General features: G+C 43.0%; 1 protein-coding gene and 1 long non-coding RNA gene across 3 annotated transcripts; one reads left to right on the forward strand and one right to left on the reverse strand.

Annotated features, from left to right (window-relative positions):
• Nucleotides 1-1,517: 1,517 nt before the first annotated feature.
• Nucleotides 1,518-53,278, reverse strand: LOC147597872 (uncharacterized). 2 transcript variants are annotated; one of them, XR_015261056.1, is made up of 8 exons: nucleotides 53,170-53,278; nucleotides 52,619-52,729; nucleotides 51,446-51,573; nucleotides 30,391-30,457; nucleotides 28,763-28,976; nucleotides 26,817-26,893; nucleotides 26,660-26,722; nucleotides 1,518-1,573 (listed from the first exon to the last, which is right to left on the reverse strand). It is a non-coding gene; the product is annotated as an uncharacterized LOC147597872 (long non-coding RNA). The 2 variants fall into 2 exon arrangements; XR_015261055.1 differs by having other exon boundaries at nucleotides 28,759-28,976.
• VCX3B (variable charge X-linked 3B) lies at nucleotides 9,948-11,015 on the forward strand. Its single transcript, XM_086766281.1, has one exon. It carries the CDS (start codon nucleotides 9,948-9,950, stop codon nucleotides 11,013-11,015), a length of 1,068 nt encoding a protein of 355 aa, XP_086622407.1.
• Nucleotides 53,279-72,089: the final 18,811 nt, after the last annotated feature.

The following is a 72,089-nucleotide window of genomic DNA, read 5'->3' on the forward strand; positions in this document are numbered from 1 at the left end:
AGTACGGGGAACCAATACAGTACAAGGAAGATTTCTGCTGTTCTGAGAAACCAAACGTTTGTAAAACTGCTGTTGGTCACTGCGCTAAGCAGTTCCCTGTGCGCCTGAGACTGCATTCCATGAAAAGCGGTTGAGCTTGTGATGGAGGCTGAAGAGGAGACTGTAGAAGTCCAGGATGCTGCAGAGGCACAAAGATGTGAAAATGAGCGACGGGAGCCTCGGCAACGGTCCCCCTGCCTGAGGAAGAAAATGATCAACGTGAGCTGCAAGGCTAAAGACAGCGCTTGGAAGCAGTCCAGTGTGATCAGAGCCCTGAACCTTGACCTTGATGTGGGAGTAGAGGACTTGTCAGGCTGTCACTACAAATAACATGTCCCGTGTGCTGTAGAAAGACATGACTGGAGTACGTGTGTATACGTAAAATGCCATGGATTTCAGCAGTCAACAAGGAAACAGAAGAGTTGTAATAAAACTGTAATTACACCTGCCTTGATTCTCCACAGGTCAGCATTGTATCTCTGCCTGCTTGCATGTGCAACTGTAGGACATGAGTATTTCTAAGTTACTAAATGTGTAACCGTGTTTTGTACACAAATAAACTTGACCTGTTCTGTCATATGCAATGTCCACGTCCTACGGATGTTTCTGTTCAAACGGACTTTGCCCTCAATCCCAGGTGGCTTACGGCTTCAGTGCTTTAGCTGCTGGTCCTACTCTTGCTGTTACTGAGATGAAGTTTCGTTTTCTATGACTACAAAGCATTTTTTTTTAGCTTTGCTCATCTACCAGTTGTCCATATGTGCCTGCGATGGCCGTATTCTAGTCCCTTCTGTGTAAGTCCAAGCTGTACGCTTTCTCATTGAAGGCAGTGAATCTATTCTTGTAGGTGTCTCTCTCCCAAAGGGCAGGGTTTTTCCAGTCCTGTAACAGAAAAATTTTCTGATGCTGTTATTTGTACAACATAAGTGCATCACTCTTCAATTTTAACTGCAACTCTGGTATTAAAACAATGCTATGTAAAAGCGTTGTGCTCCCATTTTCTATTTGGAATCTACCTCAAACGCGCAGCCAGCTACGGTCGTGCGGGGGAAGGTGTAAGCTATCACTGACATGTGCTGTGATCAGTGGTTTTGTTTGCAAGGGGGTTGTTACCCCACTAAAAATTGGCCAAAGAGAAGATGGAGGGGAAGGGGCTTAAAATATGCAACAGTTTGTTCTCTCTAGATTTAATAAAATGGTTTGCTGCTCATCCAGCTCTGCCTGAATGCCTTTCTCCAGTGAAAACTGTTGAAACTGCTAAAAGCTGTGAAAAAAAAAAAACCCTTATGAATATTTTTATTTTCATTTCTCATTTTTACCTATCGTGTCCCTCCCCCATTCAGTGAACCCTAAATAAAAAGCCATATTTTATGTCTGTTACATTTTAGCAAGTATTTAGTGTTACTGGAATGTATCTGTTCAGTTTTAGTATTGATTTATCAACACCGGCTTCACTTGCACCAGCAAGGAGCTTATTACCTGTGCTGGCTTTGGCTGGGGCAATGCCTGCTCCTTCAGAAACACCAGCGTTACCCTGTGGAGGCAGAAAAAAAAAAAAGTAGATGAGGAGAGGAGGTGGAATTTCTGCCCACCTGGAAGAAATCCGTGACAGTTCACAAGCTGCGGTCAGGCAAAGCTGTAGAAGACAGAGGCTGCCCTGAGAGACAAGGTGGGGAAAGAACGGATTCGACCCAGTACAAAAAACTATGAAAATGCATAAAAGTACGTGAGGAAGAGTTACATAAGATGCTTGAGGGTGCCCTCTCCTCACTTAGTAACGCCATGTAGTTCCGGTAAGATCTCCCAGGACATGAGTAACACCGAAAACACAGATTTGGTCTGTTCTTCTTGGCAGGCAATAGGTATTACAGGCAACAGAGGAAAAATTCCCCTTGGACTGAACATGCAGCCATAACCCTGATTTCAAACTTTTGAAGCACTGAGGTGAAGAGAAGCCCTCAAATGATTCGTGCTTGTCTGCAGTCACAGCTGGGGGAATCACAGAATGCAGGGACCTCTCTAGGGAATACAAACATCCAGAAGGAAAACCTGCATCCGCCGCTGGGTCTTGACCGCGGCGAGGACTGTCGCTGCTCTTGTATTTGTTACTCAAGAGTCGTCCCTTCACATTTCGCATCATCCTTGTACTAATATTTCAGAGCCTACTAACGATGCGAGTGGGACGGGTGCCACAGGCGGCAGAACACCAGCTTCTAGGATGTCCAACCCTATTTCTGCTGTAGCCGAGCCAGCAAGGCTTCAGAATTTGCTGCCTCTGCAGACGGAGCCATGGAAAACAGCAAACTGCCCGACACAGCCTGCTCCTGAAAGCCCCTCTCCGGCGTACGCCTCTGCCTACCTGGCTTTACGACGGCGTATTGTTACGGTATATTGCCTGTGATCATTCGTTCGCAATAAACAAGCTGCGTTTTATTTTTACTTTACCCTCTGATAAAAAAAGCAACACGAAATGGCCAATAAAACACCCGCAGCTGTAAAATAAAGGATGTAACCGTTAACAGCTGTACCAGAAGGGAATGACAATGTGAGGGAACCAAAGATTCAAGGAATTGATGTTCAAGGAGCGGGGGGAGCGGTTTTGTGCGACCCCTCAGTACTATTTAAGTTGAGCTTGAGGTCTGAAGGGTACTTGGGAGGTTTTTGTTGCGTTGTGTTCTTTTTATTTGTTGTGGGCTGGTAAGTCACCATTTTAGTCTAAGAGCTGTAACCCAGCTCTCTCGTTTTCAGTAAGTTAATTGTGGTGTCTGCTGTTAGAACAAATATACTGGGGAAATGTGTGAATTTGAAGAGGCTGGGATCATCCTCTGTGGTTTTTAGCTCACTTTGGGTCTCAAAATTGTAGTTTGTGGGTGGTGCAATTTTGTTTTGGTTGGTTGGTTGTTTTTTTTTTTTTTTCCAAATGCTGGAAATGTTATTCAAAACTGAGATTCCTTCTATTGAAAGTTTAATTTTCCATTAAGTATTCAGGGGCTGTACTGGTGTGTTGAGGGAGCTACATGGACTGCTTTCTCTTGGGTTTGTGTTTTTTTTTTTTTTTTTAAGAAAGTACAAACATAGAAATTGGAAGAAACTATGTGAGCATTGGGAACGCTGGCTCTTAAGCAAAGCCTTCTGTTGTGATTCAACAGGAAGGCAGAAAATAAGCTTGAACTTCAGAAATACTCTGGTACCTAAGTGCACTTTGCTGAACTTAATGCCTTGAGGTTTTCATGTTTCTAACAGTTCTCGTGAATATGATGCTGTGATTTTGGCGGAGAGGCTGGACGCCTGCTTTTAAGCTGGAAAGTGTGGTGCTCCAAAATACTCAGCCTTTGTACATGACATAATGGATGGATTACGATGTGGCTGTGTTGTCTTGATTGGCCTGTCGTCTGAAACTGATTTCTTCTCTGCCAGCTCTGGAAAGAAAACAAGCCCACGTGGCTTCAATGAGAAGAAAATATTTTTCCCTGTGGAGAACAACTGTGGGCAGCTGAAGTCTTTATCCTGAACAACAAAGACTGTTTGCTTGGTTGGTTTTATTGTTATTTTTCAGGGACTTCAGCTGAAAGTGTAAACTTAATTTCCCCTTCAAGTTGAAGGAGTTGCCCTTGTAAACATGTTGCACCTGAACTCTGTTACTTGACAGAATTAACAGCGGTCACTCCTTGGTGTCGATTGCCACTTTGCCAATTAAGAAACACGCCTGGGTGACTGATGTGAATCCTTCATTAAGTGTGGAGTCCAGAACTCTCGACTGCCTTAGCGCTGCAAATCTCTTATCGCTGAGCTGGTAAGATTGGGCGGTGGTGCTTTTGTCACCTCCGCCCTAATGCCGCTCACCCGAGGTGTGGCAGAAGATGTTCTCTGGTGTATGAAACTCCGTTCAGCTTCTGATGTAAAGGGTGGACCGTCCTTTGTGCAGGCTGGCTGCAAGTGCACAGGCCTCTGTAGGAGCAAAGCTAACAGACCTTTGGTGTACCGAGAAATGTTGTTGTGAAACAAACAGCTGTGATATACGGTTGTTCTTTCTTGCAGGTTCTGTGGACTGACAACATGGGGAGCAACTTCAGCAAGCAGGTCTGCTGTGTGACTTGTGGGAGATGTAAGAAAGGAGAGGCAGAGGACGCAAATGAAGAGACGAGCGAGACCAAGCCGATTTTGCAGACCTCGGGGGGAACATTGGTAGGCACTGATACACAGCCTTCCACACCAGCCCTGGACGTCTCTAAACAAAGTTCTGAAGAGGTGCGGTCACTCAGCCAGGACCGATGGCCATCAGCTGATGCTGCAGAGGAGAACACTGAGGCCTGCTCTGCTGCAGATCCCATGGGAATAACTGAGGGATGGGAGGCAGCCTGGGGCTCCACAGAGCGCTTGGTGTCTCCTGCAGATCAGGAGACCAAAGGAGAAGTTGAAGTCCTAACCCAATTAGGCAACCAGCAGAAAAGTGAGAAAGTGGATAATGCAGAAGAGGAGATAAAATCTGCTCCTCAGGCTTCGGAGGCCCAGCCTGTTACACACACCGTGCAGGATGCGACGCTTGTTGCAGACAAAGAGCAGTCTGAACAGGCAGAGGCTGGCAGCGAGGACAGCGCGTGTGCTGGAACAACTCTCCAAGAAAGAAATATTCTCAACTTCATAGAAATCACAAGTGAAACTGCAGCTGGCCAAGACTGGGAGATCAAGCCTCCTGCAGAGCCTGGAGAGAGTCTCATGGGAAGGAATTTGCTGCTATGTGCTGTGCAGATGGCAGAGGAGACTGAGACCCACCTTTCTGCTGAGCATGGGGAGGAGACAGACAGGGCTAAGCTTGCTGAAGGAAGTCCTCAATCCACGAAGAGGGCTGAGCAGGCATGTCTGGCAGAGACAGCATCTCTGCTGACTGTGCAGGCTACGCAGAAGGCTAGGGAGGCAGCAGATCCTCTGGAAGTCATAGCAAATGGCATGGGTGCAATGTACTCTACTTCTGCAACGCCTTGGGAGTCCCTGTATCCAGAATCTCTAGAGCCAGCAAACCAGCTGCTTGGCTCTTTGGAACAAGAGACCCAATCTGACTGCATGCTGGCTGCAGAGGAGACGGAGAGCCCCCGCTGCGCAGAGCCTGTGGAACTGAGCGAGGTTTTACGCCAGCCAAGCGATGGAGTCCCCGGTGAACTGGAAGATGAGGAGAGCAGGGAATGTGATGGAGAAAGTGCGCTAAGTGAGGCAGAGCCACAACGTGGGACCATGTAACAAACAACAGAGCTTCCAGAATGACTAACTCTGTGTTCAAATACATGTAAAGTGAGAAGCTGGGTTCCTAAATGCAGCACCCTCACTGTCTGATGTGCTTGGGAGTAGCAGAGAAATAGAAGACGAAAATCCTGAAGCTTGAGAGACCTGCGGATGAAATGACGTGGTGTCAATACCGGGTTCAGTGGCAAGGACGGTGTACCTGCCTTTAGGAAGTTCAGCTACAGGAACCAACTAACTCAAGCTGTTGAACTCAAGGATTTTCAAACCGTGTCCTGGACTTTAGAGAGCAGCCTTGCTGAACAGATATGTGAAGCAGGCAATAGGCTTCTCCAGGTATTATCCTGAATTACAGTTCAGTCATGGTTCTGTTTGTTACTGTTTTCAGTAGCTGTTTTCTCAGGAGATCAAGCCTCACTGGGGGAGAACTGGTTTCACTGAAGTGATGTTGGGCACTGCATTCCCCCAGTGCGGTGTGGTGATGTGAGGTTTCATGTCTTAAGGGTCTGGGAACACAGCAGACGAATGCTCCTCTAAGCTAGCACAGTCTGGTTTCTGTGAGGCTCGCAGCCGCTTCCCTTGCTACCTCGAAATAATCAAATGTTTGAACTACCTCCCTGCTTACTTCTCTTGTACGCTGTTAGTCCCTGGTTTATTGTCAATGTTAAACAAATATTTTCACAGGAAGGTGATGAAATACTAATTCTGGTTTGTTCTTTGTATCTTTTTTGTAATAGTGGAAGCATTCATGTAATCTGTACTGCTTATGCAGAAGTTAAAAAAAAATAATAATGTAGTCTTGATCAGAGTGCACAAGTCAGTGTATTGCAGCTTAAATCTACTGACTTTTAATGTTCCTAACTTTATACTACCAATAAAATATTTTAAGATCATGGCAAAAACCTGTACTGAATGTGTTTTAATTGTTGTTGTTAATGATAGTGGAGAACGACTGAAACTACTCTGCACTCTTCTGTAGGTACTTCAAAGGAGAAATGGTGACTGGCTCCATCTAAAAAGCCCTTCTAACAAACTCTGTGACTGCCCAGATGTGTCTGTGGGACGGTGGTAGGATGGCATGCTGGAGGAATTCTAGGCGTCAGAGGGTGCTCGAGGAATGGGACTTGAAAGGGTGCCAGGGAAGAAACTACAAGACTAAGTAGGGTGCTAGTGACTGCATTTGTTTTGTGTGCGTACTGCTGAATTAAATACTTTTATTTCCATCCTTCCCACTGCACTTAAACAATGGGCTTCTGGGGCCTAAAGGTAGGAGGGAAGCTATTAAATAAAGATGCTTATGCAAAACTTAATGAAGACTCATATCTTTAAACTTGCTTGATTTGGTCTGCCAAAAGTCACACAGTCCTCACTGTTAGCAGCTATGTCGAAGGGCTGCCTAGCAGGGAACTGGGCGCGTTCACAGCTTCCCCGCAGAAACAAAACTTCACTGCAGGCACGTGGGACATCAGACTCAATGGCATTTATCCCTGCCTATGGGCTCAGTTAATTCTCAGATCAGATCAGTTACTTCTCTTAAGCAGGGTTATAAGAAGTAGCTGTGCTACAGAAAATGTTTCTTAACTATTTGAAGTCTCAGGCACGTGGTTTTAGCTGGGGAAGAATGCAGGAACTCTACAGTAAAGTTCACGTTATGCACCCTCTGGAAAAGATAAGTGTTGGCATCCAAACCATGCTGCAGAGCTCGGTGTTGGAAAACCCTTCTCGGGCTTTGGAGAGGGAATTTTTCAGCCATAGCCTGTCATGCTCTGGTAATGTCAGCTGTGTGATGAATGAGAGAAGCCCCTGGGCAGATCATCCCATGTATCTAGATGCCACGCTAAATGTACTGAGAGGGCCTGCCACGTGCATTGGAAGGAAGAGACAGTTCTAGCAAGAGGGAGCAGCTTGAACTCCGTGCAATAAAAAACCCAGACCACAAAGAGTGATGTCCTGAACTGACAGCAACATGCTCCTTATAAGCAATAATGCCATCTAAAAGGCTTTCTAACGGTCCTGTTGTACAGCGTTCAATCATGCAACACAATTCCGAGCTGACACCTGAGCCAAGCCCTTTGTAAGGTCTACAGGTTTTTTTATTTGTCAAAAAATGAAGTGTATGTTTTTTTTAGAACGGCCATTTTAAATACATCAAAGTAGCAGAGATCAGAAAAGGCTTTTGGAACAAATACTAAACCCAGTAGAGAGAGAAGATGTGATTGCTCTGACAGTAAGATTTTCCTTCCTCCGCTTCCATTTGTTGTGTTGCCATCTTCTGTAGTGTCTCATGCGCAAGACATTTTCCAGATTATTTCAAATGGCTGTAAGCTGTTATTACGATGTCTCCATTTTTCACAATGATACGAGTGTAAGAAATTTTATACTTTGAATCTCAGGAATATTCCAACCACCTAGTAATGAGCTGGTGACTAAACGTCTCCCATTGCACAGAATACTGAAATAACTACCTACGACATTTGCAGCAGTATTTTTTCCCCCACTTACAATCAACAAATTAACACAGAAGTTCTTATAACATTTTCATAACCAGGACAACTTATAACATAGGCAGGGTGTCAAAAATCTCACCTCAATTTTTAACTGATTTTCCGCTTGCTTTCATTCTGTGCCTTTTACAATTTAGCTGTGTCTCTGAACAGAGAGCAGGTCAGCTTCTGCTCAGTTGGAAATACACTTGCAAGACTTGGTGCAAAACTTCGTTCACCCAGGCAGAAGCAAGCGGTGAGCCGTGGATGCATCTTTTGCTCCCTGGAAATACGTGATCACTATACCCCCTGAGATGCAGAGGCCTGCTGCACCCCATTCAAAGGCAAGACGTGGATGTCGGCATGTTACGGTTCCAGAACCGGCTGCGCGCAAGGAATTACCTTGCCAAAAGTTCCTTCTGGGTTTTCTGTATCAAGGGAATCACAGCAGCGAGGCAAAGCATAGCATGCCGAATCAGATTTGGCATCAAAAACTGTAGGCTCAGGGGTTTGTTATGTAAGAAAGAAAAGAATCCAGCTATTTTGATCTTTTTGCTCTTGTTCACATCCATCGCTGTTGGCAGCGGATATTCAGGATCTGCCTTTATGCTGCTGTCTCTGGGATTAGTTTGTTTTTAATGGACACTTGCTTTTGTGTTTTGCCCGTGTGACCTATTCAACGTTACAACTCACTTCCAGTCAGTAAACATAACCAGGGCGATACAGGGACGTTAACGCCAACAGAGGGTGATCAGCCGCGGCTGGAAACATTAAAATAATCTGCAACCACTGTAAAGCAGCTAATGGCACGACTCAACCGGTTGAAGATAGCTCAAAAGTGGAAAGGGGGATAATTTTTCACCCGTAACTGCTCAATATAAAATAATATGTGAGACTACAATTTCAGTAACATCGTTTGTAAATTAAAGGACTATTCATACATGGCCTACAGTACGGCTGTTATCCTGCCGCTCGGCATCACAAGTTACAAATAGTGGCCAGTTTTCCCTGTCCGTGACCGCACCATATTAATCTTTAGCTTTATTTTAAGTAGTCAATGCCAATTATCAAATGAGCGCAACGAAGCTAATCACGTATCAACTGCACTTGGGAAGTACGGCCATATGCTGTTTGAAATGGCTGGGGGAAACAGCAAACACAGCGTCAGGGAACCTCACAACCCGCTGGAACTAACCTTGGGAGCCAAAGCGGGGAAGAGATTGTGTGTGACCCCCTGCCCCTATTTAACAGCAGGCTGGGGGCTGTGTCTTGCAGGTGCTGGGTGTTTAGTGAGGGCTGTGGAGTTGTGCTGGTAAGAAGGGGCTGTGGGTTTTTGGATGAGGGGTGACAGTGGTGCGTTTCCGTGCAGTCTGTGAGTCTATCAGCTGGCTGTTTGATTTTTATGGGATGGGTTCTTTGTTTTAATTAATGCATTCTTTTAGAGTCTGAGTTTCTTTGAGTACAAGTAATTTTGTTGTTGTGAGCTGATGCAAGTGTTTATGGCAGACCTTGCTACTCAGTTCTCAACAGTTAGTTTTGTTAGTTTTGTGCTGGGAGATGTGATTTTATTTTTTGTTTGCTTTGTGCCTCTTGCAGTCTTATTAAGGAGTAAACCACGTTGTGTCTTGTTAATTTTAAATTCATGTCTAATTTTCTGCCTGCCTTGCTTCTCTTCCCTCACCTCCATCTATTACTGGTAGTCTAAACACTTCCTTGATTGGAGTGACTGGAGTCTAACAAGCTTGGCAGCTTTGCTGTATGAGTCTGCAGTATAACAGAATCCTACTGGCACCGCAGCCATCCTGCTGAAAGTCAGCAAATGGCAGTGTCTGCTTGCCTCCTAAAACCTGTCATTGTTTTCCAGAGTGGTCTGGTTTGATGGACAGGTAGTCTATTTTTTTTTTCCCCTCTCTGTTATTTCTTAGAAGGTCTCTGTGCAGCCCCTCTCCCATGTGCAATTCCACCTGTGTTCATCTCACTCCTGTGGCCTCTGACAATGCTCTGCAGCTACTACCACGTGAGAATGGGATGGCTAGCTTCCCAAATGGATATGGTCTAATGATTATCCGTGTCTTGCAGGTGTGAAGCCACCTCTTTGCTAAGAGACAGAGCTCCCTGCTCATCTTCCGGCAGTGTGGCAGCCTCTCCAGAAGAAGGCAGTTAGCTGGGTTGCTCCTCTCGTCTCTGGCAATGGGAGGCATCTTTGGCAAGAACAAGAGGCTCTGTGTGTGTCCTAAGAGAGTTGTTCTTTTTAGGGCCAAAGGAAAAAAGACGTCGGGGACTGCACGTATGTTCTGTGATGCATCGACGTGGACTGGGGAGAACCATTTTCATTCAGCACGTATAGGAAGGACTCCAAAAGGCCCTGAACTTTCTGCTGCAAAGCTGGTGTTGGACGCTTCTGAAAGTGAATCTGCTGCCCAGGCTAGACAAGAGACAGGAGAGCAGGCCACATCTCTGCGTGCAGAACGTACTGAGGCCCCACTCCCTGTGACTGCTAGACACGCACAAGATGTTGAGGTGTCACAGGACCCTGAAGTCAAACCCAGCACAGAGGTGATGCAGCACCAGGAACTTGCAGAGCAGACAAAAAAAGAAGCCCGGTCTGCCAGGAGAAGCCCATCTGAGAGTAATAAGACTGAAGCTGTTCTGTGTCCTACTGGCAGCAATGAGCAACTCAGCTGTGAGGATCGTGAAGTGATCCCTCTTACACAGACTACGGTAAAGGCTGAAGTCCATGTGTCTGCAGATGTCCAAGGTGAGCCTGGCACAGTTCAGTCTACTACAGTGGAGTCTGAGGTGCTGACGGGTGCAGAGCAAGAGGCTGGAGTTGTGTGTGTTTCAGAGGAGACTTGTGTTGGAAAGACTCACCAGGAAGAGCCTGTGCAGAAGGCAGCTGACTCCCCAGCTGGTTTGTGTACCACAGAGGAGTTGGAGTTGCCTTTGAAAACTACAGAGACAAGAGAGGGCATCACAAATACACAGATATCTGCAGGAGAGCAGGCAGTAGAAGAGAAAGTATGCTGTGCTGCTAAAGCCCCACCTGATCTCCAGCTGGAACAAGATACAGAGGTTCCTGTTACTCAAGATATGGAAAAAAATGCTTTTGAAGTAGAGAAAGCTGAAGAAATGGCTGAGGTCTGTGATGATGGGCAGACATCAAAAGAGATCCCATGCTATCTGGCAGAAACCCAGGCTGCTCTGCAGGATAAGGAGAGGATCAATGCTAGCAACGCGGGAAAACCAGAGGAGCACTGAAAGAGCACACAAAATCTAGTGTAGCAACCACTGAGCAGACTGATGGTTTGTCTACAGCCAAGAGATGAATCTGCTGCCTTGATCCTGCAAGGGACTAAGATGCCAATAGGTGCTTGTACTCTAAAGGACCCAGAAAGCAGGGTGTTGGTAAAGCCTGTTTTGAAAAGTGATACTAAACTTAAAGCTGGCATACTGTCTTCTGCAAGTGGCACCAACTCCCTCTCTCCTGGGGGAGGGGGTATGGCCAAGAGTGAAGTAAAAAAAAAAATTTATGTATATTGCTCTTCCTTTTTTTTTTTTCTCTCCACATGCACATATACCCTGGCTAGGGCTATGCACTTCATAATTATGTCCCTATGTGTGACGGCACAGGGTTAAGTTCTCTCTGACAAACAAGCTAGATACATTAATTACATTTGTCTGTACACAGCACTCTGACTGTCACTGCTGTTTGAAACTGACTGTTGAAATGCTCTGTGGATGGTGGAGTCTGTGTTGCAACTGGAATCAATAAATGGGTGCATTTTAACACTTGTTCCTATGAAATGTTGTTTTATTAATGGCCACCTGCTTTATGGTTTGTGCTTGCTGGGCGGAGGTGAACGAGCTCTGACAGAAGGCCTATGGAAATAGCTGTCTGCAGACTGTAACCAACAAGAGACCACTCGTGGTGGTCATTTTGCTGCAAGTAGGAAGTAAATTTTGGGCCGCTACATAGACAGTCTGGTCTCTTATTATGCTGCTCCTAAATAGAGGGGAGTTGTCCTGTCAGACTTGCCTAGTTGAACAACTGTCCATGAACTTACAAATGATGTGGTGCTGAAGGGAATGAGAAAAATAATATAGCCTAATTCCTTCCCCTCTGTTTCAATTCATGAAGAGTTGTAAAACCAAATTATTCTGCTAGAGCTCATGGGGATTTAAAAGTGAAATAATGACTTCTGTTAGACAGCTGGAAAACTACAATGCAAAGGAGAGCAAGATCCTCCCTAAGGAAACCATTTCCAGCTCTTGTGTTCTTGCATGCTTCCTATACTAACAGCGTTTATTGGAGGAAAAAATAACAGTTAAAGGCAAGTCAGGAGATGGGGATTGTGATAGCTGTGCATCTATTTAAAGGATGACTGGGTCTGCTGTCTTTATGTGCTTAATCACATCAGGGAGATAAGTGTACCCTTTAAAAGATTTCCTTTGAATCAAAGGACCAGGCTGCCACAGTGCAAGCCTATCGACCTAAGCCAGACCTCCTCAGTAAATTCTCCCTTCTAACCAAATCTGAAGGGAGACCCTGTTCATTGAAATGTCTCTTCTCCCATCACTTAACACAGAGCGTGTTCCTTCCCTGTGGCTGTTATCCAAAATCCCAAAGGCACCTACATCAGTTGGTTATGTTGACAAGCTCCCCTGGATTTAGTTGCCCCTAAGAAAGCTGGTGTCAGTCTAGAACAATATCCGTGTCCTTCTTGCCCAGAATTTAGCTTTAACCATTAGTGGGTGGGCAGGCTCCTCCTTACCAACGCCACGAGAGCTAGGAGGCATGAGGAAATCACAGAAAAAGAAACAAAGCTAGCAAAGAGCAACAAAAGCATCTGTGCATCGTTCTGCCTCTATCTTAGATATTCAGATGAGCAACTATAATTAATTGCCAAGTATTTTCAAAAGTGTGGTGGTGTCATCTGCTCTCTGTTTTGCAGCTACTGGGAAAACCAAGGAATGTTTGACAATGTGGCAGAAACTGTAGAAAGCAGTGAAATATTCAAGAAGAGACTCACAGCTTAAATGGAGAGAAAGGGACGTCATGTATTCTTCTTAAGCCAGGAAAGTGCTAAAAGCTAGAAAGGGAAAAATTATCAAGGATAGATTAAGACAAAAAGTAGGTGGAAGTTTGTTTGCATATACGCATGGCAAAGGATCGCGGAAGTGACGGCAATCACATCAGAGGATTCTCAGGGTGACATTCAGCCACCCCGTTTGGGCAAGCATTTCGGAAAGCTTGGAGCAAAGATCTCTCTCCAGTTCTGGCAGAAATATATTTTTGCATTCTCACATTAAAGAATAATTTATTCCCAAAATAAGCTTGTCTTTGCATTTTATGCTTGTGATTTAGTAAAGGCTTACAGCTTGCTGCTCCTCAGGAAACTGTTAAGAGAGATTCAGCAACTCTTCTTCCCCCTGTGACTGGTGGTAGCATGGAGCTGAGACTGAAGGCATCGCTCTGATCCAGAGTCACAACAAAACGGGCAAGTACATGACACTGTTACCGACACACTGAAACAAACGGGTGGCAGGGACCAATTTTCACCCCAAATGGTATCATGCAGAATAATACTGCAGGCTAGTTTCACAAATGTTATCCCTAAATACAAGCCTAGTTCAGACCGACAGCTGTTTGGCTCTTAATCCGTTCGTCTACATCACGTGCTGTCAGGTGATCACCAATTCGCATGAAGAAATGTGGCACTGTGCTGCACTTCAATTTTACTTAAATTTTAGTATTTATATCAAATTAGCAGATCTGGGAAAAGAACCTACAGTCGTGAATCACGGACATTCTGTTTGTGCTCTGAAAAAGGAGTAGTCCTTTCCTTCCTTTCTCAGAAAAATGCTGGCAGATGGGAATAACCTTCTGTCGGATGTAATGCTGCAGGAACTTGGGCAAAGAAGTTTTTGCGATGCCCTGTCTTCATTTACAACTAGCTGAATGTTTGCAATTTTCCTTTGTAAATGAGAACAATAGCTGCAATTCCTCTTAAAACATACCTGTTCCAATTCTGATCCTTTCCCTGATGATAATCTCTTGGGTTTCTTAGATGTGCCTCAAGTACTGTAAAGCCAACCTTTACTCTCAAGATGTCCCGGATTGCATTGTCCTGGTTTAACCTATCCAAAATTGCATTGGGGAAGATTTTGCTTTGGCAATTTTAATGGCTTTAATTGCGTACCTCAGAAGAGACTCCATCTCATTTTTGATATTTGCATTGACTCTAATGTCAAAACTAATGTTTTTGCTCTTTTCATCTTCTAAAGTATTCGGGTAACATGCTGAGTCTCAGAATGAAAGCTACTTGTCTCCTGATGATTATTTTTTTGCAAATCTTTTACACTCACTGGGCTCACTGTATTCAAACTCCGCTGAAAATAAAGATGCAAGGCTAAACTTTCAAATGTGACTCCTGTAAGAATAGGACTTAAGTTACAAAAGCACTTTAAGGCTTTTAAGCTCCTATTCCTACCCTTAGAACAAGAAAGACCTTTCTGTAACAGTAGAAGAATTGTACCAGCTAGCACAGGACGTCTACAAACCGTCTGTGACTCCACTTCATGAGCACTAAACTCTCTTTGTCACTGAGGAGTGAATGCAAGTTATACCTTTTACTGCCCTTTGTCGCATCTGTTTAGGCAAGATCTAATTGGAGAATTTATTAATAATGCAACAGTGTAAATGTAACTGAGCTCTGTTCACAGGCTCTAGGCTGCCCTCTTAAGATGATAAGCAGCAAATTCTTTGACTAGCAAATTGACTCTGAATCACTGCAAATCAGGATAAAGTAGTATTCACCTGCTCACGTAACTGTCTTGCAGATGGGCGTGGATTGTAACGTAATTTTTGGCTTTCTGAAAATCTTAGCTCCTGATGCTAAGAATCTTCGCTTTTCTCTTTTATAAATCAGGCTTTCTGTCACTCAGCAGAAAACCTTGAAAACTTCAGAAAGTAAAAACCCAGGAATTTTTCGGAGCTTAACATCTGCTATGTAAGGAACTCCAGAATGTACTTCTCTTCCTTTTGAAGCACCTTTGTAAAAAGTCATTGCCATCTGAATCACACTAAGTCTGTTTCTCTTGAACTGTTTAAATTGCTTAGTAAAAAGCAATTTTTTTACAACTTAGTAAAAAGTTCTGAAAACAGCTGGTCAAAAAATAAACACTTCCCTTATCCAAGGCTGCAACTGTTGGTCAATATTTTTGGCCAATACAAAACATTTTTGTGCCACTTTAGATATTGTATCCCTTTCTGGCTTTCAGAAACAAAATATTTTCCTTGCTTTCTTAGACACTTCTCTCTCTCCAAAACATGTAAAAAGCCACAAAATCCGCCGGTGATCTGACAAGCAAAACCAACCACGACGTGAAAGTTAGAAAAGTTCTGAAGCAAAAGCCTGTCAAAACACCCTTCCCGACAGAAAGCACTCTTCATCCGGAGAAAATACGATCACAGAGTCTCAACCAGCTGTGCCTCCTTTGCTGCAGCGTGCGTGCAGCCAGCAACACCTCAGAACCAGAGATCTGTTGTTCCTGCACATGAGGAAGATGTACTGTGCCTAGAATCCCAAGTGTAACACCTAAGCTACAAGCTATTTTTCCTAAAGCTTATTGTGCAACTGTTGCTCAGTCTACGCTGTTAGTTGTTACCGTCAATTTGCAGAAAGATATACCGTGCCACATTTCCCTGCAGTTCTGTATCAACACTTTGGGGAAAAAAAAGATAATACCTAAATGCACAGAAAGCTATGATGTGAACCACAAAAGAACATTACATGATGTTTCATAAACCTGGAGCATGAACAATTCTACATATTTTGTTTTCAGGCAGCAGAGGTGTAAGGGAACAATAATTCACCCATGAGGTTTTGGTGGGAAGCAGTTCAGTGTTACTGCCCTGCCCTATTTAAGGGCCATCTGCTCTCTTATGTGCTGAGAGCTGTTTGGGAGCTTTTTCTCTGAAGTAAGTGAGGGTTCTGTATGATACTGGTTTGGTTTGGTTTGGTTTGGTTTGGTTTGGTTTGGTTTGGTTTGGTTTGGTTTGGTTTGGTTTGGTTTGGTTTGGTTTGGTTTTTTCTTTTGGGAAGGGCAGAGGGGATATTTGCTGTCATTGGGGGGAGTTCTGTCAAAACTGTAGTTATGCTTTCTTCTGTCTGAGATGGCTTTGAACAAAATTCTGCTAGTGGCAAGAGTGTGGGGCTAACAGCAAAGCAAATAACCATTCACAGGGTGAAATGGCCAAATGAGGAAGGGGATACAATTTTACATGTATAAAAAATAACTGGTGTATTTGTACTTAGGGTAATGAATATATCTTTATGCCTACCTCTACAAATAATATCTCTCTTGAGACAACAGCAGTAGTATCTGTCCACTGTCACATTTTGAACTGCTTCTGTATTGATGGCAACATCTAACAAACGTGAATATACCCGAGAATAAACTATTATATTCCTTTCCTAGTGTTATACTGCCCTACCAAAACCACATGAAACATTCCCCTGCTATACTCATGAACACAAAATCATTGCTGTTGATACAGTAATTGCTTGCTCTGAAAAGTCAACCTGACAAAACATTAATTTATTTGTAAGCTGTCCTCTTGCTAGCTTTGGTATCAAAGAACATCTCTCTGTCTCTTTGTATTTTGATTTTTCTCCCACAGTAGAGGTGGCTGGGTTACTCTTTCCTGCTATTCAGTTCTTACAAGTATGTAGTTTTAAGTGATTAAGTTCATGCAGTCTTGTGAGTGAGTGCCTAACTGGCATGGAATCACACATTTTAACAGATTCTACCCATAAAAGCAGCTCAAACAGTGCAGCAAAACTGCTCTGGATCCATTAGCTTCACTTTAAAAACTGCAATCCCTAAATTACAGAACTGGTTTTCTGTAGTTCCTCTTATTCTATGCTGTGGTGGTTAAGCTTTCTGTGGAACCATCTGTATTCATATCGTGTTGTGTGGCAGCTCTATTTTACTTAAAATATTTAGCTATAAAAAGTGGCACAGGGTTTGTAGCGGAACAGCACTTTAAGGGAACTAATGATCTGGGACTTGTGAGGAAATGATTTGGTGTCACCCGCTACCCTACTTACGAGCAATACCTTATCACCTTGAATAAGAAATAAAGGTGAGAAGTCTTGATGCTGGAAATCATTTAAGTAATGTTTACTTCGTAGTTTCTCTGCCAGGAGCAGGGCACTTCTGTTACTATTTAATAATACTATGAGTTTAAATTGTGTTTGCCTCTTTCTAGCACTGACAGTTAATCTGCATGACATAGATTTCAAACTAAATTAACAGGCAGGTCTGTATGTGGGTCCCTCTTTCCCTTTTCAACACAGTTTCCTTCTGCTCTTTCTCTGCAAAGTACTTAATCTGTTTTCTAATGATGCTGTAATGTAGCTCACTGTAAATTTTTATCCGCATGCAACATATACTGTCTATTCTTATTATTTGAGATTGAAGTGATGGCACTGTTGTGGTTTCTAAAAACTGAGTAAATGACTGAGAAAATAATGACCTATGGGCCTGAAATCCATGTTTGTCATCGCTCAGTAAGGAGACACTTTGCCTTTCTTTTCTCCTCCATGCCATATCCTACCAGGCATATGAATGGCTACCCTGGCTAAATGTGAACTCCTTTGGACAATTAATAAATGGTCTAGGAAATAAGAGGAGACCTAAATAGTATTTACTTTAGTAATATAAACTAATAACTGTAAAGTGCAGTATTGGCTGAGAGTCATGGTGAGTAACTGACTTCCTAAATGCTCTTAGTGGTATCAAAAGACTGAAAAGGACTGTCCCTTGAACTAGGACTGACTTAAACCCAATAAATCCTGCAAATTATGTCCAACCCACTCTGAAATGAAATGTGAATCTGATCTTCATTTCAGGGGAGGGCACTTTCCTGCTTAAAGAAAAAAAAAAAAAAAAGGATGGTAACAACGTTTAGCCACAAGAGGACTTGAAGTCACATTCCTGTGCCTCCTCCAGCTGTAGCTAACAACAAATCAACATCTTGAAGCTTCCTGACAAGAAGCTGGGGTAATTGAAAGACATTTTGACATCAGGTTTTAAACTTTCTTATCTATATGCTTCTCAGAAACTGGGGCCAGAGCAGCAAATGTGTTTTCACACAGGGCAAGGGTGTGTGTCCTAATGAACTTCTTACTGTCTTGCAGGTGTGACGATTGGCCCAGGAGTGGTCCATCAGCTCTTTAACAAGGATGAAACTTGGCTCTCTGTCTGCTTCTAAGTAAAGGCTCTGTTCCTGCCAAAATCACTCAGTATCCCAGAGCCTCAAGGTTCCCTGGAGAAAGCTGCTAGCAGGATTATTTGCCGTACATCTTGATCATGGGGAATGAAATCAGTCACAAGAGGTATTGCTGTAGAAAGTTCAGAAAGTTAGAACAGCCAGCAATTGAGCAAAAAAATACAGTGGCTGATCTCCCTATGGCCCAGGCAGCCCTGGGGGCTGTGTTGCAGAGCAGCGTGAATCATTCTCCAAAGGAGAAATCACAAGATACTGCTACAGGGATGGAGAACAAGGATGTAGGAAGAGAAAGTCAAATAGCCTCCTGTTCTCTGCCTGTGGCACAGGCAATGGTGAGAACCACCGAGCTAAAAGACCTTGGTGAGATCCAGCCTTCTGCAGAACAGTCAGAGGAGACCGAAGACAAGCCCGCTACAACAGTGAGTCCAGACAAACAAACTTGTGTTCCAACTCAGGAAAGACCCGCAACAGCTCAGCAAGCTGAAGGAGACGCAGGAGTAACAACTGACTTGCCTCTGCAGAACGCCACACAGGCAGGAGCTACAGATGCAGAAGAGGTGGTGACTGACCAGGCAACAGTGGAAAGCAGCTCAGCAGTACGCAAGAGGCCAAGCAACAAGCTGTGCAAGCCAAGCCCTCTCTGCAGGTGGCTGAAGAAACTCAGGTCCCCAGCAGAAAAAGCTGAAGTCAAGCCCAACGCAGTTACTAGCCAAGACTGAGGTTTCCTATGGACTGCAAAAGGACTATCAAATGCCCAGTACAGCACCCTCAAAAAAAGACTGGTAAGGAAAGCTTGACTTCTACATAACAAGAGGAAAATATTGGTTTTTTTTTTTTTTTGTCATCTTTAAACTGTATGTCTACTGTAGAGTTCTGGGTGGAGTACAGAGGGCATTCCCTCTGGAAGTGGCAGAAAGGGGAAACTAAATGTCTCAGTTCCCTTAGCAGTCAGCTTGTGAGATTTCTGTTTGGATTGTCTTTCTCTGCGTCTCACCAGTGGTTTGTCTGTAAAGGTGCAAAGCACAAATTTGTATCTCCCTAGTGCTTCCTGCCATTATTTGACTTCCTTTGCCCTGCTTTTAGTAACTTGCTGTGCCTGATGGACCAAGAGAAGTGCATTAGTCTTATCAAACTAAATAAATACATTATAAAAGCACTACATGTTTATAAAAGTATAATGGTAATAGTGGGTGTTGTGTGGGAGGGTTGGTAAACAAGGGGCTCCTGTTTTGCTGTTCAAAGTGATGGCTTTGTGTATATTTTTGAATTTGTAAGTCAATAAAAGCTAGTTTCATTGCTTCAGATTAAGTGTTGAGTACAGCCGAAAGGGGGATAAGGGAGAGAGGGGAAATGTGCTGCTGCTACCTGCCCACAGCTGCAGAGAATGCTACTGAGAACTAGGAGGGCTCCCTGTAGGACAGAGGAAGCAAGGAAGCCAAGGGTGTATGCTCTGGCTACGGTGGGGCTGCCTCCTGAAGAGACAGGGACATAGAGTTGAAGGTAAAAGTATCTGAGACTGTAGAATGGTCTTTAATTGTAGCTGTGTGCCATCTACGTGGCTCCTATGAGCCACTGAGCTTAGCTCAGTCTTGGAACTGAGCTAAGCACACTTGCACTAATGAAGAGGAGAGGCATCCTGGAATGCGAAGCCTTGTTCTGCTAAAGAAACCAGCTGATAACAAAAATTATTCTGGGAGGTGAAAAAAAAAAATGAGGAGCTGACTTGTAGGCAAAGACAAGGAGTGGGCTGCAGAGGCTGTGCCAGAAACATCCCAGTTATTAGAGAATCACAGCCTGCCCTCAAGAAACAGGAGAGTAAGCTGGTCTGTCAGGAAAGGTAATGAGCCAACAGCCTGAGCTCATGAAACTCGCTATCAGCTTCCTCCAAACAGCCTAAGGTAGCTACACCGCTCCTAAATACAGCCCTCCCCTTGCTGCCAATAAAAAAAGCACCGCTTTTAGGCATTGATGAGAAGTTTAATCCTATTCCCAGCTGGGCCATAATGAATGGAAGAAGGAAATTCTTCATTCTTTTCTTTCTCCTTCAGCTCTTTCCTTTACAGAAGCCACAGTTCAGCATTCTGCCTCAATATTTCTCATCTTGATAGGTGCATCCCCAGCTTACGTAAGGTCAGTAGGGACAGCAACATGCTTTAGTGTTGTCAATCACCATATCGATGCTCTCGCTAACATCATGTTTAACAAGCTTAGGATGCACCTTAGTGCCTCTCTTGTGACAGAATTAAAACAAAAAAAAATAGTTATGGGATATCTCTTTCTATACCTTTGCCTTAATCAAAAGCGGTTAGCTGTGCAAGCAAAGAAAAATAAGTAGGAAAGCAGCTGGTATTCACCATGTGCTCAGAAGCACCATCTGGTGCACTGCCTCTCCTCATGCAAAAAGAATTCCTTGGCTGCTAATGACCTATGAGGATAACATTTGCTTCATGTGATCTCCAGGTCTCCGCAAAAAAAAGTTACAGGAAGCTTTTAAAGCAAAGCCCCCCCCCCCGCCCCCCCAAGACTAGCATATTTATTATTATAAATAATAAACTATGACATATTAGATGTCTTTTTTTTTTTAATATGTTAGGTTCTGTGTATTGTTGAATATGTGTCTTTTCTTTTGGCAGGTTCCTTTTAGTTATTAGGTTTTTTGGTTTTTTTTTGTTTGTTTGTTTGTTTTTTCCCCCTAAGGCAGGTTCCATATACTGATTCATTATTTTTGTTTTATTTTCTTTAAGGCATGTTTCATATCTTGAGGCCCTGAACAAGGGAGCACTGAATCATAAGGAATTTGGAAGTCAGGGAAATAAACCAGCTCAAAGCTGTGTCATATTTTCTGAGTATGGAAACTGATGATTTGAAGTGTTGAGTTGTATTTCTGAGACAGACGTTCTGCTGCCAAGCAGAGCATTCTGCTTGCAGAGCAACTCAGCTGATTCCTTTCACCCCACTTACTTTTGCCGTTGTCTCTAGAGTACAACTGGTAAGACTTCCCGTGTCCATCCATCACAGTTCATTAAAAATTCAGGAGGAAGCCTGGTTTTCATTTTGCAAATGTGCTTTAATATTCAATGTATACCTGAGCGAAGGAGATAATGCAACAACACCCTGTGATCCCTCCAGTTATCAAGTAAGTAATATCAAGTAAGGAACTTTGTTTAAATCTGGTAACAGGCTACCACAATACTATCCTAGACTTTCATTTTAAGACAAAGCCTTGAGAGATTTTTAACATCCTGAAGTGCCATGTATCATTTCACTATCACAATTTGGTAGCAACAGCCAGTGACTGTGTGAACTGGACATCTGGAGGACACAGTCCTGTTTATTCTCCTGCCACTGACCTGCACTGTGACCTGGGTACTCTTTTTTTTTTTTTTTTTTTTTTCTGTTTCCTTCTCAGCTTTCGAAAAATCTGCCCATCTAGACTGTAATTTGCTTTTTGTAGAGGAGTATGCTCAGTGCAACTTAACTCTGAACTCAGCAGGCAGTAGTGTGCAATAATCTCTTATATAAAATTACACATACAGTGCAGCAGTCCGTGTCAGGATTACTGCTCTGTTTCATTAAGCGGTTACATTTCCCTGCATTGGGGTACTTTCTGAAACCTTTCTTTTAACTGAAAGTCTTCACAATCAATCTCACTGCACAATTCAACACAGTACTGTTCAGTGCTGTACCTCTGGGTATGTCTGAACAGTGTATATTGAAAAAATCATTAGGTGGAACTCACTGTGTGGAGGTGGCAAAGACGCTAAAGGTGGCTACCAAGCTCCATTTGAGAACAGCCTGAAGTTGCAAAGGCTTTTACACAGAATTGAAGCGTGCTGAACAGCTTTCCCTGTCAGCTGCTAAGAAAATATTTTTGCCTTTTCTTCTTCTTCCTCTTCTTCCTTTATTGAGAAGGGCATTTCCTGTAGTTACTTGTTTCTTTGTTGGTTCTTCAAATATAGGTTGATTGTCTGTTTTTAAGGGAATGCATTGGACACAGGTATTTGCTGCAGTGCTCAGTGCTTCCTGTAGAGATACATTTGAAAAAGCAGGTTTATAAACAGGTGCACTTTGTTTTATATTTGTTGGAAATTTGTTTTTTTTTTTTTTTAATATGCTCTCTGTAAAATGAAGCACCACTGCTCGTGGCACATCACAGCGAGAGCTCCACAGCAATAGGGACAGTAATCTAGCATAGATTTGTTCTCTGTGTGTTGACTACTCAAACGACCTGAAGCTAACAATGCCAGTACTCTTAGATGCGTTTGAACCTCTTGCATTCACCCCTATCTTCACGTGGACAATAAAAAACCCAGTTATGTTAAAGAACACTCTTTGCTACAATTTAGGTCAAAACATAACCAAAGTTATCTGATTTTTAAAAACACCAGTGGTTATTTTATTTTCAGCATTAGCATACTAAAAGACAAGCAAGGCCGTTACGTAGCTGTGGAAAATATCACGCATTAATTGCAAGCTGTTGGAGGCTGAAGAGCTGTTCCACAGAAGAGACTCCATTCCTGTGAACAGGCACCACCGCTTAAACTTACTAGCAATGCAGAAGCTGCATTTACAATGCAAGTGCAGTCTTCCTAGCTTGCACACATCTGTCCTGCCTAACTGCTGAAGCAAGATATTAGACTTTTAAAAATTCATCTCCCTAACTGTATGAAAATATTCTGATAGAAAGAAGACCCAGCATGATTCCTTTATTCTGTGCGAGCTTGTAGCACAAGATACCCATCTAGTTGCTTTGTGAACAGAATCTGCAAAAAAAGACCTCTTGAAAAAATCCAATTACTTGTGCTGCCTGCTTAAACTAGAAACTGCTTTAGAAATGCAGTAAATCAGCATGATGGTGACTGCAAAAAGCTAACAGTTATGAACACCAAGTATCTATCTAACTGAGCTCTGCTGTAGTGCAACTGCTAAGTACTTTAATTTTGTTTTTTTTGTTTTTTTGTTTTTTTTTTTTTTTTTCTTTTTTCCCCTTTCAATTAGCCAGCATATTCTGGCACTTGAAGGAATAAGCATTAGGCTTTTCCTGGCTTTCTTGCACCCCCTTCTGAGAGAACCAAAAAATGGAAGAAATCTCAGCAAGAAGAAAGGAATCAATGTTGCTGAGAGACCTGAAAGGCAGGAGGCTTGAAGTAACGACCGCGGAGCAGGAAGACCCTACTGAATAAAACAGGGAGCCAATTGCAGAGGGCACAGAACCAAGAACGTGAGAAATGATGGGGCAAGAAGCAAGAGGGAAAAGCCCAGGCAATTCTGGTCTGCCTGAGCACAGATACCAACTGCCAGAAAGATTTGGCACAGGATGCTGTTCAAATCCAGAATTGCAGGGCAAACTAACATAATAAGTCTCCCAAAAGCTAACTGCTAGGCAAAAGATAGGTTTTATACTACCAAAAAGCAGTGAAGCTTATCCCAAAGTACAGTTAATGTGGAGTTTCTAAAGCACTAAGCAAAACACATGCTCCCATTCTCTAGCAGATTTTCATAGTTACACCAGCCAACTATACACAGTGACTTGCTATATAGGTCTATAAATTGGCAAGGAGAAAATCTGCAGGGAAACACAAAAAGCCATACATTTCACCTAGCTTCTCATGCTTCAAGTCTTTTCCTGGCTCTGCCCAAGGTCTCAGTGCATCAGAGACCTTTGTCACAGCCAGCCAGGCAGACCATAGGCATTATAAATATGTCTATGAGAGTGCAAGAGTAATACTAGATTAAATAGAATGTGAGAGTAAGCAAAGAATGAAGTACTGAAACTGGAACTCAGGAGCTCTGCCCTACAAGTTCAGTGAATAGACTCTCTGGCATTCACACCCATCAGTAAGCAACTTCTTACGACTCCTGAAACGTATATTTTAATTTATTCCCATTGCCTTTATGAGAAATTCTGCTTTCAGGCTATGCCTTATGTGAATATCACTGATAAAGCAGATTGCACTGCCATTTTGGTTCCAATTAACAAGTCACTCCAGAGGAAGTTTAGTAAATGGCCATGTCTGTGCTCAGGTAAGTGAGGGGAATGGCCTAGGTACTGATTACTCACAGATAAATCACAAACTATCTGCATCTATATGAGACCCTTAATATGAAGCATGTAGGTGGAAGCAAGGGGTCATTATGCTCCTGACTATGCATTTGGCAAGCCTTGGTTTCTGCTGTGCTTCTGAATGAAATAACCAGAGTTCTCACTGCAGCACTTGCGACTCATGACTGCAAACAGAACAGGCAAACTTTCTAAGCAAAGAGTTTCTTTGCTGTGATGGTACTGGCAAAAGAGCTTCTTGTGTTTGTAGGTGCAGGTCCTTGTGGAATTCAGGAAAAAAGAATGAGGACAGGAACTTATCAAGTCTCTCATCTAAAAGAAGCCTTGCTCTAAGTAAGTTTCTCCGTGACTCCAGCCTGTGTGACACTGCGCTACCTCCTGGTATGTAACTGAAGTAAAAACACAAGTACAGAACGCACATAAAAAGGATGCAGTATGTCTACTAAATACTTAACAACATTCCTAAAACACGAACAAGTGGTAGCGGCAATACTGATCTAGACAATGAGGGAGTTGTCAATTACAAATTGTGCACAGTTACCAGAACAGTAACACGCTGACAGGGTTTTCTTCTTCTGCCAAAGATCCCAGTGAAACCAGGCTCTGCAAAGGAGATGCACTGGTATTACTTGCTTGTAATAGCTGTTAGCTGTCTTGGAGAAGTGGCACCAACTGTGTTGCCACAATAGATAGGATGATCTGAAGACAGTTACGCTTGGCAAAGAAGGTATTCATCTCCAGCACTTACTGAATCTGTGGGGAGCAGGCGTGCCAAGTACCTGCTGCTGTGGCAGTAATACCTGTAGCTTAACTCGGATCCCACAGCCCATCCTTAGCCAACTGCCACTCTCTTGTGAGTATTTAGTGTCAGACAGGCGAGCGAGCCACTGCTGCTGTCATCTCTTTTGGCATAAGCAACTCTAGTTCATACAATCCTGCTTGACTTGTGAGCATGGACAATGAATTAGGATTGCTTCTTGAAAAGATGATGAAGCCTCCTGTGTATCTGGAGTTTCCAAGTGAAGACACAGAATTATCTGTTATACATTTTACAATGCACAGGGCATCAAAAAGCTGAGGTAAATAATGTCTGGCACCTAGATGCAAAAAAAATCTTTTGACACTTACTCATACCCATCAACTTAGTTAATCATTTCAGTCTTTCTGGCTTAATTATACTGTTGGCTGAATATGTGACTTATAACACTTTTCCTCCCTTCCCACAGACTAATTCTGGAACCTGGGCTAGCTTCAAAAGGAAACAGCTGCTCATCACTCTAAACGGAAGGCTCTCTCCACTTGTCTCATTGGAACAGAAAATGTCTGGAGAAAAGTTTCAAAAATGAAAAGGTACAAACCTTGACTTTCGGCACCCTTTCAGCTTTCATGGCAGATGATTGTTCCTACTCACTGTCTGAAATCTAAGCACCTGTGAAACATGCCATGAGATATCAAAAGCACGCCAGGGGAACTTCTGGCTGTGTATGAAACAGCAGATGAAATATCTCTGCCCAGAATAAGCATCTCTTTTTTGCAGAGGAAGAGAAACAATAGTGTACATACTTCAGTCTGCAGCCTACTACTTATCCTACCAACCTACGCATTTCGTCAGGGAGATGTGTAAGAAAATGAGGCTCGTCATCAACACACATATAAAATGAGGTGTGGTGCCATCACTTTTTCCCTGGGTATGATTAAGGAGATCCATTTTGCAGCGGGCTCAATGAAAGAAAGGAGGTAAATACTCCAAATAGCATGTTGGTGAGCTTCTATAATCTGTTAATAAACCAGCAGGGCTTGAGGTTCCTTTTTGTATTGCACAGTCCTTTAGCCAGATTCAGGCAGCCCAACAGTCACCTATTATGTACAATTTAACAATTTTTATTTTTTTTAACTTGGCATGTTGTCCTCCTTATGGATCTTTAAGTGCTTGAGCAGAACATACAAGACCCAGCTGAGATAAGGGTGAGTGCGTGTTGTATATGGATACTTAGGCTGTGTCCTCCAGGGAAAGGTGGGGAGAAGCTTCAGAAATCCAGAGGGAGTCAGAAGCACCAAGTTTATAAGAAAGACACTTGCTTCTGGAAATTTTCTGAATGAAATGCACAGGGAGCAGCTGATGAGGGAACAGAGACCACACGAAGAGTTATATGTGCTAAGATGGTTCAGTCCTGTCTCCTACTTAGGAACCTAAAGCTGCTTCTGATTTAGAGATATTCTGCATGAACTGCTCACCCAGAAAGTCTACCAAAGAGCAGGTCTGTGGTCACAAACTTTCTGAATCCAGTCCAGTCATCGAATCATAGTATCATTTAAGTTGAAAAAGATCCTTAAGATCATCAAGTCCAACTATAAACCTTGCTGGAAGTGCAAGCTCAGTTACTTAAACATTACAGTTTCCTCCAGGGAGGGAAAATGCATTGCTTTCAAAGCTACAGGACAAATGCTTACGCAAAGCATGATATCCTGACAGCAAAACAAAGAAGGAAATCTAGGGGCCCTGATCTCCTGTATCTGACTCGCAAGATAACAAAATACAAATACACTGTAGAGAGACTCATAGCACAAAGATCCATGATGGAACGGAGGTACTTCTCAGAGGCGACACTATAAATAAATCAGTTTTGATGAGTGAAGCAGAGCTAACCTCCCATACCCACCCATTTGATTTATTAGCCCTCCAAAGGCTTGAGTGTATTACTGTAGGATAGCTGTTCCCAGGTTTCCAGAAGAGAAAATCCTTGAAGAAACTGGCCTGCTTTTTCTCTGCAGGAGCACCTGGATGTTGTCAGCCCAAATTTATGACAGAAGAAACAAAGTAGATAAGTAAAATGCAGATATGGAACCTCTTTTAGCTTTACTGGTTTGCTGTGTAAATCACTCAAATAACATTTCAAAAACATGTGACTAACTCGCAAGTGCTTAAATTGCTTCAAAAAGGTAGTGGTAGGTACCTGAGTAATTCAAGAGCTTTTTGAGGAAAACGCACTTATGTTTACTTTGCACTGACCTGGCTCTGTCCCATGCCACTGGCTTTGCTCTGACAGGATGTGAACTTCTCTCCCCTGCACCTGGTAATACCTCAAAGCCCAGACTTTCAAAAACAAGCACCAATCAGTACAGTTACATGCTAAATAAGTGCCCTGATTTCTGCTCCACAACCTCAAGAAGCATTGTTAGGTGCTTGGCATTTCTTTTCAAACTGTGACACTCCTTTTATACTTAAGCTTCTATCTCTTGAAAGACACACGGCCCAGATTTCTACTGCCTCTACTTTTCTTTCCCTCCATGATCGCTTCTCTAACGGCATTTAACTCTTCCAGGCATTACTCAGCTACAGCTTATGCTGAGCATGTCCCAAGACCTGAACAGCACAGCTTCCCCTGACTAAACTAAAATCTGTGACGGTATCAGTGAAAGCGAACAAAGATAAACTGAATTTATTTGACTTCTGATAAAACTTCTTCCGACAGGTTTGTTGGGGCTTTTTTTTAGCTGACAATTTTTGTTCCAGCACTGAGACTGTTTCAGGCTTTTTGCCCATTTACCGTGCCTGTGGTGCACACCTACTAGAAAAACATCACTTGCTGGCATCAAAACAGAAGGGTAAGCAGTAATTAATGGCATGTTGTATAAATTTCACCCCATTCTCCTTCCTGCTACTACATATGCAAGAGATAACTGGCGAGGTACTCAACAGCACCAAGAGAAAAGAGTATGTCCATTACTTACCTCAATAAAAAGGAACCTGAAAAGGAAAAAACTGTTTTCTGTCACCTTATTGGTTTAGTTTACTCTTTTCCCCACAGGGAAAAGTTTACTCTTCTCCTCACATTAATCAAGTGCTTTGTGCTTCTGAGTTTGATCTGATCTGTCTGATTCTTCTGTAGCCCAGTAAGTGTTGAAGGAAAGAAGAAAACCCATCTCCTGCTCCTCTTACTCCCAGCTTTTCTTTCTCCTGGCTTTGTTTTTAAAAATAATTTTCATGTTTTCTTGCAGCTGAGAAAACCATTACAGAAAAGACCAAACCAATTTTTCTTTCCAGTATGTATGATTGTTTTCTACTTCCCTAAAAGGTTAATGTTTAAAATTAATAATGGGTAGTGGGAAGAGGACAAAGAAACATTTTTTCCTGCTTGCCTTTCTCTTAGCTCACAGGTATTGCTGTTTCCTTGCACTGCCAGCACTTTCACAGCCTACAGAGCTGTTTGCCCTTGGGTGGTGGGCTCCAAATCAGGTTCAGGCCTACTTCACAGATCTGCTTACTAAGGGAATAATTTTGTCCTCCTCTTTTCCTCTCTTAACTCCTCTTGATCAACAGTTTTTTGCTGCTGCTGCCTCCAAAGCTTGCTATTCCCTGCCACCAGATTAGTTATCAAGTCTGCTCTACAACTAGCACCCATGAATCCAAGCAGTTTCATCACTCAGTAACCTTTGCAAATGTTCTTCTTGTTATCGCTTTACCAGTGGGTTTCAAGGAATGAAGTAAATGCAATTAGAGTAAGCTAAAAGAATAGCTTAAAAAGTCACTGAAAATAGGTTAGGTTGGAAGGGACCGTTAAAGGTCATCTGGTCCAAATGTAATGGTTCACACAAATTTAAGAAAAGCAGCATGAAATACAGGCATCAGCAATGAAGGTTACCGACTGCTTCTGCTCATAACTTCATGACAGCAGCAGGAAGAGAACACAGTCCTTCTTGCTTCCAAAATCACTCCAAGCTGGCAAACAATACGAGGTCTGCAGCACAAAGCAGCAGGATTCCAGCCAACAGGAGGACAGCAATGAAAGGCAGGAAGCCACGCTGTATCCCAGCCTTATGGAAATAGCGCCGTTCCATTTTGAAAAGCCATTGGATTATCCTGGAATAAATCCAAATTGGAAAACTCAATTACTCCTTATTACATCAAAACCTGCTGGCTTATAAAAAAAAATTAGTAGTGGTGTGAACTCTCCGGGGGGTTGAAAATATAAGGGGGCTTGACATAATGGAAAGAGCTCTTGAGCTGCAGCAGAACATAATTCTTTGCAAGAGGGAAGAAAGTACAGAAATCTATGAAGTCAATGACTGGTTTAGTCCAAAAATACATGGTTCAAAATCCTAACATAATTATCACAGTGTCTGGAGTTCACTTGGATATGTCAGCCTAAAAAGAAGAAAACATTGACCCAACAGTATAAGTTAACACATACATCACATCTCAGGAAGATGCTAAATGCAATGCCTTTAAATTTAACAGGATAAACATCTGAAGTTATGCAGTCATCTGTTGGTGATGCCTGATGCTTATACTGAAAGTGGTAATTTTGAAACCAACCGAGTCCACAGATAATAATGATCTCCCTCTGGAAACAGCCTGCTTATTCAACATAGCTCAGCAGTCCAGGCTTCTGGATGCTACAAAGCTGAAGCATGTCTTTTCATGTACCCACTTCATTTTTTCTCCTCTTAGAGTTTCCCTTCACAAGTAAAACCATAGAACTACTGACTTCCAGGCTAAAGGTGCGCAAAACCACAGATTTCTCATAGTTATGCTGCAAACCTGGGTTTTTCTGAGGCTGTGGCTAAGTCCTATCATAATTTTCCCCTACTCTGCTGTGAACTCTTAAAACAGAACCTACTGCATCTCTTCCTTTTTCTCTACGTGTACAGAAGGAACTGTGCACTCTCCAGGGATGGATGAATGTATTCCTGAAATGTGAAGACTGTGGCTTTGAGAACTAATCTGCCACACAGGCTTCTAATTGTGTCACTCATTCATGGTATTCAGATTTCTACAAACGCCTCTGTCAGAAATCTAAATCTAAGCTGGAACTCCAGCCTTGTATTTCTCTCACCGAGGTGACTTCATATTTTGCTGTTAATCTCTTCCTTCTCTCCATATTATCATCCATTCTGATTCACTCTCTCTTATACTAAGAAAAATTCAGACAAAGCATGATCTGGTGGTCACAGAAGATCCAGGTAATAAAATATCTAGGCTCATTTTTGTTAATCTCTTGTTGCTGTGCATAATAACTTCACCTTTGCATCCCCTTAGTTCTGTCTGTTTCAATCACAACCTCCTTAGGGCAAAGACTACACTCTGTGTGTGAATGTAATTATGAAGTCTTAGGAGAGAAGAAACCTGGACCTTGGTTAGGGCCTGTAGGCACTACTGGAGTACTAAGGATAAATCCAGAGAGGCTGCCCGACCACATAAGGCTGTAAAAAAAACCCCATCAATGAGTCTTGTATGTCGTGGTGGAAAAGTGAACAAGAGGAAAAAGAATTACCTCTGTGGATGGCATAGCTGAGTTGCACTTCATTATATTACACTGGTGTCACGCAGAGTGTGATAAACTGTTGAGACAAAAAAATGAAACTCATGTCACAGGCAGTGTAAGGAAGTAGATTGCTAAGGGTGCATTAAACTTTGATGGCTCCGTTTATACATTATACATGTGCAAGTCAGCAAAGCTGTACTGGTGGTAATTTTCCAAAGGAATCAGCTAATAATGTTACAGCACATGCTGGAACAAATTATTGCACAGGTTGTTGCTGCTTTTTTTCTGTTTTTCTTTTGCTTATTAGCACACAAAATATGTAACACTCCACACTATTTTATGCCCTAGGGTATGGTCCAAAGAGCAAAGCAAAGGGGAGTTGTAAGGAAGATTGATAGAGATATGCTTTGCCTCTATAAACAGCATGCTGATGGAGAGGAGAGGAGATGAAAACTGGAGGCGCCCTTGCATTTGAATCACCTGTGGCTCTCAATTCTATGGAAAAGCCCATTGCACAAATTATGCAAACTATACCACAAGAAACATCAGCAAATTTAGGAGAGGCCACAAGTGTTCAGAAACCGTGCTGACAAACAGCATAAAATATCCTGATAGAGAAGGGCTGACAGCAAAGAAACCAGCTGATACTTCACTAGTTTCCCCTTTTGAAGCAGAACTCCAACTGATTACATGGTTGGAATATGAAAAAAAAAAAAAGGTATGAGTTTTGTCCACAGCATGCCATTAACGCTGAGAGCAATCACTGCTGCACAGGGAAAGGCGAAGGCCTAGAGAGTCAGGAGAGGGTAATAGCAAATCTCAGAGAAATTTTCTATTTTCATTCTCTTGATAGGAAAGTCTTACATGAAATGTCAACTAGTCTTGATCTGACATGTGCTTTCCACTAGTACTCTCCAGTACTCTAATGATTCACAGGACATTTGAGACAGATCAGTAGGAGAGGGCAAGAAAACTTCAGTTCCACAAGAGTAGGTGCAAAGGCATCATCTGTTTCTAGAATTTGCTGAAGAATCCCTAAAAGTCATAAAATTTTCCAGGCTCTGAGGAAAATGTAAGACTTGCTCCATTGTTTCTGTGGCAAATAAAGGAATGAATTAATATCCTCCCTACCCAACATATGCTAATCTCAAAGATAAGAGAGAGACTGACATATTCCAAGTCAGAGGAGCAGCAGCAATACGTTACTATGAAAACAAATCGGAGACTTGAAAAAGTTGTGTTAAGTGATAAAATGGTCCCATGACTCGATTTAAATATCTGTGGCTTGAGAGAGGACGACAGAACTGACATAAAAATGCTTTGAGGCAACGACTGTGTTCTTGTTCTCTTTTTGTCCAGCTGCTGCCAAGAGCAAGTCTTTCCTCAGCACTAAAACTTCTTTATATACCACCATAACAAATAATAAAAACAACAGCAAAAGTAATGACAGTGGAAGTGATACTTACTCGAGACCACAACCTGGCAAGATTATGCTCCCCTTCACCCAGTGTGAACTGAAACAGAAACACACTGTGACTTGTGCAAATCTTCGTTCAGTTCGAGTAACTTGCTTTCAATGCCCATGGACTGAGAGTGTTGCCCCCTGAATTTAGGTGCTCACAAATGTTTCGCCTATTTCCAAATATCAAAAGTAATTCTGTGCTTGTTGCAGGATGAATCTTTACTGAAAAAGATTAATTACTCTCACTGCAGAGGCAGAGTCTATGACTTGTTCACCATTCACTGCTATCAGTTTAGCTCTTACAGCCCCTTCTCCGAGTTAGTCCCATTTTTTCGTTATTCTCATACCTTGCTGTAGCTTTCTTAAAATTCTGAGTTCTGCATGGCATCGCTTTCTTTGGTACAGCACCTTGCACAGCAGGGTTGTTCTCCCTGTCTCCTGCTATTACCGACAAGGAAATAGAAAGAAGGATGCTTCTCTACTCAGAAGGCCCCGGGTGCTATCTCAGTAGCACATAACTACCGCAAGCACCGCCTGCATTTGCAGGATACAAAATTGAAATTCCACCAACAATGTCAGAAACATAAAGAACAAGCACTGGAATTGCTTGTGCTTTACAGACACTTCCTGACAGGAGCTTATCTCCGTCTGTACAATCCGTTATTACTCCGGTAAACACTGCATGTTGGTTTATTACGGTTAAGGAAATGCAGTCCTAACAACTCATAAGATACAGAAGGACTGCCAGAGCTTCTCGCAGGGACTGGATAATTCAATGGACTGTGGTTAACAGGCAGAAAAATGTGGGAAAGAAGAGATTATTAGTGCAAGATAAGCAAACTAGAGGGAACTTCATGACCACAGGGAACTTTTTATGACTTTCTGGCACTCAGGTCTCCATAATCAGAGACACAACTCAGATCACAAACAAAATTTATCTCTGCCAGAGGTAGGCTGCTTTATTACAGAGCTCGGAAAGAGCGAATGTTTTGATAACAAAGTTAAAGGAAAACCAGAACCTCTCCATTTGAGAGTAGCCTTTTCTGATCATGATGCTAGTACTGTGCTAGGTCAAAAGTAAATCAATAATGCAGCCCTTGGGAAGACTTTATTTATGAAAAATTCTGTAAATTGATGCTTATGTGCCGCTGGCAAAGAATAATATTTTCTTTCAGGGCCCTAGATCTCTGGAGATAAAGAGAGGTTGTATGGAAGTCAGGGTATATTTATACATCGAGTGTATAAATAACACACACTGTGGCTGAATTTATCAAATTTAAAACATGAGAGACAGAGGGAAGTTCAGGGAAGACAGCCCTTCTACAGTCTGTATGAAAAATCTGTTTCCTTAGGAGGCATAATCCGACCCACTGTGTGCGAGGGAGCAGTTGGAAAAAGCTCACGAGGGACCTCCCTCTGACCTGCCATGCAGCTCATTAAAAGCTAGAACATAGCAGGTGAGTTTTGTAGGAAGGGATTTTTGAAGCTTTACTTCCTTTGAAGAGAAAATCCATCAGATAGAGGTGAAGAGCAGCTGAGGGCTGTATCACACACCTTTGCAGCAATCCTGTGCTACTGGCACACTCATAACTTCCCAGTTTTACACAGTTTGTCCAGCTTAGCTTATGTGCAGAATATTATTAACCAAATGCTTTTTTTTTGGACAAAAAAAAATTCCACTTCCACAGCCGTTTTATTCATGGCACATGAATGATGAAATACCTCTCTTGGCTTCTACCCTTATGAGGCCAAGGAAATCAAGAAGCACAAGCACATTTTAAAAGACTCATTAAAAGACATAGAAGATTCCCTTCAACGCTGGTGAAAGGAGTGTGCGTGTGTGCACACACGTGTGCATATCTGTAAGGGGTTTTTTGTTGTTTCTAATTCAAGGACTAAAGGAGGCTTTCAAAAACCCAAGGATAGGCTAGCTACCGCTCAGCTCTCACAGCCTTGCAATACAAATTGCATGTGCCACTGAAGATCTTCCTCTAATATTTCCTCCTTGTGACAAGCAGGTGAATGGCAGCCTGCGTCTCTGAATACGACAGGACCTTGCCATTAACAGTGTGTGCCCGCTTCCTACCTCAGGAGCATATTCTCTTCCTAGGCATTTTGCATTGGCTTCTAACAGTCACTTGCTTTTAAGAAAGTGATGGGGGGAAAAAAAATAAAGTCTGTTATTCTATAGATATCGCCTTGCACTTATCACTCCTTAGCTTCAGCAGTTCCTTGAGGTGACCACATTAGCATCTTGATTACTCCAGGCTCCTTCCATAACCAAAGCAGAGACTTCAGATGGGATGAGTTGTGCTCTGCACACCTTTCGCTTCCCACTAAGTTCAGAGAAAGCTCAAGGCCCCAGATTCCTACTCTACACGCTCCACTTTATGACAATGCAGGATAACCTTAGTAGCATTTTTGGTTGTATCTTCTCAAACCGTGTTGCAAACAGAAACAAACAGCAAAGCACAGTCAAACCTTGGCAAGTGGAACTAGCCAGACGCGAGCCCGTTAATACTCTAACCAACCACTCAATCATTCTACAAACCATTCTTACCCTCCGTGTCTCTCTGCACTCCACCCTACAAAGGCTTAGGAACAAGCTTAACATTAACTATGTGTTTTCCCATTAAATGCCTAAGTCTTTGCATTATTAAACCCTTAGATTATAAACTCACATGGGTTACTGGTTTTGTGGAATACCATGTTCATAACATAACCGCATTAGAAACGGCTGGGGGAACCAGGGTAGCATTCAGAATTTTGGAAGTCTCTCCTACCCTAACTGTCTAATTTATTCCTCAGCATAGCTCCCTTCTCCTCCCTGAGGAAAAATATAATTATCTCAATTTTACAAACAAAGCATAAGCTCAAATAACTGTGTTACTCATAGGTCACACAGGGAATAAGTGGTAAAGCTGGAAATGGAACCCAGAAGCCTTGCCTACCAGCTCCCTACTCTAATTTACATTAAGCATGAGGAGAAAAAGCCTGCCCATCTGGACATCCACATGATGAGGAAATTTTATTGTAAAAATATCTCTAATTGCTGTTTCAGCAGGCAGGTTTGGAATTACAGACGGAGTGGAAATTTTCTTGCCTTTGCTGAAATTTTTCAAAGCTTCTGCTTTTCTCTTATTTAATAGAAGTTGCACAAACAGAAATTCAGGATCAAATCGTGTCAGTAGAAAGATTTCTTCATTTGCACTACGGATGCTTTAGCTGTTCACTGGAAAGGGCCACCTCATTGCTGCAGGAACTGTCCCGGGAAGGTACTTGGGCTTTCATTTTGTTTTTGATCTAAGAAATAGTCCCTTGGCAGTGCTTTTTAGGATGCCTAGACCTTTCCCCGCTGACCCACTACTGTCCTGTCAGCGTGTACTGGGAAAAGCCTTTGCTGAGCCCAGTACAGACCTGGACAAGCATCAGTGGCAGCGAGTTGCTGTAGTGTGACCTCCTTGTCGCTCAAGTCATCGCTCAAGCGAAACAATCTCTCTAAAGTCAGCCCTGTTCTGCAAAAGCCAGATCAGATAGCGTCAAAGCCAAGATATAAGTGTCAACAGCTCTGAGAAATAATTATCTGACTGATATGGTAATCACAACATTACAGGTGTAGAGACCTGGAAATCAAGTACATCTCCACATTATCATCGCTGAGAAGTTACAGTCAGCTGGTCACCAGAACAAAGTGTTTTATTAATTTATTTGTGTCTGCTAACATAGGGAGGTGAGGTGATTAGTAAGGCTTTGAGGGAAATGTTTCTGCTGGATTTACTGCAGTCAGACACAGAGATAAAGGAACTATGGCTCAATCAATACAGAACAGGATTATTTTATTATCCTGCCCATTCCCAAGTGCACCTGATGTTTAGAAACGAAGAGAATAAGGCCCCAGATGATTTTTATCCATAGAAAATATATGAGTGAAATGAGGGGAGGAGGGAAAAGACAAAAAAAAAAAGAAATATGAAATAGGAGGGCTGGACTAGATGACCTTTAAAGGTCACTTCCAACCCAAACTGTCCTGTGATTCTATGACTCTAACCTCCTCTTTTCAGATCTCGAAAAGCTGAGATTTCTGGAGGAAGGGTTTCCTAGTAGTCAAGCATTTTGTGTTGTTTAAACAGTTTTTTTTAAAAAAGTACAGAAGTTGGCATGAGAAAATTTTCAGCTGCTGTTAAAACCAGTAAGGCTCCTGCTTGACAGCTTTACAGCTGTAGGAAGGGAAGAAGTCTGTAACCTAGAGCAGCCCACAGGCTCTTCTACTGCCACACAGCAGCCAGAGCTCCCACAACCGGAGAGGCAAGTTCCCTGCTCCCTCGTGTGAGAGGCAGCTTGGCAAGCAGAAATGTCTCAGTGCTTGCTTGTCAGAAGATAGTAAAACAAATATCTGAAGAAGCCTGAAGGAGCAGTGTAGAAGGCATTTTCAAAAATGCCATGTAAAGTACAACCATATGTGAAAACATATTGGGGAATAGAAATTCAAGATATGTTTCTGTGTACAGTATCAGAAGTTAACACCCTGAACTATCAGCTTTCTGTGTTAGGTCTCTTCTATTAGCTCAGATACAACAACCTTTTGCTTTTCATGCCTGACTGCTCCCAAAATAGGTTTTTTTTTTTTTCCCCCCAGGATTCTGTGTGTGCAGAATTAGAACATCAAAGCTTGGACTGACAGCCCTATAAAAATGTGGCTGTGGCTATTCCTGGCTAGACTTGGAAAAAACCTAATTGCTCTAGCAAGTTCTCAGGATTAACCAGATAATACATCAATTAAAGCACAAAGATGTTGCAGTAATATTTACTGGACCATCTCAGAGACTGGCCCTTCCAATGCTACATGCACCCTATCTGATCTTCTGGACTTAAACACCAGCACAAACATAATCCCCCATGCCTACCAAGGACGGATTTTCAGAATAAAGGGAGAGCTGTCCATCTAGTTAAGACATCTGGAAGGCACACAGGGAGTTCCTTCCATATTCGTAGCCATTACGGTCTGCAAGATGCACAGAAACAGCTTTCCAGCAGGTTCTGAAAACTGCAGGGCACACAAGAGGGAACATTCGTCAGCGATGAACAGAAGAAAGAGAAGGGCTGTTTAAAGAGGCACAGTGAAAGTTTCAAAGGACATGGTTTTATGTTAAAAAATAACTGAGGAAGACAAAGTATTTAATGAAGGGGAATGAGCACATACCTGTGAACATGTCTCTGAGCACATGGAACAGAGCAAATATTTTTACTTCATTAGTAATTCAATTACCCTAATTGGTACATAGTCAGACTAGAACATTTTATTCCTGAAGCTGCATTAAAGTTTTAGAACAGGTGATAAAAATCAGTCTAAATGGACTCTTCTGCCTACGGCTTTATTGAAAATACACAGATTTTTAGCCTTGTTTCCCATGAAAATAACACTTTACGCTGATTTTATGTCTTGATGTGTGTCTTTGAGTCTCCAGATAAATTTCAGACAACTTGGTCAAACGTGACAAAGGGGCAGGAGACCCAGATAATAAAATCCCCATAGAATTCTTGTCAACAGGTAAACGTAAGCGAAGACGTGCAGCAAGTGTCCTGACAGAAGGAAGATGACAGCATTTCATTAGCCACCAAAGGCCCAGGCCCAGAAAAGCTTTCATCAGATCTGTGGTCTCTTTGGTGCTGAAGTCAATTAACCACGATGATAAATCCATAGGAAGCCTTGATTGAACACTTCTGGTATTCACAGGCCCTCTGCCTGAAAGGCACAAGGCATGGTCATGAAGTCTATACAGGAGCCTTGCTTCTGGGTAGTGGAAAAAAAACCAAAAAAAGCCAAAACAAGAGAAAAGTTATACTGGACTATATTTCATAACCATATAATTACACTGCAATTACCCAGCGATTACAGTACACAATGCATTTGTTTGAGCCTTTTGGAAATTGCCACTAATTTATGTAACTGGAAATGCACCAAGCAAGTAGGAATAATTACAACATAAATATGATGTAGTTAAATATCTAGAGTTTAACAGCACTTCATTAAGAATAATATCCAAGGCTGTTATCTTATCATGAAGTTAACCTTCTAGTCATAAGGATAAGCATTATTTACACATTTGAAAACAAAACTGGAATGCAACCCCACTGTCATTATACACAGGAAACTGTAAGGTTGTGACAGTCACTTATAAAAAGTGACTTTATACCCTGCTTTATACCCATCGTCAAACATGTGGAAGCTTAAATGTACTACAAAGCTGAAAACAGAGGAAGGTCTACGGACAGTGTCACCCCTCTTATTTCCAGAGAATTCTGACATTTTTCAATCATCTTAAGTTTCCATTTCCCCTGCTATTTTCCCTTTCAGGTTTAAACTGAGACCTCAATAATTCCAGCTTACTGGAAGCACAAATTCTGAAGCTGTGCCTCCTCTGTATGTTCTCTGTTGTCTGGTTCTGTGCACACAGATTGCCCAGGATAAACAATTTCCACGAGCAAGTATCTTGCCTACTGCATTAAGCACAGCAGTAGTGAAACGCCCAGGGAATAACCACTGCACTGTAGATAAACTATCATGAGATGCCTTGTAAAACAAACACAACTTGCAAAACATTAATGTTTTCACAGAAATTGACTCATGCCTTTTGCTTCAGCCCAGCAAAATCCTTTAGGTGGTACAGCTGGGATGACACCTCTGAAATCTGAACGTACACAAATCTCTCTGCCCTCTTTTCTGCTCCGGTTTGGGCACAGCCATTCAGAAGCAATTGTCTGTGACCACAGGGGCAAATGAAGGCAGACCACGCCAGGCAGCTAACAGGATGGTACTGGAGGTAAGAAGCTCCTCAGGGCACAATAAAAGTCTGTGGGAGTTGAACTTATAGGGAAAAAATAGCAGAGGCAGGACCTCACAATCACAGCTTTGCTCCTTGACTCAATACAAAGGTTGTAATTCAATTTCAGAGTTCTGCTTCAGTGCATCTCTTATGATGTTAGCAGAGAATCCCTCAGCTGAGTTAAAGAACTGTATCAATCAGCAGACAGACATTATTTTATTGAGAGACAGCAAGAGAAAGACAGTTTATATATGTGTGTCTGCACTATGTTCCAATTTAATGACTTATAATTATAAGGTAGTGGGATGTGAAACGCTAATTGAAAATTTTGGGTGCTTAAGTCTCAAAGTCTGAGAAGAATTTCTGTGCCCATCTGGTTAATAGAAAAGGCATTTTATTTTCTAGATCATTGATTTATCATCATTAAGGGCCCAAATACAGAGGTCTGTAAGTCAGCTTCAGGAATATGTTTTTTCCATTACGTTTACACTCTGACTAAAATTGCCTCTAGCGCTGTGAATGACAAAATTGACTGGATTCAATTTAGTGAGATCGCCTTCTCGCTCTGTCAGGGTTATTTATCTCATTTAGCTTTTGTAATGGAAGTTGTTTTTGGTTTTGTTTTTAAAATAAAGGTCCATGTAATTATTCTTTTTTTTTTTTTAATTATTACTAAAAACAAGTCCCAAACTGTATTGATTTTGAATGGTAACAATGTCTTGATGGCACTTTTTGTAGAAATATACTCACTCTTGCCAAACAGAGTGGCTCAATAATCAGAAGCGAGGCTGTTTTCTTACAGGCTACACAAGAACAAATCCCCTTTAGCAACCAGAAATTCCTTCCTCATCCAGTGCAAAGGCCCATGGGGTACTTCAGAACATTACATGAATTAAGAGCCAAATCCATCTCGTGCCATCTAGACTTGTGAGAGTCTGTAGAAGAGTGACTGCCTATAAAAGAGGAGAGAGAACACCCCGGAGGAGCCGACCTTCACCTCCAGAAAACCTAGGGGCAGCATTTTGGAAGTTCCTTGTTAGCTCTTTTTTTTTGCGTAGATGGAGGAAGCAGTTAGTAATAAGATTCAAGGTCTTATAGCAGCGTATTCTTAGAACTTATTTGCTCATTATTCCTTCCACAGACCTTGCTGAAAGCAACTCTTCTGCTCTGCCAAGTCACTTCACCAGCTTTCAAACTAGCTAAAATTTCGCCAGCGCTGCATTAACAGGCCAAAGAATTCCAGGTAAATTTTGAGCAATCAAATGACACAGAATAGACAATCAAATGACACAGAATACTGCAGAATACCGTGAGTTTTCTTTTCAGCTTTCAGTTCCACATGTGCAAGCTGAGGATGCTGCTTTTCCTGTTGAGAAGATTAATAGATGAGAAAACAGGGAAGACCAGTCTCTGAGAGGAGAGACGGCCAGTGTAATTTACAGCTGGCCAAAGAATAGATGAATAATGCAACAATAATATATAGTATTAACCTAAGAGTGCATAAAGAATGTGGTCTTGTAGTTAAGCATCTGCCTCAGGACAGATGGGTAAAACATTGGATTTTTCAAGTAACGGTATAAAAACAGGCATTGTGTTTAATCTTCCTGGGCCTAAGTACCACATCTGCTAGGCTTTCTGTCTAGCACTTATTGCAACACATCAGTTACTAAGAACTGTTATACAGATATCTAACACCAGCATTAACAATACGCATAAAAGTATAAATGCATAGCTATCCAGCAAGCGCAGAGTGAAAATGCCTAGTGCTCAGTCACCCTGTAAGCAAACAGCTTTGCACCAAGCCAAACTGCTCCCTCTGGTATCAGTAACAGCAACAGGACCGTGATAGACTAACGAAGGCCGTGGTAGCTCTGAGGAAACCGTCTTAGTACTGCTAATGATTTATTTATTCAGTAACTCCTACAGGAACAGCAATCCGTTCACCCTTCTGACCTCACCCAGCACTAAAGTATTTAATTTTTTCTCTGATTTTCTTTTCTTCCTTTTTTTTTTTCCCTTCACCGAATGCTTTTTACCCAATAAACAAGTTTTGATTAAATTTTTTCAAGGTTGCAATTTCAGAGCAAAAAGTACAAAGCTTTGCAGTCTATGCCTTCTTTTTCACAAAGATTTGCAGTCAAAGGGCCATTTTCTTTAAAGTACAACTCTCATCTGCTATAAGCATGCATCTTTCTCCTGGTACAACATACCCATTTGTCCCTTCCTTTTATACAGGAGGATTTGGAGGAAATACGTAATTATTCCGTTGGGCCAGTGGGCATCTCCCCCCCTGAAAAATTAATCTTACGTAAAAAGAAAGTCTTAGTCTAAAGTACCAAATAGCTTGCGATAAGTACGCTTCCCTCAGGTTTGGTGTGAAAACTTCCGTTTAACTAGTACTCAGAAATCAGACTGCAGCATTTGCAAAGAGATTCATGACTGGATACATGCCTCTGGCCATGTTCAGGTCCTGTTAGAAGAAAAGTCCCTGCATCTGTTAAAGGGAGGCAAAGGATTTAAGGCTTGCCTTACTGGGAATCTACACAGGGGTGAGAATATTTGCTTTGTCCACAGCCCTGCTTTTCTGGAACACACTCTGAAAGCCACCAGGCTGCCATTGCTGATGTAAGACTTGCTGCTCATCATCCTTCTGCACATCCTACTTTCCTTTGGAAGCTAACTCCAACGAATGAGCCGGGAGAAAAGGAACACGAAGCATGTGGCAGAGGACACCAGTTCTCCAGTCCAAGTGTGGCCAGAGGGCCCCCACGAGAACCAGGACTTTAGGGCACACTGCCAACCTCACCACTGAAAGATGAGGCCTACAGATTTTTCACTGAAAGGCAACTCCGCCCCATCCTCAAGTCAATAAAAAGAAATATATGGATGAAACTATTTAGGTAAAAACTTTCACTTCAGAATTAGCTCGCCTCTGTACTGGGGAATGCTGAAACAATGGTTTCAGGAACACAACTTCTTCAAGCATTCCAGCATTGTCTTTCCCTTATCTTCCCTAGAGAGTGGATACAAAGCCCACTCCCCATCAAACAAAGACCATACGGTTTTGGTAAGGTAACTCAGAGCAGACAGCAGCATTTTCCATGGCTTCTTAAAGTGCAGTGAGAATGAGAGCAACTTGTTCCTCATCCCCTGCTGAGCCATTCTCCCATATCTCTTATTTCTCTCACCTCCCACAAGCACAGCCAGTTACATCCTTACCTGCCCTTTTGCTACTGCAAACCTTGCATGAATTTCCCATTTGATTTCTTCCAGCAGGAGCCCTGTGAAAGCTCAGATTGGCTTCCTGTAGAGGAGAGAATACCAGTCTATAAACACTAGGCTGGTGGAAATCAAATTTGCTGTTATGGTTCTTGAAATAGAGATCTTTTTTTCTGTAGCATTAGCTCCTGTGCAGGTCTGTCTTCCCAGCTGGGCTTACAGCACCGAGGATACTGATTGCTAAACACCTCCCAGTGAGCACATATTAGAATTCAGGCATTTACAGTCATCCAAACCAATCTGTGGAAATCCAGTGACAAGATGCTCTCACATGTACAGCTGAGCTATTAAACATTCTTCCTTGTTGTCTGCAGCTAGCCAGCCCCAGGCACACATTCATGCGCTGACAGGGTCACCAGCTCAGAAATGATATGAAAGTGTACTTATTTATTTTTACTCCCCGGCCATACTAATGATTTCATGGGGGCCTTCTGCTTATTCTTATACTCATTTGTAACTTCCTAAAATAATCATGTTCCCAGACCACTCTAAAAACTGCTATAATGAAAAACCCAGGTATCAAAACATAACCAGATGCAAACTAGCTCACAATCCACCACCTGGAATGGTCCTTCAAGAACCTCAGACATGACCTTCCCCTTCAAAAAAAAAAAAATCACATGCAAATGTTAACCTTAAGATCTAAGCTTGCAATTAAAGCACTGAGCTTAGACTTGCAAGACCTCCATTCTGTTCTTAGTTCTGCTACTAACGTCGGGCAAGTAATTTCATTTTTCTCTGCCTTAATTCTCTATCTTAAATGAAGGAATAACAGCTGCTGTTAACAGAAGGAATTGTAAAGGGGTGGGGGGGAAGTGAAGCTAAATCAGTTGGTACTTAGGCTGTGCTCAAACATGGCATTGGAGATTACAGTGCACACTGACAACCAGTTCCATACCCAAATGCCTGAGGAAAAAAAAAGTCACACAATTCCTGCATTTAAAACAGGGAAACCTCACTATGAGTACTTGTTGAGCAGCACAGAAGTTAATGCCTTCAGGGAACCACTCCTTCAATTTCACATTTTTCTTTTGTACAGACTTACAGATAATGCATAAGAAATTAAGGAAAAAAAAGACAGCAATGGGGGAAAAAGTCTCCCAAGAAATTTTCAACATTTAACTATAAAAAAGGGATCCCTCATAAGCATCATCCCATTTGAGTAAGTATTTGTGCACACGTTTAAATCCTAATCTTTGCATGTCTCACCCCTGTGAAAGCATGTCCCTGTGAGAACATGTACCAAAAAGCGCATGTCTGAGTGCGTATGTGACAGGCACACACGTTACCTGCGTACGTCAGCCAGGATATGTGTGCACATGAATGCGTCAAACGGCTGGAGGGTCTTCTGACAAGTGATGCTACAGGGCTACTGCTGTAAGCTGTCTATCATTCTAAGTAATAAAGCAATCTGCCTTCATACGAGGGAAGAGCCAGGAGTTTTAGAATGATTACACCTCTATCTAACAAATTCCCTCTGATGCCTCCTTTCTTCCAATACAAAATTAGCATAGGCCTGCAGAGCTTATTATCACGGGCTCTAAACTTCATCTGTAATGTGCTCACATCTCAATATCGTAACACGAAGCCAGGGAAAGGCATGAAGACTGAAGATGTATATGCAGAGAAGCTTCAGGCATTAATGATTGAGGCTTGATTAAAAAACAAACAATCCTCCCCACCCACCCTTTGGGAACTGTTCATCTGGTGGGTATGGATAATTTTGTGATCCGTTTGCTAAGAGCGATACCTCTTACCTATCAAATACCATAAACATGGTTTTAAGTTAAATCCACACACTCAAGTACAGCGTGAAACCTGCACGGAACATGATACAATGAGTTGGAACAATATATTCCCAGTTCACAGTGAGAAGCAGACAACCGATGCAATGCCTCATTTCCAAAGTATAATGCATGTTCGTTATTGTCCAGATGAGCGGGCAGGACATTCTGTATTCCTTCTTAACACTGCAGCAGTACAATTTGCATCCAAATCTGAAAGAGTAGTTGTATTTTCAGAGACGCTTTTAAGAGGCGCCTGAGAAAAACTGGCTCCTGACAGGAACTGGGAAATGGGTGGATAATACACAAACCCATTTGCTAAATGCCACTTGAAAAATCACAGGCAGCGTAATTGACTTTTACAGCTTGGATAATGTAGGTCACTGCGTTAGTGCAACAAGACAATGAATGTATGTTGGAGTGAAAGACAGAAGGGAAGTAATTACAAAATATAGATTGAATAACCATCAGATAACAGGCATAATAATAAGAACAACTAGGGTGAAGATAGAGAAGAAACAATTTGTTAAATGGATTGTAGCAGGGTTCTAAGAAACTACTGCTCTCAGATGCTTTTCTTTTTTCTCCTTCATTGCAAACTCAATAGAATAAAGTATTCCTCCCCTTTTTGGAGCTGATATCCTACTTACGGTATCAGCTTACAGCTTGCTCAGCTCAGGGCTATTAAGTTGGAACCTGATTATATTAACACACAGTTCTTAACTCTTGCAGAAACAGGAAGCCATAAAGTCTCCAACAAGTAACGGGGATCACAGTCCAACCCTGCAAAGCTCTGAATTCTGGTAAAGGCTTACTAAAAGCTTTGCGTTCCCAGTGTTTCAGCAGTTTAGCCCAAATAAGTTTAAATAAATAAAGAGACAGATAAATAAAAATACATCATACAACCAAAAAACATCTGCTCTCCCCCTAAACAAAGGAATAACCTCCAGAAACAGAAAACAAAGGAAAAATATGGCATGGGGAACTATATAAGGATGCATACATTACTTTTTTTTTTTCCTCTCCACATTTATTTCAGTTCAGCCTGGCTTAAGAGTGCTCTGAACTTACCAGTAACAGACAGCTGTTCAGTGAACTCTAGAAGAAGCAATGGGAGGACTGCCTGCCTCCCAGCAGTTCGGTGTTTCCATATCATATCAAATCACCATCACAACTACTGCTCCTTTGGGGAGGGCACATGGCAGGAAACACACACACAGATCTGAACTTCTATTTGCTTAGAAAAGAGTCTGTGCAAATCTACAGTGAGTGACACCTGAGATGATCAAAGGTGAAGAGAGCAAGGCAGAAGGGATGTAACATAGCTGCCGCTTGTACTCAATCAGTACCTGTATCAATGTTTAAGTGACACTAAGCCACACTCCAGAGGAAACACTTTGTTCATCTCAACTCCTGCAAGTTCACACTTGCTGGCTGATGTGCAGATGACACCCAAGGGCACTCTGATTGTCATTCTAATAAGGCCAGGGCTGAAAGCTGGAAGAGAAGATTGAGAGAGTCACTGAAAACTTGGTGGAAGTAAAAGATGAGTAATTTTCATATTGAAGAGGAACAAAATCCATCAGCTCAGTGTCCCTTACACAGCTGCCTCTGAATGTCACTTCACAAGGTCAAATAAAGTTGCACAACAGCCACATATAAACCTCCAGAAGTGGGAACACAGAACGAGACTCACGGGTACATCTAGGTCCCCTAGAAAGGCACAGAACATCATCACACATAACAACATAGAAGACAGCTCCTCTTCATCCCACAAGCATGGAAAAGGCACAACCAGGGAAATGGGGACACTAAAAAGGGCTCCACAGAAGTATGCCTGAGGAAGAAACCTTTGGTTCTTTTGAATGCAGGAGAAGTTGCAGCTATCTCATTCGTCACTGCATTGTACAAAGCGCAGAACGTCCTTGCCCCACAAGAACTGTTGAGTTCTAACATTTTAACATGGGCCTGTCATCTGCATTTGATCGTGCGCTAAGACAGCTTAACACAAAAACACAGCATGGGGACAGCCTAAGAAGCAGGCCACGCTTTTGCTCATTCACTGCCCAAGAGTGGGAATGGGAAAGAAGTTCATCTCCTAAGACCTGATTCCTGTCTTTCACCACGATGAGGGGCAGAATTGCCTCATCTGGTGATCTGCAAAGAGAGCCTAATATACCTTCTCCTGAAGCATTACTTCTGCTGTATGCAGCTCGTAGCCTGGGGCTGAATTGGATCATCCTTGTCCTCTGTTGCTCTGTTCATTAATCAATGGCTCCTCTGAATGCGAATGAGTTCTGAAAGGAGCCAGGTGAAAGGAATAGTAATTTGCTCACAGCTTGATAATTACTCATTTTTCAAAATAAATTAAAGCCAGAGCTAACAGCAGCACACTGTTTTCAGAAGTCCTGATTATATATAGAAATTAATTGGGAAGTACATTGATTGGAGGGGCTCCTGAATTCCAGCATGGAATTTAGTTCCCCGTTGTTCCACAGCAGCTCCCAGACTGCTAACCAAGCGGAACCTCTCACCTCTGCTCAAACCAGGAGGGAGATAAAAGGAAGCATAAATAACCTCTACTCATTCAAAACCATCTTTGGAGAAACCTCGTTTCTTCACAGAGCAAAGTAGGGTTTGGGAGGGAAAGGGACCACAGTCTTCACTGAATCTTTGCTTTTGGCTTACCCAAGGCAGAAAAACTCCAAGATCAATTAAAACGATGACACACATGGCAATGAACAATTTTACAACAGAAATACTTCAAAATATCTCCTTCATCCCAAGACACACAAAGCAGGGGTTTTGGTGAACAAGCAGCAGATAAACACCACGTGCACAAGTTACCTGTGTTCTTTATGTCTTAATTAAGAAATTTCACAAACAAGCAAACCAGAAACTCATCCACTCCGGAACTACAGGCTCTTGGTTACTCACTGTGGAAAGATATCAAAACTCCAGTTCAAACACTTTGGCAGCTTGCCACCCAATTTGAGATATGGGAAAGAGGTAAGTTCAGATCTTCCTGGGTCACAGGACACCACAGAGCACACTGCAAAGACACCAATTTAGAAGAGGATCCTTTCCCCCGAGTACACTAAGCATACTAACTGACAGCAAGGTTAGTGCAGTCTTCCGAACTATTGCTACAGTAGATTACAGAAGCTGGTTGTTTTCTTGTAGAACAAATCTTGGCTTGTTGGTTTTTTTCAGTGTATTCTTTTCTTTTTGTACAACTCTGCTTGCCTTACCAGCTTGCACATGTTTTAAAAGGGCAGCTCTGCATAACAAACTGAGTTTCTGTAATCAAATATTTTAGGAGATGAGACTAGTTTTAGTTTGTTGTTCTCACAATTTCTCCCCTACTCTTCATAAAACTACAGCCAGCACAGCAGGAATTTATCTTAACTAGGGCTTTCCTCATTTAACGCTGGCGCAGTCAGGCAGTTACTGCAAAGAGAAGGGAATCCATGAGAGAATTACACCTACTTGGTGTAACAACATTTGTTTCACTACACCAAAAGTAAGGCGGCAAGGAGACAATTGCTGCTTTCTTCCTAAGAGCAAGGCAGTGGAGTGCTCAGAAAAGATCAAGAAAACGCTCCCATTCCAACTTTTTTAAATATATGACACCTTCAGCGATATCCATTGCTGCCAAAAGCAAGAGCTCAGGGTTTATGATGCAGTTGTATCAACATCTGAAACAAAAGATTAAAACCTGGTCTCATTCTTACAGTTACCCAAATCTGCTTATCCAAAACTCTCGGTGTGGCCCATTAGGAAATGATGACTGCAAGCACAGTTTCCATGGAGGTGGAGGCGGCATGTGACTACACCTGAGGTTTTGATTTATACCCTTTATATCTATCTATAGATTTCATCTCTCCACACATCCCTGTAGTGTCTGAGTATTTGCAAAAAAAAAAAATTAAAATCCAACCAATAGTAGTTACCCTTCCCTTTATTCAATGCCAGGGTGAAATGGATTATATTCTGTTACAGCTGAAATTCCTTCTGTTGGCTAAGCTAGGAGACGTTTGTATGAGTTATTCCCAAGAGCCTTGTGATCCACGTTCAGGGCAGATTTCTGGTCAGTTGTATGCCTTTCCTCTGCTACGCATGACACTGCTGTGTGTTGTGTGAAAAAAGAGCTATATGGCTGGGATAGTAAAAGGCAGGTTTCAGAGAGCTTTTATAGCCCTCTAAAAGACATCTACATTTCAGTCAAAGCATCACTTTAACCACACACCTCATCTACAGTAGTTATTCACATCAAGGCTACGCATACTTCAGGAGTAAAATACTACTGGAGTCAGTGACAGTTGGATGATCAATGCCGTGGGAACTGTCTTCAACTCTGAACTTGTTCACTGCTGCACATGCGGTCCCCTGAATTACTGACAGCACGGTCTCTCAGCTACAGCAGAACGTACAAATTCTGCATAGACACCTACAGCCTTCATCAGTAGTCCCGCAACACAATGTCATTAACTCCTTATCAATTCACCAGCTCAACACAGTTTATCAATTCTCACGTTAATGATAAAGCTTCTCCACAGAGCCACAGTGCCCAGCAAAATGACAGATCTAATGGATCAGAGATAGCTGAGCTATCACAGAGCTTGCATATTTCAAAGTACTTTCAAGGGAAAAAAAAAACGCCAGCAAGATGTCCAAAGAAATACTGAGGGGAGGAAAAAAAAAAAACAAACTAAGCACAGCACAGGTTGCATATTAATGTCGATAACACAAACTTGAAGCAGCTTAAAGTCATACTTTTTAAAAGCTTAAACAAAGTTACAAAGTTTTTTTTTTTAATTATTATTTTTACATTTGCACTGCTTCCATTTTTTCCAGGGATCAGCTGAGGACACATGGAAAAACCTTTCTTTCTTTGTCTTCCCCTGCACCAGAAAAACTGTATCAATTGGTATGCGGGGTAGGAGCCAGCCTGTAGAACCTTCTATTCATTCCCCACTTGACTTGTTTCAGTTGTGCCAACTTGGATTTTGCTATCAAAACCTAGCAGAAAACTATGCTAAGTAGTTTTCAGACGGGAAAGGAATAGACTTCACATCTTCCAAAAATACAAAGAAATGCCTAAGTAGCAGTTACCTGTAACTTCAAGACATACTGACTTCTTATTTATGGATCTCGAGCACAAGTCGTATATCCAAAATACACCTCCATTTTTGTAGCAACTGAAAGTTGCCCCCTTGAGCTTTTGGAGGTTTGCAGAAATACAGCCACAGGGTGGAGTAGCACCCATGGACAGCTCTGTCTCAAAGCAAGAGGGTTAAAAAAACCAAAACCCAAAACCCCAAAACATGCACAAAATCAAAAGAACACCCCTTCTGTCTCACTGTTCCTTTTGAAAAATCCTTGTGGTTTTATTTTTTAAAGCTTTCTACCTTCTGGTGGGCATTCCTACCGCCAGTCTTACAACTAGTTAGTATTATTGTGGGAAGGCTCCTGAATCCAGTGGTCTAGACACTCCCCAGTAAAGCCCAGGCCCTCCTCCCAGAAGTGATTCCTGAGATGGTTCTTATCCCCAGTTACCGTGCATAATTACCACTTGGCATTCGTTATTTACATTATTAATACTTGCACCTATTCAAGAAACCACCCCCACACACACTGTGTCAGTTCCTAAGAAATACAGCCACCTCAGGAGGAAGGAACTTGGCACCTTTTAAGAAATAAACAGCAGAACTAGGCAACTGCTGGAGACAGGGAAAGAGGAAGGGCGCTGTACAAAGACAATAAATACCTTTGTACTAGCAAACATCACCACCGGTGTCAGCTAAATACTCCAGCCATCCACGTGAAGGGAAAGGCACACTACCTTTGGCGAGCGCTGCACTACAATTCTGAGTACGCCAGCCCTTCAAAACAACCGATCATGTGAATGGACGCAGCTGCAGAGCACAGCAAGAGCAAAAGGATCAGCGTAGCTGAGCCACGTCTCTGCACACCCTGTGAGAAGTGCCAGCAGAGGCTTGTCCCTGGGAGCCTGGGAGGCCTGCCCAGCGCCGTGCCAGGGGGGCGCCCTAGAGGTTTGCAGCTCCCTGGCAGACCGCTGCGGGTCTTGCTTCATTAACTCCTCAGGGCTGCTGCACTGCAGAGATAGGCAGAGCATCCATGATTCTTTTTTGAAAAATTCATTTAAACAGCAGAGCTGGGTGGGACTGGGGAGGCAGCAGCCAATTAAGGAACCATCAAACTTCTCTTAAAAACCTCCCTCGCTAATGTTTCCCTCTCCTGCCTCCAGCCAACATGGTAATTGTGTCTAATTTCTAAATTTTCATGCAGTTGCTGCATTTGCCTCCCCTTAATGAGATGTAAATGTGTTGCCAGTCTATGGATTTGTTTAATTGCAGGGTAGCTAAACTGTGATTGGCCAGAAGGTTCATTTTTAAATTTATTTATTTAGCACACATGCAAGGCATTTTAAAGATTCTTTTCTCCAGCTAAAAGAGGGAGGGGAACATATTCTATTTTCCTGTTATGTTCAGGGTTCTGTCAGAAAGAAACATCTGTTTTTCCAAGTGTTTGCTAGTGAACTTAAAAGAATTCTGCCATGATCCAAGTGTTTGAAATAATTCTGAATACCTCCTGTTTGATTCAGGTTCCTAAGCTGCACTCTGACGCTCAATGATCTCTGCTTCTCATTGGGAAAAAAAAAAAAAACACACTCAAAGCATTTTAAGTGGCTTTGCTACACAGCAATACTCATTCACTGGGCTCTTCCTCACCTATCTCCCATAAAGGCATTTAAAAGAAAGGATGAAAGACTCGTGTCCTAAACTGGGTAAGAACAGAGTCATCATTACCTAGTCTAACTCCAAACAAGATCCACTAAAGCTTGAAGGAAATACTGAGTTGAGCACCTTTAACATACTGTCACTTCAGAGTTTGCTCAAATACAGGACAGCAGTTAAGAAATCTCCTAAATCTCAAGAAAACTTTGCAAGTGTAGATAAAACCCTAATTTCCCCGGCAGAACCTTTACTACCAAGGATTATGATATAGAAAAGGCCTAGTTTGATTTGCAGATCTCAAAACATCTGGAAGTGAGAAAATAATCTTCTACAAACTGTGTCCTGGTATCAATGATGTAAGCAGAGCCACAGGGCCCCTTCTGCAGAGGCAGCTTTCAAACCAGACCCACACAGGAAAAGCAGAAAGTTCTGGTTTTGCTGCTCTGTAACCCAGAAATCAATTCTTCCACTCTGCTGCTACTTAATAACAATTAGTCTGCTGAGAAAGTACAGCTTGTTCAATACTAAGATCACTGTACAAGTAAAATATTAATTTTCAGAATTTCTTTAACATTCTGGTTTCGATCAGTTTGATAGCACCGAACACTGCTTTAACCACTCACCCATGTAATACACTGAGACTTGCACACATAAACTTCCCCTCAACCTCCCGGTAAAATTCCGAAGCAGGAGTATTAATTTAGCACTAGAATACAGCACCTAGCTCAACAGATTCCAGTTACCATCATCCATAAGCCCCAACGTCCAGTCTCAAGAAGTTAAGGGTCCCTTTCCCATTCTGATGAGCTACAGGAATATCGGAGGATACACCTTGCCCCCAAAGTACTACTCCTGCAGGAGTAGGAGACTTATGCAGACCTATATTTAGACCTAAATTTTGTTTCTTCTTGGGATAGAAGGCCCAAACAATGACCCTGCACCAGAAACACTTACCACACACTTAGGAAAGCTTCATTTCCTGGCAAAACTGTCTCGGAGACGCTGCAAGCATCTGATCGCTAGTGAAAGATCTCGCCGCGTAAGTGGTGAATATCTCGCTGTACAAGTCACTTCCATGTATCCTAGAGAAAAGAATGGAAGTGGATTTCAGCTCCATCTGCCTGTTATTCCACCACAAGAAGATAGCCACAAAAGTAATCAGCACGTCCCAGGGCCAAGGGCATCACTTCTCTCCACCATTGTCAGTAGCGGCCAATAACACAAGCCGGCAAAGTAAAGGGAAGTGACAGCAGGGAAATAATTTAGCCTTTAACTGACACGTTATCCAGTTAAAAGCCATTTACCTTCTGCTGCTCTGTGTGTCATTGCTCATTTTAGTTTTGAAGTGACATCTCCCCAGCTGCCATTAACATGCCAGCAGTGAAAGGGAATTTACAGAGTATGCACCCTGGAGAATTATAGCCTGGGTGGCTGCGGTGAAGGGAAGCACTTTGTGGACTCTTTGTTTATCCTTACAGCTCCCACCCCATCCAATACAGAGCATCCAGAAGGGGAAGTATCAGGCAACTCCGCTGTCATCACCCTCTCCCTGCGGCATAGTATGACCTGATAATGCACTTCAGCAGCAATTATTGTCTAGGAGGATGCCCTAGCATTCAACAAAGTACAGCACTTTTCCAGGAGGAAGAAGGGGTCTATTCTACAACACTGGCAGGTCAGCATTACTGAGAGGACCATGGTAACAACTCGCTAGCAAATGTAACTGCCCTGGGTAGAGCGCAAAGAATTCTAGTGTAAAACTGAGGGAAATTTTGTGCAAAAGCATGACCCAAAGCGGAGCGATTTTTCCAGAACCAGGTTCCCGCAGTTACAAAAATCTTACATGAAACTGGATGTTCATGCAGCATGTGAAAGAGAGCACTCAGCTCACAGTTACTTCTTTTCTTGTATTCAGTGTAGACCTAGGACTACTATTTTCCCTTCCAATCATCCAAGCTAGCCATAAATAGCAACGGATTTCAAGCTAGTGGACAAACTGTGGATCTTAAAATGATCAAGTCAGGGTAAGGATAAGAAACATCATTTATCATATGTCAAAGAGCCACAGTAAAAGCCCAAGGCACCTTAGAAGTCAGAACTACTAATGCTATCAGTATTGATACCTACAAGCTCAAATTTGGTGTAGCAAACTGGTACAAGTCCACTTCCACTGCAGCAAGGTTAGGCAGGATTCAAACCCCATCAACAGCCACCTTCCACAGGAAACTGCACCTCTAGCTGCTGAGCAGGAGAGGGGGAAATAGTCACTAATTGAATTCACAGTTGCCCTTTACTCAGATATATTCAGATGACAGATGAATTTGCATTAGTTTAATGTGAATCACCACGGATAATGGAAAACAATACTTATGCTAATGAGAGAACAGAGAAAAGCTTTGCAAATGAGATGCCATTTGTTCACCAGCCGGGGTGCAGCTGATTAGAAATAGCACCATGACTGATAGCTCCATCCATCCCCGCTCCTGGCAAGTCACCTCTGCGGGGCATCCTCACACCACCCCTATTTTCCCAGCGTTTTGCAGGTGCAGCCTAGCAGGGGAGAGGCGCCCCAAGGCCAAGAGAAGCCATTCCAGAGGCAGGCAAAGGTGTGAGCTAGGCCACGGGGCCAAACGGGAAGGGATGCACGCAGCTGAGGGAGAAACCCAAACCTTAGCCACTGTACCCGCACCTCCTTAGGAAGGCACACAAACTCCTATCACCGTTAGCGCCCGCTTTTCCGGCTCCTGGCCAGGCCCCGCTGAGTTTCGCAGCCCAGGACCCCGCACCGAACGCCACCTCCAGCCTTCACCCGCCGCCATCTTCCGCCCTGGCGACGGGGGCGGGGCGGGGGGCGGCGCGTGGGCGGGGCGGGAAGCGCGTGGGCGGGGCGGGAAGCGCGGGGCGGGAAGCGCGTGGCGGCGTCGGCCCCGTTGTAAAGCGGCTCGGCACCAGCTCGCGAAGGGGGAGGTGGAAAAAAAAAAATATAATAAAATAAGAAAAAAATAAACGATAGAAAAATGGCAAAACCCCCTGGAGTTTTAGGGGTGTTTCATCTGCGTGGCAACGTGGCGCGGAGCGGCTCTCTCCTGGCTTCGTCTTCTCTCAGGAGCCATTGCCGCTGAGGAGAGGAGCGCGAGCGTTTCTTCCCTGCGGGGCGAAGCTGCCGAGGGCCCTGGTAAGAGCTGTGGGTTTTTGGGGGGCGTGAGGGTGGAGGGGGTCTGAGAGGGGCGTGTGTGCTGGACCCGTGCCTTCCCATGGTAGAGGCCTTGGGAGCAGCGGAGCTAGAGGAGATGTGGCAATCCATTTCTGGAAATATTATTGCTCCTGAAGTTGCCAGCCGCTATCCAATGGCGCTGTTTGATGTTTACAGGCCTCAGAAGGGCTTGAGGCAGAAATTTACTGCTTCGGCTTCAGGGGTGTTTGCAACAACACGACCCGGCAACGTTTGTTGTTTCTTGTTGTACTGAGCGAAGTCCTGTCTTCAAATGATTGTTTTGGTGAATAAATTGCCTAATGCCATGTGAAATGCATGCATAGAGGAGGGTTGCCTGCGTGAGTGACTAGAAAACAGCTTGTGTGGACTTGTGTGAGGCTTGTTGGTGCACAGGTTTTAAAGACTCCACGATAGAAGGAAGGCCTCCCGAACTTATATAAATGCACAGCACAAGAAAACATTGTGGAAAGCTAGAAAATGCTGCCTGGCATTCACTGGATGTTTTGATGCCTTGTGCTAGAATGGGGTTGGCACCCCAGAAACACGAGGCAGCCAGGAAAGAGGCGCAGAGAGTGACTCCATTAGCAAGGTGAGAGGGGATATGGCAACAAATGCGAGCCAGATGCGACACTGGTGCGAAGGTGTGGGCTGAGCACGAAGAGCTCTGAAAGGACTTCAGAACTTGCAGGCAAAAATTGTAGTACATGGGCAAAGCTTTGTGGAATAAGCATGCTGGATGAGCAAGCAGGATATGACACAGAGGCAGTGGCACAGCTGTACAGGGATTTGTAACCTTTCATACTACCAAACTATAATCTTGTTGAATTGTGTGACAGGAGTCTGCTCAGCTCCTGCCTCTGCGAGCTCTGGAAATTTGCTACTTCCTTGATTTTCACACCCACTAAGAAAGGTTTAAAATACTTATGTTTTTAGGAAGGGAATAAGGAAACGAATGTATAATGGCAACGCTGGCTTGGCTTACTGTACTCAGCACTGTACTTTTGTCAATTCTTGCAGAGTTATTACCTTTGGCTTTTAATATGTTATTATATAAATATTCATCAAATACAAAAGCATACTGACTCAGAACAATGGAAATCAGCATCACCGGGAGGAGGGCTGGAGTGCCACATTATATTGGTTTTTCCTTGAATACTTGCATTTAATTCCTGAGATTTTATAAAGCAACTGAATAGCTCCAGGCGCAGGGTGGTACAGGAGCAGAATCTGTTCTTCTACTAGTTGTTATTTTAGCGGGGCAAAGATCTGAATAAATGAGCGCTTGAGAAATGTCTGAACTAAGGGGACTTGCTACACTGAGAGATTCTGATCCAACTCTTTAAGTAAAGTGGCTGCATGTTTCCAAGGGCGGGAGGGGATAACTGCTCAGCAGGGGAGGAGTATGCTGCTGGGAAGATTTGTCCTGTTTTGCCCCTTTTTTTTTCTCTCCTTTCTTTTCAGTAGTGCTTCCTCCTGTGATCCATCACACAGGGTTAGGCAAATCGTGATCCTTAGTGCAAGCAAATGAACAGCTTTTCTGGCCTCTGCTCTCTGTGATCTCTCGTCTCACAGTAATAGAGTCGGGCTGGCATTGTGACCTTGCGTGAGGCGTTTGGCAACTTCTTTGATGGTTTGTGGATAAATTGCTCTTCTAGCATTGATTTGGCAGAGGCAGTAGGTTTGGAGGAATGCAATGGTGTTTGTAAAAGTGACTCACTGGTGTTCAGACCAAATGACAAAGACATACGTAGCCCCTTCCCTTGGGGCTCTGCCAGCATACCCAGACCCGCCATGGAAGTTCCTGCAGGGTATACTGCATTCATATGAGCTATTGCATTTGTTTCATCTTGCGTCTACTACAAACATCTGCAACAGAATCCAGATCAGAAATGCCAAACTTGAATTCAGTTCAGGGACCACTGAATGAACTGCAGCCCCAGCCATCGCAAGGACTTCTGCTGTTTAACTTGCTGCGTCTAAATTCTGAACAGTAACTTCTCCAGTGTCTTGCGCTCCATGCTCCTTCGTGGCATATCCCCTCAGTAGCCAGAGAGAGCTTTTCTCCTGCACTCCTTTACCCTTTTGTCTTCCAAGGAGAAGTTGTACTAGAATGGAATTAATCTGAATATGCGGTGCCTAGAACTCTCCTGGGACCTTGGTCTCTGAACCCATTTCTATTCATCCATCAAAAAGTATTAATTCTTCCTTTTGCATTGCTCTCTGCCTGGGTTTTTTATTTTTTCATTATCTTTTAAAGCACTGAGGAAGCCCATCCTCCTCTGCTCAAGCCACAAGGTGATAAAGTTTTTTTTCCCTCCAGCTCTTTTCAATGCATCATTTAGCAGACCTCCTCTAACATGTTCTGAAAAGCCTCTCTTATCCCAGGTGGAGGGCGGGGAGGAGGATCTGTAGGCTGATGGGACTATGGAGTTGAAATCCATCTAGGCTTAAATAGCTCAAGGTCAGCTCAGGATGGAAAGGACAACAGCAGATTTCTGGAGACTTCATTCAATGAATTGTTGATTGGAAAAGCTTTCAGATCCCCGTGGAGCAGAATCTGGAAGAAATGTGTTTTCCAAAAGGAGGACAGCAGGTTAGTTGTTAATGATTTCAACAAAGCAAGAGAAGGCACATTAGGTGGTTGGCCATAAGGGTAAAAAAGGAGGCTGGTGTATTGCTCATTAGTGGTTTGCTAAAATTAACTCCATTACTGTGTTTGCTTTCATTGCAAGCCTTCCATTTAATTGCAATTACCACTGAACTGCGAAGAAGGGAGCCTGCTTTGTGCTACAGGTCGTCATTATCGGGAGAGAGCCCAGAGCTGAGGTGTGTGAACTGCTGGTTTGGGGATTGTCTCAGTGGTATAGCTCAGCCTGGTTTTACTATGCCGATAACTTGAGAGGGAAGTGAGGATTTACTCTTGTTCCTTTCCAAAGGATTTATTTCACAACGATGGGCAGGCAGTTTGAATTACAATAGAAAAACAGAAGATCACATCCAAAGGGTGGTGAAATCAGTGACAGCTGGGCTATAGTTTTCTTACAGCCTTGGATTAAGCCCAAACCTCTACAAAATTAGTTTCTGTGAGGGGAAAAAAAGTGTGAGGTTTTACCTTTTTCCTCTTTGTACTATTGCATTTCCTTTTATATTCTTTTTCTCTTTCACAAGCTATTGATTCTCATTTTGTCTTTTATTTACTGCCAGTTCTCCTGTTATGTCAGGAATCCTATACTGAAATGCTGTTTTGTTTTCTGCACACACCATTTTGTTTTCAGCATTCACAGCCTTTAAATAAAGAAATGGCTTTGCTGTTCTCTGTGAAGGTGGCTGCCAGTTGGCTCGCTAGTGTTTGAGTTTATAATGCAGAATGAATAAAGGGAATAGCCGGAAACGTCTTCCAGCACTGGGAGATGTTTTGCTTTCATCATAGAGATATCCAGTCCATTCAGAAAATGATGACAGGGACGGTTTTGGCTGAAGACACTAGGATTCGTTGAGCAGCTTATTTCTTTCCAGTGAAATCCATGAGGATTTCAGGAGTCTATCCACAGTGTGAAGACAGGGAGAGAGTTAGACATCTGTTCTTAAGGGCTTCTCTGAAACCTCCACAGACGTCTGCTGCTCATTTCTGCAAGTTCAGAAGAGAGAAGGGGTAAATTACACATGCACAGATTTGAACTCGTGAGGTTACTGCCAGCCTGCCATTCCCTTCAGCCTCCAGTTTATCCTCCTTTATTAGTCACAAGTTAGTGTAGGTCTGTGTGGTGGCAGCTTTTTCGGGGAACAGAAGCCAGTTTGGAAAGGGAAGGCTGCAAGCGGCCAAGTGAGTGGAGGAAGAGAAAAGGATGAAGAGGTGATAACAATTTTCTGATGGAAGTAGGTCAGTCTTTAACGCTATGGCCTGTCTCTTTGGGCTCCTTAGGAACAGTCATAGCTACGGTTTGAGATGGAGATCGCACGACCAACTGAAAGCAGACGTGCTCTGAAGGCAGTTAGCTGCCAGCAATAAAATGCCAAGTGTTTGGAAAATGCAGTAATTCAGTCATGTGACTTTTATTCCTGTACTTTGGTCACTGACCCTACACTGGCACTGAAAAATGGAAGTAGATTGTATTTAGGAAGAAAATGGAAGACGGCTGTCAAAAAAAAAATAAATAAAATGAAGCCGCTAAGCTCATTTTAATTAAAACTCAGGATGCAGTAGTTATCTCATTGTTGTAGATGGTTGCAAAGCTCTGCTTCCCACTTGTGTTCATGTTTTGTGTCTGGATCTGATGCAGATGAAGTTCATTCATAGAGTGATACAAATATGAGGCTACTTCTGGTAACATGCTATGTAATCAGCCAGGAATTATGCTGCTGCTCTCACCAATTAGTGCTAACGTGTGGGCTAGCCATAAATATAACATGAATTGTGGGATTTTGATTACCTGACTGTACAGGAGCGCGCTCAGGTAGTGTGGAGCTAGGAGAGCGTGAGAAATGCCTTGCCAGGTCTCTGCCACAGGTTCAGCAGAGGCATTGATCAATTGGGATAGCTCAGTAGGTAGAAAAACTGAGGAATGGGGCAGGAGGGGAATGACCATAAGTCAGTCTTCCTTCTCTGCTTAGCCAGAGGCAGAAATATCAAAGCAAAATAATCTGGCTTTAGCTCTAACCTTGTCAAACCACAGATAAGCTGAGCTTTCACAATCAAAAATGCTTATTTAGCTTGTGCCCTGAGAACGCTGAGCATTTTCTCTCTGTGCTCCTAGGGCTCTGCAAATGAACCACAAATGAGCTTAAAAACTAGAGCAATGTTTGTGGCAGGTGGATACAGAGTGTGTGAGAGGTACGGCCAGGAACCAGCACAGGCATGGTGGACAGAGAGCTGCCATTGGAGAGGGACACTGGAGCTTGCTGTGTGGCTTTTTTCCAGCTGTGCAACAGGTTTGCCTTGCTCTGCGTTGGTTTCCCTAGCAAAAAAAAAAAAAAAAACCAAACCCAAAAAACAACAGTAATAAATGGAGCTGTGTAAATAATTGGTGTTTATATTCAGCGCTGTGCTGAAAAGCAGCAAGCACGCTTCTGGGGAAAGAAGCATTTGTTAGTTTCCCAGGAGGTGGAGGGAAAACGAAGAAGGAAATATATGTTTCAGGTTGAATGAAACATTGATTTGTTTTGGAGGAATCAGGGGGAAGTTATCCATTCTATTACAATTTGGCATAGTTTTAAAGTAAAAGATCCTAGTGATGGAAAAAAGAGAATTAATTTAAAAAAGAAAAATGCCAAAAATATGTTTTGAATTTTTCTAATTTTTTTTTCTTTGGTTGAAATAATTTTGAAATTCGTATCACGTGTGTTGGTCCCTCTGCATATGTCTATCAATAAAGTTGCTACTAGAACCGCCTCCTCTTGTCAATTACAAACGTTTTCTCCAAGGCTTAGTGGTTATTTAGTGCCAGCAGAGGTCATTTAGTTAATTCCTGTGTGTATGTAAAGTGAAGAGGCACTGAGGTTTCACAGTGCTGGTGCAGACTCAGCCAGAATCAAGAGAGATAAACAATATCTGCCTCCACTGCGTTGATCCCTGTGAGACCTGGTAGCTGCTGGAGCGGACAATGGCTGGATCATTAGTAATGCTGGAGGCGACTCTGTTACGTTGTTATGCAGGTCCAGATACTACTGATTTTTTTTTTTTTTTTTTGTGCTTTCTGGATGCTGCTCTTGAAGGACAAGTAGCTTTTGAAGCAGACCAAGGTTAGATCTGGTGACCTTTACTGATATTTTTTTCCTTTTTTTTTTTTCCCTCCCCCCTGCCCCCCCCCCTTTTTTTTTTTTTTTTTTCCATTGGTTCTGTGTTGGAGACACGTTGTGGTTTAAGCAAATCTTGGTTCAATTCTTTCTCAGCTGGAGAAGGATAAGCAAGGGGCCCACACGTGTCAGGAGCATGAGATTGGCTGGAAGATACTGTTGATTAGCTAAGACACTCGGAATTGTTTTCAGCAGTGCTCTGACACTCAGGGAGAGAGCAGGAAAAGCACACCTTGGCTTTACGTGGGGATCCTGTGCAGCTAATAAACATGTGGGACCTGTATCAGAAGCAGATAAATGAGCTGTTAAGTCCTGTGGTCAGTAAGTAGGGGAGTAGATGGAATCAGCTGCATTAAGTTCAGTTGCATCTCGGAGTGTTTGCTTATTCATATGGATGAGATGGAGAGGAAGGATGGCGAAGGCAGCAGGCAGGATGGATGCAAATAGAGGAATACACTGGAACAATGTGTTTGTCTTCGTGATTAGGTCTGGCAGTGTACTGCATGCAGCTCAGCAGAGATGGGACATTTAAGGTCCAGTTATCCACAAAACCAGTGGAGGAAGAGGAAGGAGCTATCGGCTGTTGACCACCTCACTGTTGGGTAATGCTGACTGTTCACTGGTCAGCGTCTTAAGTTGGAGGAGACTGCAGCATTGGCAGTGCGCGCTGGTGTTTTATGGCCTCTTATAAGCACGTGGGAAGCTGAGGCTGTCTTGTTATGCTCTGGATAGAGAAGGAAAACTGAGCCAGCTAGGAGGCAGTAAGAAGGACTCAGGGCCAAGTTTGTAATTTGGACCTTTCTGTAAATTTGCTACTACCTTCTGTAATGGGAGGGGATGAAGTACACAGTTAAAAGCAGAACTAAAAAAAAAGGTGTCACTTTTAATAACTGCAGATAGAAAGGGCAACAAAAGAGTGACCAGCAGCTCTTTAGCTGTTCCTAACCTCCAGCAAGATGCTCTCCAGCCCAGCTGAAGCACCAAACTGCTTATGCTTCTTGCTTCCGGTTTGCTGGTGTCTTTGGTTCTCTGAGTGTTACTGCAAATAAATGTCTGCAGTTCAGAGCCAATTAAAAAAAAAAAAAGTGCAAAAGATAGAATAATGGAAAGGAGGAAACGGGTCCTCACAAAGAGAACTAATGGCCCACCAGGCTGGTCTCTGTGAGCTCTGAGCCCTGCTTTGTGAGAAACCAAGAAGAATGGTGCCGATGCAGAGCAGGAAGGTGTGTGGGGAAGGAAAAATATGCGTTATGTGGGAGTGGTGGGACAGAGGGATGAACACGAGGAGGCAATTGCAGCTGAGGGAGTTGTACAGGGTCAGCATACAGAGAATGAAGATAAACATTCAGGAAGACAGCAATATGGCAAGTGAATATACAACAGTGATTTGTAAGAAAGCTTTGAGGGGATATTTTAACAAGGCCTGAATATGTGTGCCTGTTGGGACTGAGCCTGCCCTCTTTCACTTTCACATTGCGACCAAGCCCAGCAGTAAGTAAAAGTTGGCACCATCCTGTGCCCCAGAGTGAAATGAGTCAGGAAGTGGTGCTCGCGTCCCCCAGAAGATGAGTTCTGCTAGGCATTGTGGGTTTCAGCTTCAGGGTTAAATGAGCCGGGTGCAGTCTGTGTCACTATGGAGATGACTGCTGAAGGGCAGGATTGGGTCAGGAAGGCACTCGAAAGCAAAGAGCTGCTGTGACAGGTCCTGGCTAAAAAGAGACTCTAAGATTCAAATCTGGCATTTCCATCTTTGTTGCTGGCTTAAACAAATACATCTGGTGTGGTGGATAACCAGTCAGCCAGCAGGTAAATGGTTAGGGGAGAGCGATGTGCTGCGCTGAAGGGCAGTTACCTAAGCATCAGCAGAGGATCTAATCCAGCCCCTCTGGTACCACCCGGCTTTGATGTGGTTCTGAAATCGGCTCTTGCTGGGTCTCTGAAGCAGGATATTGCTTCAGCAGTGCAAACTGCTGCTCCCTGCAGAAAATTAATAAGGAGACCTTGGATTCCACCCTGCGTCTGACCCTAAGCAGCTAAATAGGTTACACTAAGTTTTAAGAATTGCCCCAGTTTTCCTTTTAATAGGCAATTCTTCTGCTTAATTTGCAGAACAAGCAAAAAGCTATTATGTAAAATTTATCAGCAGCAATTGGCTCTCATTAGAGATTGGGAGCAGGAGGTTTCTTCGTAAGAGGGAAGGATCCTCCAAATTTTCATTTACTAGCATTAGTTTCCTGGCGTTTATGCTGACCTGTGCCCTGAACAAATTCAGATACTGAGCCATCAACATTTTTCCTATTCTCACAAGAACCGTTCTCACAGTCTTTAAGTCTGGTTTTCGCAGTTCTCAAGCAGTCAGTAACCATTTCTGTTAGAAGCACATGGTCCAGGCTGAATGAAATGCCTCTAAATTCTGGTGCTGCTATTACAGTGTATGAGCAGTGAATTTTGCTATGTTAAGCAAACTCGACTCTAATAGATATATTTTGTTCGAGGGTGTTAGAGTGCAGTTGTGTGCAGAGCTCCTGGCTGGGCCAGCAAGTTGGGCCGTGTCTGTGCATATGGGACATAGGGAACGTCAACCTTTACGTGCCACATGGATTCCAGCTGGGTCCTGAAACTCATTCCTGAGTCTAACAACTTTGCCAGAAGAGCTATGGTTACTGATACCTGCAAGGCTGCCTTTTTTTACCACTCTTTTCTCCTAAGTCCTCCACTGCAGACATAGAGCCGCTGTCGTTATTTCTTGGAGACCAGAAAACATGATTTGAAATTGCTCATGTTTTCTTCATGGCTGCAGCAGCATTTTTTGGCTCCAGCTGAAGACAGCTGTGACGTGCGTTGTGTAGGAGGACAGGTAACTGTAAAATACCTTCCTATGAGAGACATTAAGGAAGTGGAAATTATTACTGCCATTGAAACGTTCAGATGGGGATTTTTCCTTCTCTTTCCCCCTACAGTAAATGTTAATTATACATGAAGGTTCACTACAGCAGAAGGGATTATAATTAATTTATATTTGAACTATAATAGATTTCACTACAAACTACATTTCATTGCGACAAAGTGTATTATGACTGTTGTTTGCTGCCAGCAGTTTACATAAACCAACCACAAAGCATTGCATCCATTAATCCTGCATTAAGGACAGCAGCAGGCAGATAAAACTATGGGAAAAAAAAATGAATTAAATCTGTTTAACTTGTGAACAGGAACCTTGTACTTGCTGCAGAACCTCTGTAATCTAACCTGAGAAATGCAAAGAGGAGTAAGATTGTACCACATTAATTTGTGAGGTAATATTTGGATCCAAATCCATGTCTGAACTTGCCTGGAAATGAGAATTTATCTGTGTGTTATCTCTACTTTAAACTGCGAAAAAATTAGAATCCATCTGAAAGAAGAATAGCCCTTTGTTCTTTTCGATGCCCTGCCTCACATTCAAAGCAGTATGAAGACAATAGTGACCTACAGGGCAACAAGCAGGTTTTTATTCTTGATCTGATGGAAGACCATTTACTTTCCTGTGCCTCTCTCTCCTTTTCCAACATCACCTACGTAGTTTTATGGGATGAGAGTTTCTCCAAGGCAGGGATTATGCTTACGAAGGTAGGCTGCAGCAACTCCCACACCAGAGCCCCTGTCATAATAAGTATTAATCCAAACATACCAAACGGTGTATTAAAAGCATAAGGTAGCAAGTTGATAACTTTTAATTAGCATCTTCTAATTTATTGCCAGTAACACACTAACCTCACAGTTCTGTCTCCTTGTAATCTTTTTCTGATGTCTCAGTGATATCAAGTCTTGGATGTTGGTTTCTTTGCCATCAGGCAGACCTTGACACGTTACAGCCCTTCACTGGGGAGTGTGTCTGCTGATGCTATCTGTTGCACTGAGTGCTGTTGCCTTCTGTCTCTGAACATAATATAACAAGCTTTCATCCGTAGACAGGAGCTTCATCCCTGATGACCCAATCTCAGACTGCAGAAAAGGGCAAGATGACTTCAACAAACAGCTCGACAGCTGTTGTGAACAGCCGAGAGGAAAGGTCAGAGCCAGCCCTCCTCTGCCACTGATGAATGTTTCCTCTCCTGCCCTGCCAAGGTTTGGCTGAGCAATGTGAAATGCAGCAGAAAGGGCCAGGGGAGAGAAGAGTTGGGAACAAGCAATACAAATAATGTCAGTTTGCCCAACAAAGAAGAGAATTTGGGTTTTGGAACTGTGGCCAGACTTTGCAAAATCCAAAACTTTGGATTGGAAGGGACCTTTAAAGGCCATCTAGTCCAAAAGGCTGAGACTCTCTCTCAAAACAATGAAAACCCTTTCCACAGAAAGCATTCATGGCTGTTTGAGTTAATGGCCAGGTCACTGATTATCCCTTTGTCATTTGTTTTTACAAAATGCCTTGGGAGTCGTTTGGTTTTTAGAACTAGCACTCTGCAGAATTCCCACTTCTTTTCCTGCTTCTTTTGGAGGCGTTCCAGAACATCTTTGCCTGAGGAGCACAGGACATGAATGTGGCTTCTTGGGAGCTTGATTGCCATCTCCTCAGGCCAGGCACACTCTCCTTTTTGGGCATCCAGTGCTTGACTGGTAATAAGGAGTTTCACTGTCTGCTGTTGCTGTGCCAATGTAGAGCAGCACTCGTGCATGGTTGGCCCTGGTGTGATAGGACTGGGAGCAGCGCTGCCCCAGCTGTGTTGGTAGCCTGATGCAGGAACCAGTATCAGGCTCTGGAGATGCAAGTCACCCTCACCTGGGGGAGCTCAGATGATTGAGGGGGTTATGTGTCAGCTTTTATCTTCCTCAGAGGGCTGTTAAAAGCCATGCTGATATTGCAGCTGGGGTCTATGTACGTGGCACACCTGGATGTGCTCGAACTGTCTTTAAACTAGAGAGCTTAGGCACCAGAAAATCAAAACAGCAGCAGCACAGCCCTCTGCAGTCAGCGCAAGCCTGCCCGAGACCCTGGCAAATCAGTTGCTAGCTGAAGTGCTTTTGCCCTCAGCTCCTGCGCTCTTCAGTGTACCTAGATTAAGCAGGCCTGTGTCGCTATCATCTTGAGGCAGTGCTGAAGCACACTCTACACTGAGGCATTCCTTGCCCAATTTGCACTTTCTTTGCTTTCTGGCTATTTCATGGCCATGCTGAAGGCACTTATGGCCACTTCAGCAAAGTCTGGTTTGCTTCCAAGTGCTTTCTTACACGATTCATACTTACATTCTAGCTGTAAAATTAACAGACTGTTTTATTACACAGGCTTTATTATTCAGGAGGACCCATCCAAGGGCTAGGAGCAGTTTTAATCTCAGCAGAATGATACCTTGGCAGTAAAGCAGTTTTTCTACTAAGATTTTGTTAGAGGTATTTGCCGTGAAAGGGAGAGCAGGTCCTAAAGAGGCTACTCTGGCTCCACTTGACATAAGAAGATGCAGGATAGGGTGTCCTAATTTTGGAGCAGCACAGAGCAACAATGAGGCTAGTCCCTTCTCAGGAGGTGCTGTGGGAAATAGAGAAGTGGAGCTCTAGTGGCAGCATTGCAATCCTACCGTATTGAGGAGAAGCCACTGCAGGAAGCGTGGTGATGCTGTGGTTATTAAAGACCTGTCACCATTTCCTTCCCACACACCCCACAGTATGAATCACGGTGTGGTGAAAAATACCCACAGAAACCACTTTTCCTGTGTCGTCTGAATACGTACACTGTCCTAAAATGACAACTACTGTCGTCTGAGGTGCGAGATCAGAAATGGCTCCCAGAAATTCCTTCTGTCCTGCAGTGAGGCAGACACAGCGGTCCCACAATAGCAGGCTGGGTGGGGCGAGTCATCTGCCTATTTAGTTGCCTATGACGCAGCCTCTGAGGTAAAAGATCATTTCCAGCAAGCGCTCAGCGTGAAAATATGAGTTTGCTGCTGCTTTGCAGTTGCCAGTCTCACTAATTTCTACTCTGATGTCACCAGCAGCGGCCCCATTACAGTTATTTATAGTGTTTGTGCCGTGGGCTTTGCTTGTGCTCAAGGCTCTGTTGCTGGTCTGCAAGGAAGGGAAGAGCAGCTCTGGCGCTTTCCGTGACATATCTCTCAGCCTGGAGTGTATTTCAGGTTCTTCGTGTCACACTTGGACTGCCTGGATCTGCCCTGTACACCTGCCTGTACCTTGGTTTCTCCAGCAAACTGAGCCATCCTGGGGCTTATTTTAGTTATTTAGAACTTAGCTTAAAAAATGCAGTAAGTCATGAGACTAAGCAAATCCGATAAAGACGCTTCAGGGGAAGACAGTCTGCAAAGCCAGATGCAAATGCAGCCAACCAGAAACCAAAAATGTATTAGTACTGAGAGAGCAGGCAATTATTCTCCTATTAGAGTTGCAGGATTTGCAGTGTGTATGACTTCAGAGCTACTTCAGGACAGCCAGGCGTTCCCTTTTTGGCTGAAAATGGGTGCTTCGAAGCCCGTGTCTTTCCCAGCATGACACCCATGACCTGCAATTAATTGATGCATTTCAGAAGCCTGTAGCAGTCTGTGTGAGAAGGACCTTTGCAGCTCTGATCCCGCTAATCCTAAAATTTAAAGAAGAGGAAGGAGCTGCCAGGGCTTTGGTGTTTACCTGCAGAGGTTTAAATCTCCAGACTTTGTGTCCATAAGGTATTCTGCCTGAAAGCTGAACTTCTCAGGTAATCTAATGACTCTGGGAGCTAAGGTTTTTTAGAAAAGTACCAAATTTTACCAGAGACAGTACATCTGTAAGCACTGGAAACCCTGCAGTCAAAAAGGATGTCCCAGAAGAGCTATTTCAGCACTTAAGCTGATATCTAGTGTGAAGTGTGTACTGGTGTCAGTGTGTAGGAGAGAGACTTTGGCAGATAGCACATCTCTACAGAACAAGCCCTTGTGTCTTTAAGACATCCCATAAACTACGTGGCCTGGAATCATTCCTTGGTTTAAAAGTTTGGGGTTTTTTACATTGAACTTGTGCCCCGTTCCTTATGCATCTCACATTTTTCTGCAATACTTCAACTTGTAAGAAGCCACTCAACGTATTAATGATCAGGAAATAATAACGTTCTCAACCCAGGGCCAAGTATCCTCCGTCTCGCTGCCATCCGTAATAACAGCACGTTTAATGGATGTGTGTGCGATGGGCTCTTCAGAACCCTCAGGGAAGTGCAGAGCTACACCGAGAGCACGGTTGCTCAGCTGCTGCTGGAGAATTTAAGACTCTTTCCAATTTTTTTTTTAGTGCCATTTTGGTGACTTTCCCAATGACGTCAGTCTCCGTTACCCGCAGCAGGTTCTGTGTTGTTTCCTGTCTGACCTGGGAGCCGATTTCTCCATCGGCACGAGGATCTTGTGCGTGTGCAGTGAGCCTCCTGTGGCAGAGATGATGGTAAACAGCAAGAACCACTTGGTTGCAGGGTCTCCCAGCAATTGCCGTGCGTGATGGAGGAGGCTGTCAATCAGCAGTCAGCAGCATCAGCGTTATGTTAAATCAGATATACAAGAGTGGCTGCCTCTGCTTGTAATTTGCCACTGGGTATCAATTGCAGCTTGCCAGATCGCTCACTGACAGCCTTACTCCGTACTGCTGCTGTTGTGTTGCCCGTGCTGCGTGCCTTTTGTGAATTTAGAGGCAGTGTAGGATATTGCCTCCGACCCAAGAGAAATCCCACTTTGAGGGACACTTTTCAGAGTGATTGGTCCACAAGCATTAGACCTAACACGTGGCTTGTTCTGCCATCTAATTCATTGTCAAGAGACTGGCACTAGGGAAAGCACAATTACTGGACTTGATGTAGGAATCGCAGACTTAAAGCTGATGGCCTTCGTTAAGTGATATGGCCTCCACTAGGCATTGATCACTCTGAGACTTTGAACCCAGGGACGTGGACTATTTTTTTTGCAACCCTGTTGACTGTCAGCTGTGCGTCTCTGGGCAAGTCTTGTCTTCTCCCTGTGGCCTAAAAAGCCCCTCAGCTGAACAAAGTATGTAGTAATACTGAAGTGCCTCTAAAGACTAGGTCGTTGATGAATGAATTCTTAGAGGTTTTTTTTTTTACATTTTTGAATGCCAGCTGCTATTTTAGTGCGAAGTAATATTGATTATCATCATGCATGTATAGTACAGTAAGTAGTTATTCATTTCCTTATTGCTTCTCTTCTCTGATATGATCCTTATTGGTACCTCAGGAGGCAGGTTAATAAAACTCTGTCTATTTACATTAAATACCAAGGGAAGCATTACCATTAGTACAATCCCACTCGCTGTCCTAGCAAAACCCATCCATTTGGCACAAGGCTCCAAGATGCCTTTCCAGCATGTCTCCTGAGCATCAGGCTGGGATTCTGCAGTGATATATGTTTCCTTTCTTTTTCTTCTGCTGCATTTTGTAACTAACTGCTTGTCTGACCTGGCATTGCTACCTGTCGTAGAGAGGCTGCTTTTTTTTCCTGAGTAATCTCACAGTACTTATTTTTATGGGTATATTGAAGATAATGATCCTGCTTCTGAATGGGAGATAAGAGCTGCTGGCTTTTAACTCGTATGAAAAGCTCGAGATACTACTGCGATGAGGACTATGTGTGAAGACAGAGCAGTGTCATGACTGGTAAGAGAGTGAATGCTGTAGCAGTTTTGATATGAACAGCAACCTTCTCAGCATTAAGCATATTGTATTATGTTGCAGGAATAAGGCTTTAGACCCAGACTGGCAAAGGTGATAAAGTGGTGCTGAATTCCGCAGCATTTGGGCATCTAAATACCTTTGTAGATATGGATGTAAATGCCTTATTTAATCTGAATTAACATGACTGAAAAAGTGAAGCGTTAGCACAGTGGAACAGGCTCTGTCTGTGGCTGTGTCTCCACTTTGCACCGTAACTGCCATTTTGTATTACGGGTTGCACATGTTGCCAGCCTTGCCCCAGGCAAGGTTAACGAATTGCGTTTCCTCTGATCTGCCTGGCTTCAGAGCATCACACCATAACTTGTTGAAGAATCATCAGTGGGAAACTATTGCACGGCAATCTGGAGCTATTGGCTTTGATTGTCTCTGGGTGGTTGGCCAAATGCCATGATCAACAGATTTGCAACGCGGTGATGCCAGTGTGGCGGGTGTCTTGGTTTGTTCTCAGCCCAATGCGTGGCAAAAGGCTGAACAGTGCTGGGAAGCCAAAAACATCCACTGGAAGCAGGACAGCGCAGGAGAGAGGGCAAGCAGGATCCTGCCTATCCTTAATGCCCATAAAGCTCAGGGCTGCAGAGGGACACATAGTTTTCCAGATAGTGTCTTTCCTCTTTCCTTTTGTTTCCAATATTTCCTGGTTTCTATCTCCTGTGAGAACAAAGTCAGCAGAGCTAGGAAGCCTCCTCTCTCCGCACCACGCTACTACTCAGATTGTGTCTGAAATCTGGAGTGAAGAAGCGACCCGAGCAATTTCACCGATGTGTCACCTGCCTTATGCCAATTGTAGTGTGCAAAGGACTTGTTTTACGACTTTACCATCCTGTCCCATACGGAGAAGGAGAAGCATTATCATTTAATATTAATCTCCCCTCCATCGATTCAGGCTGCTTCTGACAGTGTATCAAATAGTTAAACTGGTTTAAAAAATTTCCAGGATTAAAGAGATTAGTTTCTTGTTGATTTTGGTAATTCCTCCTGCTTTTGCCTCTCTGAGGCTGAGTGCAGCACAGCTGCTGAGTTCCTGTTTGCTCAGGGTTCACCCTATCCAGGGGCAAAATGGAAATTTTGTTTCCATTTTTAATTGCCAGCTTCCTGTCCCAGTGGTAAGCGGCTCCCGCAAGCTGGATATTAGTGAAACAGTTTACTGTTTTACTGTTACAAGACCTTTTAGTTGGCAGTTAGGTGAGCAATCACCTGTACCACTACACAGGGGATGTTAATGGTATGTTTGTGTGAACAGTTAGGATCTTTCTACAGAATTTTGCATTATGAAAGTAAACTTAAGAGACAACAACATTTGCGGTTCTCCTCTGCGATGGTTTGCATTTCTCAGCTACATAAAGTGACCAATCCCTTCCAGCAGACAGTCGAGGTGACTCCACTGTCAGATGAAAGACCTTCATGTGCTACTGTCACGAATTTAAACAATGTCTAAAGATCTTCTGTTGTCCCCTGTGTAGTGTATCTTTGTTAGCTATAGAAGAGCAGCTCACCTGCTCTAGCCTACGAGTTGAAATCAGGGCTGCAACTAGCACTTAAGAAAATCTAGGGAAAAAAAGGATTGAAAAGAATAATCAAAGAGCTTTAAACATCAAAAAGCAAACAGGTCTATGAAATATACATGAAAACACACTAAAACCTCAAACCCAGCGTTATCTCTCTCCTATCCAATCATTAATTCATGGTTTTTTGCTACCAGGGAAAGTGAACTTCTTAAATGGGTTCTTTGACTGGGTCCTCGCTTTGCTGAGGAACTGCCTGAACAGTCCAGCTCATCACTCCAACAGAAAGCAATGTTTGTGGCTTCTGTGGTATCCAATAAATGTACCTTTGCCTTAATTAACTGGTCAAACAATCTTGCTTAACAAAGGGAAGACCTAGTGATATTCCCATCTAAAAGCAAGTTCCTTTAATTACAAATTAATCAGGGAAAAACCCTCAGTAAGCTTTTCTCACTAAGTATTCCCTGTTAGAAAGAATCAGATGACCCATTATTTTTCTTCCCAACTGTTTCATGCTGCGTAATAGACTTTATCAATCAGCCCCAGAAACCAATCTTCTCCCAGTCTCCAGCACAGTCGTCATCAATCACATCTCTGGGCCATGGTGCTAGAGCCTCATTGCAACCTTTCCTTTGCTAGTGAGCGTCGCAGCTCGGAGAGAGGTGGAGACATACATTTCAAATATCGATCATTCTCTCCTGCAGCGAAAGGATGGTGGGAGGGAAGAAGAGAGAGAGATCGCATGTGTTAAATTGTTTTATTTTTGTTGTCAACGTCTCTGGCTGGAAACCGATAAGCTGCAGGAGCTGAGAGCCCAGGGAGAGTCTGGCATGAATGTTGTGTGGGAGGGAGGAAAACAAAATGTCTTGTGGTTACTGCCATTATTTGTGTTATAGCGGTACTATCTAGCTCTTAGATTGCGTGTTCTGTCCACCTACTGTAAGCACCTTTATAAAGGTCAGGATCATTACCTTCATTTTCCAAATGGAGAAACTGAGGAAGGTTTACCTCGCACAAGGCAAGCAGGCCTCAGACAGAGGTGAGAGAAGAGCTCAGTTTTCTCGAGATGTAGAGTAGCAGTCTGTCCCCCAGGTTGCATTGCCTCTCCCTTTAGGAAGAGGGTGACTCTGAGATCAGGGTCTTGCTGGGCAGAGTACAAGCAATACAGGAAGAAAACAGATTTCCCAAAGATCCCTGCATTCTTTCCATTTCCTGAGCACTCTCTGTCATTGTAGGTCATCAGTTGTCATGTGGTTTTCAGTCGTAAAGCTTTCTTTTATGCTTTGTATACACATGTAAGAAATGTGCTTCAGCTTCACATCATTGCAGTGGGAACTCCAGAGAAGTGAGGTGTTTCTTCAAATGTATTTCACTTCATAAGATCAAGGGAAGAAGTAAGAAAGAAAACCAAAGACAAAAATACAAATTTATTTTGTATGTATGTTACACACATCATTGATTTCACTTGAGTTGTTCCTAATCTACACCGAAAGGTAAGGCTTAGTCTCCTGGGTCTAGTTTCCACCTGTTCATACAAACTGTGTGTGTGTAAATCATGCCTGTAATGGAGACAGAGAACAGGGTCTGCTGCTTTCTTTTTTTTTAGTGCCCTGTAGCACTGTTGAGTCCCCTTCCAGCACTGAGGGAGTTTATTTACTTGAGGTTTCTTTAAGCCATTCTTAGATGCTGAGAACTTAATCTCTGAGTGTTTCTAGTTGTCTGCATTAACTGCTTGAAGAAATTAGGCTAAGGTTGCGCAGCCAGTTGAAATGTGGCTCCTTGTCTGAGGCTGAGAATTGCAAAGCATGCATTTACCATCCGCAGCATCACCACGCTGTGGTCTGTGGCTGTCCCTGACCAGGCTGATGCAACCTGCTTGCATGGTGCTATACTGGTGGTTGTGCTAGGATTTGAGTTTTGCTTCAGGAACTTTCTGGAGAATGAATGAAGCCTGCAGCTAACCAGCTGCCTGAATTTGCAAAGCATAAATGATAGACAACTCGGAGCTGGAGTACAGGCTTTGAATGATGATACAGAGCTGTAAGCTTCTGTCTTTGTCCCCCTGAATCACAGATGCTACATGAGGTCAAAATAAATGCTTTGCATGCATACCTCTATAGTTAAGTTACGTGTATCGCACTTCTTGAGCTGGAAAACCATCAAAAAGGGGTTTATCAGTCTTTTCCAAACTTGTGCTTTGAGAATTGGTCAAATATTTGGTGCTCCTTGTCCAACTGTTTGTTTCCCACCTGTGTTACTCTGGTTTCCTGCTGATCTCAATTCTGCAAAAACACAGCAAAGCCTACCCCTTCTATCATTAACCTTCTTAAATACAAAGAATTTGTGTTTTGTCCAAAATTGGCTGTGGGATTAGTAGCTAAGGTGCACAGGCTTCCCAGT

The sequence above is a fragment of the Chlamydotis macqueenii genome, chromosome 24, assembly GCF_036417535.1.
Source record: "Chlamydotis macqueenii isolate bChlMac1 chromosome 24, bChlMac1.mat, whole genome shotgun sequence".
In the NCBI taxonomy this organism is placed as follows: domain Eukaryota; kingdom Metazoa; phylum Chordata; class Aves; order Otidiformes; family Otididae; genus Chlamydotis; species Chlamydotis macqueenii.

Bases quoted from the DNA above. Each gene is read 5' to 3' on its own strand.
- VCX3B (XM_086766281.1), top strand. From the start codon at position 9,948: ATGGGAGGCATCTTTGGCAAGAACAAGAGGCTCTGTGTGTGTCCTAAG.